The following is a 71830-nucleotide window of genomic DNA, read 5'->3' as shown; positions in this document are numbered from 1 at the left end:
ATTCTTTTTATTTTTCACAAGAAAAGACATTGGTGGTATAAATAACTACAAAGCTTAGCATAGTGAGTCAGTCTAGCAATTCTAATGAGTGGAAAGGGATGGGAAGAAAGCAAAAGGGTTAGAATAATTTTATTATGGAGAAGAAACATTGGCTTCTCTGTTGACATTCCCTAAGAATTCACATTCTAGAAAGATAGAATTCATTTTCTGGTGGTGAGCATGCTTCCTGTCTTGTTCACCTCTGTCTTCTAGAATGTTTGATCTTACTCAGGTTGTGTCTTCTCAGTTATGGCAGTGGTGATTGTGAATGTGATTGTGATTGTGATTGTGATTGTGGTGGTATTTGAGTGCTGACAACCTGGGAGGTGGAATATTTGTCCAACTGTTGGTTTTCTTTGGGGCCACAGAGCACTGAAAGTCCAATGGGTGACCAGTGAAATTGCAAATGTTGTGTTAGAACAATAGTTTGAAAAAAAAAAAAAAAAGGAGAAACATGAATTGAGATGTTAGCACAGGTCAAAGGAAATGTCAACGTCAAGAGTAACTCACCTGCAGTCAAAGGGATCAAACTCTCTTAGCCTTGGTTTTCATTATCAGTTGGGAGAAAGTGGAGCTCTGGGCAAGAAATTTCAGTTCTATCTGATTGTCCCCATTTGTGTCAACTGATTGGTTTAATAAACATGGTGATACATTGAACTTTTGTTGTGTTTTTTTGTTTTTGTTTTTTTTTGGTTTTTGGGTCACACCCGGCTGTGCTCAGGGGTTATTCCTGGCTGTCTGCTCAGAAATAGCTCCTGGCAGGCACGGGGGACCATATGGGACACCGGGATTCGAACCAACCACCTTTGGTCCTGGATCGGCTGCTTGCAAGGCAAAGGCCGCTGTGCTATCTCTCTGGGCCCTTTTGTTGTGTTTTTAATAGGATCACCAAGGTCCTTGATTGATATGTATTCACAAGACACAGGACTGATGAGAAACATCAATAGCAACACAATGATTGTGGAAGACTCCACCCTCACCATTGGTCAGCCCAAGTAGACTAGTGTTTAGCAAAGTGGGTGATCCCACTCCTAGGGGTGTTGGCAGGATTGGGGTGAAGTGGTAGAAGCTGTCACTGCCATTGGGCATATTTTCTGTTTATTCTCTTAAAGCAGGGGTTCTAAAAAATAAAAATAATAAAAAAATAAAGCAGAGGTCCTCCAACAATGGCCCTCGGGCTACATGTGGCCACCAAGGATATTTATCTGGCCTGCCAGGTGGTTTTGACTGCTACTGCCTTTCCTGCTTAGCAAACAACTGGTCCTGGCTCGCAATGTGCGTATGTGGAATGTGCATCACAATCTCTGACTCCCTTCCTTCTGTCTCTTGACTCCTCTCAGTCTCGGGAAGAGTTCCTCAAAATATGGTCTGTGGGCTACTGTTGTTCAAAATTATTTTTAAACTGTAGTTCCGCTATATAGTTTAGCTGAACTAAACTAAACTAAACTAAACTATATAGCTTAGTTACACATGATCCTCTGGGAGACAATGAACTAGCCTGGAGGACAGTGAACTAGGCCCCTGTTGAAAAAGTTTGAGGATCCCTGTCGTAAAGAATGTAGATTCCAGTATTTCTTTCTGAAAAGGGGTTGGTAGGCCTAGTAAGCGTGAACTTCTGAAGTAGACGGAAAATCAATCAGAAATAAACTGCCTTACAGGTTAAGTTGGGAAAATTGATACAGAAGTTGATACGGACTAATAAATTAATACAGATAATGTACACACTCACATACATACACACAACAGATCAATATTCCTGATAATACACAAGTTTATCAAAATCTGGCAGTCCAACATGTCAATATAGTTACAAATCAGATGGACTTTATTCCACCCTGTATGGATGGTTTAATATTTTCACATAAATTAATATAATCTATGCCATCAGCAAAAGAAAAGTAAGAGAGAGAGAGTACTGAAGGAAGGGCATGTGATTTGTATGCTGTCAACCTAAACTTTGTATCCCATATGGTTCCCTGAGCACTGCCAGGTATAATTCCTGAGTGCAGAGCCAGGAGTAACCCCTGAGAATCACTGGGCATGCAAACCAACCACCAAAAAGTAAAAGGAAAGAAAAAGGAGCTAGGCCTGACTGCCGGACCTGCACTCGCTGCTTTGAGAAAGGGGACTTGGAATATTTACTTAAAACACAAGCATTGTTTATCTTATCTTGGGCTATGTTTCTCTTTCATTACATTTTTCTCCATCTCCCCATGAGAGTATTATGATCGGATAAAGGAGAACCGAGGAAAGCAAAAATCTCATAAGATTTTCTAGAACTTTTCAAACTTGATTGAAATAAATTAAATGGTTGGTAATCTGAGTTAAATATGACCTCTGCCAGAAAAAGTTTTTCATGAAGCTATATAGGGAGAAGCAAACAATTGTCAGAAAATGAGTTAAAACTAGTATCATAATGTTTCATCAAGAGCAAACAAGAGAGGCTGAAAGGTTGGAAAGAGTCACTCATGATGTAAGTGACTAAGTTTGGTTCAATTCCTTGCACCTGTACATGGTCTCCTGAGCAACCCCCAGGAATGATACCTGAGTATAGAGCTAGAGTAAGCCCTGAAAAGAGAGAGAGAGAGAGAAAGAGAGAGAGAGAAGAGAGAGAGAGAGGAGATGAGATGAGATGAGATGAGAGATGAGATGAGATGAAAGATGAGATGAGACTTTTTTCTATGATTTGGATCAGATTGGTTATTTAGTTGTGAGTCTCAGGAAACAGGGGTCTACTCTAGTTGGGAGAGGGTCCAATGTCAGGACAAGCATTATCAATGGTGACTCACCAAATATTTAGAGACTTGAGATTAAAAAAACATATAAAGTTGCAAATAGATCTGAAATGTAGTCTGACCTCTGGTTGAGTTAACACTGCACATGCTAATGCTCTTGTACTGTAGCTTGGCTGTTAGAGCAACTATTTGGGCTTCAAAACTGACTCACATGGACCCAGAAAACACTTATCTGTGTGCTCCACCCTACTCAATCCAGGGGACAATCTTGTAACACACACATAAAAGTTCCCACCCAGGTTCCTAGGTCAAAAACAATCTCTTAAACCACTGCTGTTCTGATCGGTGAAAGGTGTCTCCTCAGTGGCTGGCCAAATTTCAGTTCTTGGCTTCTAGACCTGACTCGTGTTCTCTGTGGCAGAAGACCTGGCCCGATGCTCTCACCTGGTTCATGTGGACTTGCTGGAACTTTCACTCACATCCTCCCCACTCCACCTCTTACTCAGACTTTGGGGACTTATGTTGGTTTCCCTGATTTCTTTCTATTTCAGATATAATTCCTTATTTTCAGCCAAGGAATCAGTCTTGGCTGTTCTGGTGGTGTCCCTGGGATCTTTTTGGTTTTCTTTAATCTCACAAATGACTGAGATCAGCCTATGTCTATCCCTTACCCTCTGACTCATTTCACTCAGCGTAATAATCTCCATATACATCCCGGTTTAAGTAAATTTCATGACTTCATTTTCCCTAATGGCTGCATAGTATTCCATTGTGTAGATGTCCCACAGTCTCTTTAGCCACTCATGTGTTGTCGGACACCTGGGTTGTTTCCTGGTTCAGGCTATTGTAAATAGCAATAAATTGTAAACAGCAACGAACAGAGGAGTGTAGAGGGCATTTTTATATTGTGTTTTTGTGTTCCCGGGGTATATTCCCAGAAGTGGTATTGCTGGACTATATGGAAGCTCAATTTCAAGCTTTTTTAAGGAATATCTATAGTATTTTCTAAAAAGATGGAACCAGTCTGAATTTCCATCAGCAGTAAATGAGAGTTCCTTTCTCTTCATATTCATGCCAGTACATTGTTCTGTCTCATTCTTTACTGATATGGCTGTTACCTGCTTGAGATCTAACATTGTCAGAGCTCTCCAGCTGAGAAAACCCCAGAATAACCAGAATTTATAGAGGTGTGTCAGTGTGTACATGAGATGAATAACTTGGACTCCCTCCCCCCACTACACCCCTACCCACAAAAGAGGCCAAGCCTATTCTTCCTTGTAGGGTGTTTCCTGATTTCTCCTCCAAGACCATGGCTGAGGTCTTTCCTTCAAACTCAAACCCGTTTATTCTAGGTAAAAATACACCCCCCTTTTTCCAAATGGTGTTAGGACATCTGACCCCCAAGAGGCCTGTCTCTCAGCAATTTGTTTTCTTTCTTTTGGGGGGGGGTCACACCTAGCAGTACTCAGGGATTACTGTTGCATAACATCCCTGTATTGTGCTGGATGGTGGTAGATGGTGATGGAGGGATGAGGCCTTTCTCTGCCCGCCTAGGCCACGTGTCTGCAACCCCCTTCATCTGGCAGGTCTGCAGGTTCAGGATAGCGGCGGGGAGAAAACTCACAGGCAGTCAGGTTTCAGGAGACAACAGCTTTATTCAAGGCCCTAGCCACTACATGTGTGGCCTGTAATCTTAAACCTATTTAAGCATGCTCTCTTCAGCTTGCCCTATTTCTTCTTCCATCTCTCTTGCTGAATCTCCCTCAATGTATCCTCCAAATTCTCTCTCCACCCCTTCATACCTCCCAAAGACCCCTCCCAGAAATGGGCAGGTCTTACCCTAAGAGATTGGGGTGGGGTAACGTTACTACTGGTTCTGTGCTCAGAAATCGCCCCTTGCAGGCACGGGGAACCATATGGGATGCCAGAATTTGAACCACCATCCATCCTGGATAGGCTGCATGCAATCTAACGCCCTACCGCTGTGCTATCTCTCTGGCCCCTCTCAGCAATTATTTTTATCCCTGACAATAAGGATACAAACTAGTGAACTCTCTTCATCCTAGCCCTGGTTTCCTACCTTCTGTTAGTGAAGCAGAAAAAGATACTAGGACCTTAATTCTGTACCCTTAGCCTGTTAAGGTTTTTCACTCTTATTTTTGTTCTGGGTTTCTGAATTTTCTTTAGAGAGAACAGGCAGGTAAACTGAGCTGATAGACACCACCTGACACTTCTCAAGAAATTCTCCTCATCCTCTGGATCAGAAGATCATTGTCCTCTTGGAAGGAAGATGAATATATCTGTTTAACTGGTGGGCAGAGAGGGCTTATTTAAAGCTACATGGGGTTTCTGGTTCTCCAGATCCCACCACCATTGATTGAACGGCTGGACCCAACCTTGCCATTGTGACTTCTGATCCCCTGGACCCTCTTCTCCAGGGGGCAGAAGCTCAGATGTGGGAGAAAAGGCAGAGTTAGCTAAACCTGATCACCAAGAGGATGCAGATTAAGGACAGGGGCCTGAACAATAGTACAGTGGGGAGGCACTTGCCTTGCATGGTTAACTCAGGCTCAATTCCCATCTGGTCCCCTGAGTAACACTAGGAGTGATTCCTGAATGCAGAGCCAGGAGTAAGCCTTGAACATAACTGAGTGTGTCCCCCCAAACAACAATGAAACAAACAAACAAAGGCAATAACTTGATTTGTGTTAGTATGGGCTCTTTTGGTTTGAATATGCATATCAAAAAGCTTTTTTCTTTTTTTTTTTTTGGTGTGTCTTTGACAAACTGTACTTTGTTTTCTTTTTGTTAATGTAGAAAGCTCCAGCTTGATCCAGTTTAATGTTCTGAAATTAAATTTTATTGATAGGGACCGAAGCGGTGGCGTGAACTGTAAGGCTATGTACACATCAGCGTAGGACGGACTGCGGTTCTATCCCCTGGAGTCTCATATGGTCCCCCAAGCCGAGAGCGATTTCAGAGCGCATAGCCAGGAGTAACCCCTGAGTGGCAGCGAGTGTGGCCAAAAATAAATAAACAAACAACCCCCCCAACAAAAACAAAGAAAATTTTATTTGTAAACTCACTCCTGGCAGTGCTCAGGGGACCAAATGGAATGCAGTGTGTCCAACTCAGATTGAATATGTGCAAGGCAAGTGCCTTATCTGCTGTACTATCTCTCTGGCCCCAGTTTTTTTTTTTTTATTTCTTCTTTTTGCTATTGCTGTTGTTTTGGGGCCACTCGTGGCCCTCTATTGTGTATGTAAATATTTTAGGGGATTACTATGTTACTCACCCTAAACTGATTGGTGATTGTGCCCTACCCTAGGGTGTGACCTGGCATTCTGCCCCCACCCTAGGGTAGTACCTGATTCTGCTTCCACCATTGGTTGGTATCTGATCCCACCATTGGGTGGTACCTGACTCTGGGGGATAAAAACAAGGGTCTGTGGAAGACGAGAGGCTTTTTGCTGGAAATAAGGCTGAGACCTTGGACTCAGGTCTGGAAGGATTGGCTCATGATATGTAGCTCATTACAAAGAGTGGTGAGTGCAGTTAGAGAAATAACTACACTGACAACTATTATAACAATGTCAATGAGTTAGAGAAGTAGAAAGCCTGCCTCAGATACAGGCTGGTGGTGGAGGAGGGAGATGGGGGGCATTGGTGGTGGGAATGTTGCACTGGTGATGGGAGTTATTCTTTATATGAATGATACCCAATTACAATTACAAGGTGCTTAAATAAAGATATTATTAAAAAAAACTAAAACCTTTGAGAAAAAAAAATTATGTCACTCCTGGCTCAGAACATGAGAAGAAGCCTGCCAGGTGGCCTTTACAAAATGGCGTCCCTCCTTGTTCTGAACCCAGGTCCCAACAATAGCACAATGAGTAGGGCTTTTGCCTTGCCCATGGCCAACCCAGGTTTGATCCTGGCATCTCAAATGGTCCCCTGAGCCTGCCAGGAACAATTGCTGATATGCTGGGTGTTGCACACACACACACACACACACACACACACACACACACACACACACACACACACACACAGTGGTGCTCAGGGGTTACTCTTGGTTCTGTGTGTGACAGGCATGGGGGACTATATGGTATGCAGGGATTTGAACCACTATCGTCCTGGATCAGCTGCTTGCAAGGCAAATGTCCTACTGCTATGCTATCTCTCCAGCCCACTTTAGGATTTTTTGATATGGAAGGTAACATAGGAAAAGTAGAATAGGAAATTATGAGGACTTTATACTCTCAGGTTGTCCATGTGAAATATCCCAGCCTCTGTTTTCATTGTACCCATTGTGTTCCATTTACTATCTTTAATGTCTTTTTCAACTTAAGTAGTGACTTGTGTGTGTTGAGAAACAGAATGGAGGGGCCATATTCTATCAAGTAAATGGTCAGCCTGCACAGGCTATCCAAACAAAGTTCGGATAGTCCTTATATGTTTGTTAATCTCATTCTCTGTGAATGACCTCAGCTGGACAGATGTTGAAGGTACTAACCTGATTGTTTTTGTTGTAATAAAGTACTCTCCCATCCTCGGCCCAAGGGAGGAGAAGCTGAGCGGAGAAGAATCTGAGATGTGGGTTTAGGGGATACTCTATGCAGGAAGGAGAGACTGAGGTGGATGCCCTGGAGATTGAACAAGGTGTAGTTAACCTCACTGGCTCTAGGTTAATGAGCTTTAGTTTCTGTTTCGGTTCCAGAAAGGTGTGTGTGCTCATTACTCAGACACACAGCCAACAGCCAAGAGCCAAGCTCCACACTGGAGAAACGGGATCCTAATCCTAACAGCCAGAAAAGAACTCCTTGGTAAGTTGGGGGGAGAGGACCCCATCGCCTTCTTCTCACCCTTATTTTCTCACAACCTCTCTTGAAGAGAAGGATGGTGGTGACTGAACCAGGAAACTTAGGTTTAGGGAATTTAGATATAGGGCCCAAGGCCACACAGGCAGTAATGGCAGAACTTGAATTTGAGCCAGTTGGGCTGACTGCTGCTTCTTCCAACGATTCCCTAAACATTAGAGGGCAGGTCCTGCTCTGATGGGTACTGGTACCCCCATGTGAACCCTGTCCTGTGTCTCTAAGATACAGGTAACCCCAGAAGGCAGGTGGAAGTTGTGGGGAGGGGGGCTCCTCCTATTGGGAATTTGGAAGCAGCAGAGGAGAGGGAGACTGGGGGAGCCCCAACTTTTCTCCACTGTGCTCGGCCACTGTAGACTCCAAGGTCTGCTGCCTAGGCTGAGGAGACCAAGGATTTTTCTGTTGAGATGCAAGAATCAAGCTGTCCCTGAGACTCAAGGAATCCAGACTTGATGTCACTAGCCTGCAACCAGGGAGAGGAGTATTTCCCCTCCCTCCCAATTTTTTTTATTTAAAGTCTGGGGAACAGCTAGTGAGCAGGAGGGTCAAGGGTGTGTGGTTGAGACCAGACTTGAGCTGGCAGCCCTGCGGAGAAGAGGTGCAGATGGTCTCCTCAGGGCTCAGAATGTTTCATCTGAGACCTTGCTTCTCTGCAACTCGATGCTCTTCTCTCTTGTCAGCTGTTATGGTCTGAGGGACAGCATAATGATTTAAAAGAGATAAAGAGAAAATCTCTTAAGAGTTTCTAGAATTACCTTTTGGACATTGACACAGTAGGCAATTTGTATGAAATGGAGTCAAGTCTTAATTATTCCCATTCAACAGACTTTTAGCAAATAGAAAAGCAAAAAACAGGGAGCAAGTCATATCTCTATGGGGTTAGTGCTTCATGCCCAGGTGTTGGCTCTCAGACCTCAGGCTTGTCTTATTTCACACAACCTGGTAGAAAGATCCCAGAGAGGCACAAAGGGCAAGGACTTGCCAAACAGCAGAATCTAGTTAGTTACAAGAAACAGGAAGACAAGTCTATTGCCAAGGTTTCAACCTGCAGGACAAATATCTAAAGTTACAGCAACTGAGTTCGTTCTAAATTGTGGACAAAATAAGGAAGGTGAACATGGAAATTATTTGTTTGGGGATTTTTTTTCTCCACCTACTTAGAGGCCTTGGTGATCTGTCTTCCCTCACATAGTTTGGCAGAATGAGCAGGAAGTCAGCAGGAGAACTGGCTTGCATTTTGAGGATTTGCTGCTGTGGCCTGATTTCTGGGAAAAGCCTAAATTCCTGTAAGACTGGGGGAGGTTCCCTGCATGTTCTTGTGCTGACTAAGGGCACTTGGCCTGCCACAAAACTGACTTTATTTGAGTTTGGGTTTTGCACAATGCAGCAGAGAATAGTGCCCACAGAGGTGCTCAGAATTGAAAAGGGGGAAAGAAAGGATGAAAACCTTCACAGAACTAGAACTAGAGCTAGTAAAGAGCACCACTGGGAGTCAGGAGATTAAGGGGATAAAGCCAGCAAAGGGGCGCCTCTTTGTTGTTGTTGTTTGGGTCACACCTATTGGTGCTCAAGGCTAACTCCTGGCTCTGTACTAAGGGATCTCTCTTGTTAGGGCTCAGGGGTGGTGCTGGAGATTGTGGTGCTGGAGATTGAACCCAGGTGGGCCACCTACCCACTGCCCTATCTCTAGCTCTGTTTGTAGCTTTTTTGATCTGAGTGTGAAAGAACTGGAATCTCTCATGAGGTGAGATAGGTGGGATTGTTTGCTTGCGGAGGGATCAGCCTGAACAAAGATCTGAATATTTGGGGTGTTATCAGAGACTTGGGAGCTGGCAGTTCCCCAAGGTGGCTTCACCAAGGCCACGTGGATGCAGGGAGTGATAAGAACACAGGATTGAAATAGTGAGGGGGTCTGGCTTTGAACTCGATAGTGGTAACCTCTCCATTCATGCCTAAGAATGACACATGCAGCCATTTCATTTGTGGGAGTCACAATGCCCAGCCCTGAAGTGCTCAGGAAAGATTGTGCAATTTGGCAGGCATCTACCAGGAGACCATATTCTTTTCCAATGACAGTTGATCAATCAGAAAAGTACCCAAAGAAGATACTGTGTGGGATGATGAATCAAGATGGATCAATGTTGGAATCAGCACATGGAGGGATTTTATACATACCTGTTATTTGTAGTCACAAAATAATGACACAGAGAGAGCATATCACAGTAGCTATTATCAGTAAGCAAATACTACAGTTCCAAACCTTCCAGGAAATTTCTTCCCTTCTTTCCTTGTAGGTTTGATATTATTGTTTCTATAATCACTACTTCTCTTTTGTGAACTAAGGACCAGGGAACTATTCTTGGATTGGCAGTGAACCTGAGGGAGTTGAGAACTTACATTAAATAGCAACTAGCTGATTCCAGGACATAGCATCTTACGTTTAAGTACATTTTTATATTTATTACCTTCTTAGATCAAAACTCCAGACCACATTTCTAGATATTCCTTATTATGCCGTTCACATTAGACCACACTTTGTTCCTCTTCTCCAGGGAAAATCTACAACTCTTGACCTGGCTACTACCTGCTAAGTGAAGGAGAAACATGGAGGAGGCTGTGAATCCAGAAGACTTTCTAGGTATCCATTTTCACCTCCTTGTCTGACTCTGAATCTAGCCCCCAGATGGATAAGGTGTCTCCTGTTCATAATATTCCCCAGAGGAATGAAATGAGGGATTGGCAAGCATCTAGGAGCCCCCTAAGAGGGGAAAAAGAAATTCATCTACAAGGGATCTGTGGGCTATTTTTCTCCTGGTCTCACCTGCTGGTGCCCTATCTCCTTCCTTTCCCTGCCACCTACCAGTGACCCAAGTGAGATCAGGGCATTCTATAGGGAAGTTAGAGGAATAAAGAACTACATAATAAAAGGAATCCTGGTATAGGGTAAAGAAAGGAGGATGTCAACCAGAAACTCAAAGAGATGACTGACAGTTGACTTGGGTTAACTCCTAGACTTCCTGTTGGCTGGTATTTGATCTTTGACCCTATTATCACTTTCTTCTATGAAACAAAAACGTCTTTGAGTGCATAGAGCAAGAAACATGCTAAAGTCTGTCTCTCACTCTCTTTCTCTGTCTCTCTGTCTCTGTCTGTCTGTCTGTCTGTCTCTCTCTCTCTCTCTCTCTCTCTCACACACACACACACAAACACACACACCTCCAGTTTTCTGTCTGCAGTCAATCATCTCCAGTTCTCTGGTTCACTCATTTCAGCAGCAATCTGGCCTTGACCAGATCCTAACTTGAGCTTGGTTATTGTCATCACCACACTCATCACATTGAATGGAAACAAATGTGTTTTCCATGGAACCTCGGTGCACTTGTCGTCAGGTGCCATCCATCTGCTGCAGTAGGAGGTCTCACACCAATGTGCCTTTAGGTTCCTTCTAAAGAACGACTGACTATTTCTGAACATAGGAGGGCAGAAATGACATCAGGAATTCTGGGGACTGGAAGCCCAAGGTCATTGTTGGTTTCTGGTGAGTATATATTTGGGGTGAGGACACCATCATCTTCCTACTTGGTCCTCATGTGGCATTTCTTCTGGTAATTGGAGCAGGCTAGGAGGAAGCTGAATGTGGTGTAGACTTGTTACACTGGTGAAGTCAGATCTGAAGATGTAGAAGTCACTGGTGAGGCTGGATCCTGGGCGAGTAGAGCACTCACAAGGAAACATCCACCAGCCTCTTTGGGAGAGTAAATCTGTTTATTGTAGGGTGGGAAAGGGGTATTTATACTAGGGGTATGTAGAGTGTGGATTCTGTGTCAGCCAATCAGGTAGGATATGAGAGGGGATTAAAACAGAGTGTGTGCTTCTGTGTTTAGGGAAGATAGGGTAAGGGGATTAGGAAAAGCAGGGTGTGTGCTCTGGGAATTAAAACAGGGTGTGTGCTTAAGGTGATTAGCTACAGACTTGCTTCCTCTCTGGACACTAGATTAAATGGCCTAAGATCCAGTCTTTGGTCCCTCCTTTTATCTCTTCTCTTTCATGAAAAGTCTTGTCCTTATCCTTCCTCTAATGCAATTACATTAACCATCAGGGCATTATAAGTCATGTGGGAGATACACCTATCTATGATTGCATTATTGACAGATGATGCCATAACCGGATAACACAAGATACTCAGGGGACACTGCTCAGGAAGATGGAACAACCTTCGACTCAATATAGGGAAGTGTCATCCTAGTCCTCTCATCTTATTCTTTGTTCTTTCCATTTAGGGGACAGCAGCAGTTTTATTGAATACGCTATACGTTATATCCAGGAAAACCTGAGTGCAGAAGATATTTGCTCCCTGCTGTCAGAAGATGACATCTGGGAGGATTTTGTGGTGAAAGCCCAATTCTCAAGGTACCTCCCCCAAGGGGCAGTGGGTTGAGCATTCCTCCCATGTTGAGCAAGTTTCCTCTTGGTAAGAATGCCTTCTGCAGCAGATGCCTGGGATTTTCATTAAGAACATCCCTTTCAGTCTCCATGAAGAATGTGTCCATCAGTTCATTACTAGCTATGATAGTAATAGCTGGGGTTGAGAAAAAAATTAAATGTATTGTAGCAAGTGAGTGATTTGGGACAAGTGATTGTCTCCACTCTGTTTCAGTTTCTTAATCTGTCCAGTGTCGTGAGTGAGCTGCATGATATAGGCAAGGTGTTTGGCATATAGTAGGTGCCCAATTACTGTTAATTTTGAGAAGCTTGCCGAGGAGAGACAAGGTTCAGGGCTTCAGCTTGAAAATGAGAGCCTTCTGACGGTCAGAAAAGCACTGATATGGTTCATTGGTGTTTCTGGGGGTACTAGCTAGTGATCTTGTTCTTCCTGTGTGAAGATTCTTCCTGGTTTATTTGTCTTAGAGAGCTAGAATTATTATTTGTCTTCTAAGAGTATTAAGCATGAAAAATTATTATAAAATATTCAGAATCCACTGTGGGATCATTGCAAACATTCTGTTTAAAGATATGGGGAGACCTAGAGAAGGACTAGAAATAGGTTTTGGGATGGACTAGGGTTATTATGTCCAAGTTGAAAAACTGGCTAAATAAAAGACTTGGACATCATGGTGAGAACCAGGTTTAGTGCCCAGGACAGAACCCAAGGAAGCTTATTGTGAGAGAGGACTATCCTGTCTGATGAGTCACAACTGGTGAGTGCTTCCTCTACTTGCCCGGGGTGGGTGATTTTCAACTACCATTTTGGGGGGGGGGTTTGGGCCACACCCGGTGGTGTTCAGCAGTTACTCCTGGCTATCTGCTCAGAAATAGCTCCTGGCAGGCACGTGGGACCATATGGGACGCCGGGATTCCAACCAACCACCTTAGGCCTGGATAGGCTGCTTGCAAGGCAAACGCCGCTGTGCTATCTCTCTGGCCCCTCAAATACCATTTTTGAGACCTTCTTCTATTCTACATAGAGCAGTCTCTGACCAGAAAGGGTGGCATGGCTAAGTTAAACTGGTGGCGGTGGTGGCAATTTTGTGTCATTGATTAATGAGAAGACTCCTATAATAGGATAGTTCCTCCTTAATCCCAAAGCAAATCTATTCATGACTAGTCCAAATTCATGTTTCTTGATATCTGCAGTCTTTTAGGGATTTCATAAATTGGCACATGGATTAAGTAGACTCAAGGTGGATGCCACCAGATAATTGGGGAAAGGGTTCTGAGGGACAAACCTGGCTGTACTCAAGGGTTATTCCGGCTCTGGGCTCAGGAATTACTCCTGGTGGTGCTCAGAAAACTATATGAGATGCTGGGATTGAACCCTGGTCAGCCACACACAAGTGAATGCCCTTCCTGCTGTACTATTAGTTCAGTCCTGCATCAGTTAATTTCTAAGGAAGGCTGGTGTCAGCTTAGAGGATAGAAATTCTAAATCTAGGGTAAGAGGTCAAGAGGGAGATTAGAATATGTTTTTATCAGCTTAATATCTGATACCACATCTCATGACTTTATGTTAAATGGATTTTTGGCACTAGGAAATGGAATAAGAACTTGTTTCAGGGGCCGGGCGGTGGTGCTAAAGGTAAGGTGCCTGCCTTGCCTGCACTAGCCTTGGACGGACCGCGGTTCGATCCCCCGGTGTCCCATATGGTCCCCCAAGCCAGGAGCAACTTCTGAGCACATAGCCAGGAGTAACCCCTGAGTGTTACCGGGTGTGGCCCAAAAACCAAAAAAAAAAAAAAAAAAAAAGAACTTGTTTCATCCATTACACACACACACACACACACACACACACACACACACACACACACACACACAGAAACTAGAGAATGCTGATGAAGGTACAGTGGCAGTGGCAGAACTCCTGTGTTTCAAGCATTTGACCTGAGGCTGGACTCTGTGACCATCTGGTAAAGTCATTGATCAATGATTTGAAAACCTTCCCCTTTGTGCTTAGTGTCAAAAAATATCCTCATATGGACATTCTGATACTCTGGTTATCTATAGGATATAAAACTCTCAAAATCTAGAGGTAGAAAGAACATTAATAACATTGTCTGGAATCTTCTCTCTTTAGAGCCTGGAGGTCACTTCCCAATTGCCATGACTGTGGGTCTCCTCTGTCTTCACAGAGTTATGGAACAAAGACACTCCCATCCCCTCCTTCTTCTCTTGTTACCGGTTCTCATTCTCTACACATTTGTTATACATATGATATTGAATTGCTCTTCAGAGAGATGGTTTTATTCTTTTACCGAATATTTACTCCTTTTGGATAAGGTCAAGTAGTGCTCAGGAAATCTGAGGGCTTTATGGTTTCTCAGTTGGTTGGCCAGTGGTTCCATTCAAGAATTTGAAAAGGCAATTCTATTTAGACCTTGCAGAATTGGGTTCATGCCTAGAGGGTGTACTCACCAATGCTCAAAGACAAGGTTATGCCAGAAACAAGTTAAGTTAGGCCTGTACCATAACTACTGTACTATCTTCTGGTCCCATCAAATTTATTCTTGGATAAATAAGTATAATAAGAATCCATATGTTACAAATTTTAATTAATGTTATTTTTAAAATAACACCTTGACATGTGTAAAATCATTTTTCTTTATATTTCAGTAAAAGTTCTGTGATTAATACAGGATGGACCTTGTAGAATGCATAATTTACAGAAGAATTCTGTACAGCTTCTCAGGAGAAGCTCATGTTCTCTCTTGAATATGTATTCCTCTTTTTATCTCTTCTTCTATCTCTCTTTGTAAAATTTTTTTCAATAAAAGGTATTTTGCTTCACAAGAAAACTTTATAATTTACATGTAATCAGACTGGATGCCAATCACCTGCCTTTCTTCTTTCAGGGAGGAGGCAGAAGAAGTACTCGAAGGTCTGCTGGTGCAGGAAACATTCAGAACCATGGAAGACGAAGATATCTACCAACAAGAGCAAGTGTACAAGGAGAGGTTTTTGAAAGAGTTTCCTAAGATGAAACAAGAACTTGAAGAGCATATGGCACAGCTCCGAGCACTGGCAGATAAGGCTGATAAATTACATAGGGGCTGTGCCATCTCAAGCTTGGTGGCTGGATCCACCAGCATTGTGTCTGGTATTCTGACCATTATTGGCATAGGTCTGGCACCTGTGACAGCTGGGGTCAGTTTGGGTCTGACAGCAGCTGGAATGGGACTGGGGGCAGCATCTGCAGTGACTGAAGTGACCACCAGAATTGTGGAACATGCAAACATGGCAGTCATAGAAACTGATGCCAATAAGTTGACGTCAACGGAGGTTAACCCCGAGGAAGCATTGAAGGGAGTTGTACGTGACATTGGCCCCAAACTTGCTCCCTTGGGAAAGAATATTGTTAAAAACATGGGAAGTATTGAGAAGAATATCCGTGCCATCCAGTTGATCAAAACCAACCCTCGTTTGACAGCTCGAGCAATGCGCTTCATGAACTCTGGAAGAATCTCAGCCCGAAATGCCAGGCAGGTGCAGAAAGCCTTTGGAGGCACTGCACTGGCCATGACCAAAGGAGCCCGGATGGCAGGGATGGCCACTGCAGGTTTGTTTCTCCTGACAGATCTATATAGTGTTGTGAAACAATCAATACACTTGCAGAAGGGGGCTAAGACAGAGTCTGCTGACCGGCTGAGGGAGCAGGCTTCCGAACTGGAGAAGACATTGGAAGATCTCAAAGAGATCTATGTGATTCTCCTTGAAGACTGATTCTATGATCTCGCAGGAGCACGGGGGGGGGGGGGGAGGGCAGAAGCATGAACAAATCTAGCACGAGGAGAGTCTTAGGGAGAAGTTGGAGTGTGATAAATTTAATCAAATTGTGTTTTGTCTTTCGATCAATGAACACAGGTAGGGAGGGGCCATGTGGAAAGTTGTAGAGTCAAAAATGAAGCAAGAACATGGAACCTAATCACATTCACCCCCCCACTGGAAAAACCAGTAGCCCCTCATTACCACTATTAATGCCAACTTCCTGGCTCATCTACCAACTTCTTTTATATCAGGGTTTGATCTCTGGCAGTCTCTGACAGATTACAAACATAATTGTAGTTGAGTTTCAGACATAATCATCTACCAATTTCTCAAAGAGAATAATTGTCACCAATTCTTCCCAGGTAGTTCAGTTCTGGCTGATACATCTGTGACAATCATAGAAGGGGGCGAGGGCAGATCCCCCTATCTGCATAAACTACAGCAGATGAACACCACCCCTTAGACTCTTCAGGAAGAAACCACTCAGCTTTATGACGTAACCTTATCAAACAGCCAAGTCACCCAATGTATTTCAGAGATATAAATCTTGGATACCTCAATATTTTATAGTAGTGTCAGTCCCGTATCTCAGGAAATCTGATGGGAGAGTTTCTTAGTAATCTCCTAAACTCAGTGAGCCTAAACAGTAACACAGAAGGTTCAACGACCTAGTACCAATGACAGCCCAGTAAATCCTTAGACACTGACTTTCGTAACACCATGGAGAAACAGAAAAATCATTTCAAATTGACTTGTATTAATCTAAGTTTTGATGATGATTTTGTGCTTTAACAAACAATAGAAAGTCTCTTTGTTTGCACCTGCATGGAGGCAGGCTAGGGTGGGGGGGGAAACTGGGGGACATTGGTGAAGGGAAGCTCACACAGGTGGTGGGATCAGTGCTTGAACATTTAAAACCTGACCTAACTGAATTATGAACAACTTGGTGAATCATAGTATTATAATAAAAAAAATAGAAGACAAAAAAAGAACACGGAGCCTTGTATTGGGAGGCAAGAGAATCAGAGTGAGGAGCGTGGGGGTAAAACTTTATTTGGAACCAAAGAAGATGCAAATGAAGAGGTAGAGGAACAAGTAGCAAGAAGACCAGCAATACGGTGAATGAGTCGAGTGCAGAGAGAGCTACAGAGTGGGGAGTTGATCCTTAGAAGCTGCAGAGGGGCCGGAGTGGTGGCACAAGTGGTAAGGCATCTGCCTTGCTTGAGTTAGCCTAGGACAGACTGTGGTTTGATCCCCTGGTGTCCCATATGGTCTCCCAAGCCAGGAGCAATTTCTGAGCACATAGCCAGGAGTAACCCCTGAGTGTCACTGAGTATGGCCCCCCCCCAAAAAAAAAAAACAAAACCAAAATGAAATAAAATGAACAAACAATAAAAAGAAGCTCAGAGATCTCACTGTTGACACTCTCCGAGGTTCCCCATCCCAGCAATAAAGAGTGAATTCTCTAGTGATTGTCTCCCTCTATTTTTTCATATCACTCACTTTCATCTTACAGAAAGTTTGCCGTTATTAGTGCATCATCGTCATGAGGAGGGTGGAAATTTTGGTGGTAATGATAGTGGTAATGTGGATGGGAATGACTTGAGGGTAGAGGGTAGGTGAGTGGGTGGAACATTTGGCTAATGGCCGATGCTCTTTGGGTTCATGGAGCATTAAACTATGAGAATTCACTGAACTGTCAAATGTTGTGTTGCAAAAATAGTTGCCTTTAAAAAAAAGTGGGATAGGGCCGGAGAGATAGCATGGAGGTAAGGCATTTGCCTTGCATGCAGAAGGATGGTGGTTCGAATCCCTGCATCCCATATGGTCCCCCGAGCCTGCTAGGAGCAATTTCTGAGCGTAGAGCCAGAAGTAATCCCTGAGTGCTGCGGGTATGACCTGAAAACAAAACAAAACAAACAAACAAAAAAAAAGTGGGATAGGCAAAGCTAGTGGGGGGGCATCGTCTTAGGAGGGACACTAGGAATGTGGACCCTGATTTGAGTATGGACTTGGAACACTGTTTTTTTCTGAAACTATTCATAACAATATTATGAACAAACTTGCTTAATAATATAAATAGAGATTCAGTTTCTGGGCCACACCCAGCAATGCTCAGAGTTTGTGCCCAGCCAATACTCCTAGCTCTGTGCCCAGAAATTACTCCTGTTGGTGTTTGGGGAACAACATGGGACATATCCAGAGATCTAACCCCATACACAGCAAATACTCTACATACTGTGCTATCTTTCCAGTCCAAATAAATGGTTTGTGAAAATGCAAAGTAAAGAAATACATCTAGATTTTTGGCTCAGATCAGACAAGATTAATTCACTTGCATTCCACAGACACAAATCTCAGGCCCTCTATTTTCTCATCACCTGGGACAAATGCTGGACAGATTGTTTAAATTCTGCTTCCATGTTCTAGGGGCTGTTGTTACTCTGAGCTTCCATTCTGTCAGTTGATAAACTCTTAGATTTACATAGGCCCATGAGACTGAAAATCAGGAGCATTAGTTTCCAGAGAACATCAGAGATTTTTCTCTGAGAAATTCAGACAGCAGCCCCCTATCCCAAATTATCCTCGTATTTCATTTGTACTCTTGCAATTGCATTCCAGAAGGTTCTCTTGTTTTTACTCTGGAGCATGTCCTCTATTACCTGTCCAATGCTTACTCTAGGGCTGGATAACCTTATAGGAATGAATAATCCTAACTAGATACTCTTGATTTGATCACCAATGGAGGTGGGGTGCTGAGTGTACTAAGATCTTAGGAAGAACTTTCATGGAAGCTCCTCAGAATCATTCTCTCCAGAGAAACCCAGGGAAACATTATCTCACCTTCACTTCAGGTCACTCTCATCGTTTTCCTCCTCATTATCATGCACATTTCTATGAGTACTACATATATATATGATGCAAGGCAAGAAGCAGGAGATTTGGACATGAAAAATTATTTCAGAAAAATCTCTAAAAACTCACATAGAAAACAAACAAGCAAACAAAAAGTGGCTTGCTTAGGATTAGGGTCCCGAATGTTATTTCAGTGTGTAGGGCACTTGCCTTGCATGTAGCCAACCTGGGTTCAGTTCCTACTATTCCATATGATCCTCTGAGCCCTCCAGAAATGATCCCTGAGTGTAGAGCCAGGAGTAAGTCCTGAGCACTGCCGGTATGGCCCTAAAAACAAACAAACAAAATAAATAAACAAATCACTCATCGAGTAATCTACAGATTTGTAGGCTCTTTTGTAACCATCTTGGTAAAATCTTGTCTCAGTCTATCAGCAGATGCTTCTCTAATGATCAACAATGGAGTCTTAAAAAACAAACAAACAAACAACAATGGAGTCTTCCCTCTTTTCCTGAACATATCAATAGGATCCTGACCAAAACTTGCTACTTTACACAAGTAATATGTTTTATCTTCTGGCAAACTTCTTATGACTCAGAGATAATTGATGCCCTTCCATAAATTGAACTTGGCATTGAGTGTAAGCTTGGGAAACAACATTATTCAGTGGTGAAGTTGAAGTTCATTGTGCTTTATGTGGATTTGATGCAAGTGAGACTGGTAGGATCTCAGTATCTACGCTATAGTTATCAACTTCCCAATACGACAAAATAGCTTGGTTCAGGCGAGTGTATCCTTGGATCAATCTATCAGAACAACCAAGGAAAGTTAGAGAAAAAGGGACCAAAGTCCCAATTTCTTCTTAGAGATATGATCAACAAATCAAATGTCAAAGGTCAAGCTAGGGTTGAAACCTTATTTAACTTCACTTAGCTTTCTCATCTCTAGATCAGATCATTTATGCCTTCAGCACAGAGTTTTTTTCGTTGTTTCTTTTTTTTTGTTTTTTTTTTGGAGGCCTCACCCGGTGACATTCAGGGGTTACTCCTGGCTATGCACTCAGAAATCACTCCTGGCTTGGGGACCATATGGGATGCCAGAGGATTGAACCGCAGTTCGTCCTAGGCTAGCACGGGCAAGGCAGATGCCTTACTGCTTGCGCCACTGCTCCAGTCCAGCACAGAGATGTTTTAATATTTTAATGTTTTAAATATTTAAGATAATATTTAGTATATTATCATAAAATTATATATTTATTATATATCATTATCTTATTCCACATGCAAGATATTATTTAAATATTAAATAACATTTAAATGTTATTTAAATGTTGAACTGAACTCTGCAGAGAAAATTCTGGAAGGCTTCTCACAGGAAGTGATACGAAATGTAGACTTTGCAAGATGAGCCCAGTTTTTACAAGTGAGAAAATCAGGCCATTTGTCATGAAACACCTTCTTTTTTGTTCCCAAACATGGGAAGGTGGATCAGGTCTCCAGTGAAACAAATAAGGACCCCTCTCCCATCTTCTCACCACCACCCTCAAAACTCACTCTAAGAAAAGGATGGAGGGGAATGTTTGTGCTTGAGGAAACTTGAGCTCATGGAGATTAGTGAAAGGGCCCAAAGACACACTGGACTCAGCACTGGAGCCCTATTAGAATTTGAATCTAAGTCTGTGTGAATGCTGCCCTCTCCCTTGTTCCCTGAACAGAGGGAGTGGGGCTCAGATGGGCTCACTGGGACACCCCAACATTCATGTTGAATTTGAGTACCCAAGATATGGATAGGGAATTCCAGAACACAAGTAGATGTTGGGGGTGCTCGTTCCTTTGAAAAATAAGGTGTATTCAAACCCAAAGCCAACAACAAAAGAATCTATACCCAATCTACAACAAGCTAGACACATAGGGGACCATTTATACTGGCAGCCCAAGGGGTAATGGAGGGGGATATGGGATTCAAGCTGGGAACGGGGGTGGAGGGAGGACAACTTTGGTGATGGGAATTCCCCTGATTCAATGTTAATATGTACCTAAAATATTACTGTGAAAGATACGTAATCCACTTTGGTCAAAATAAAAATTATTATTATGAAAATAAAAAAATTAGATCTAAAAAAAGAATTGGAAAAATAAGAGGAGAGTTCATTAGCAGTTATATTCACGAAAATTGTTGTATCACCAATAAAGTCGTTAATACAATAGCAACAAGAAAAAAAAAGAAAAATAAGGTGTATTTATTTATTTATTATTATTATTTTTGTTTTTCCTAATGATAATGCCACAGGGTATATGCCCAGTTTCTTTTCAAAGTATTTTGTGACATAAAGAACTTTATTCTATTTCTAGAAATAGCATCAGAAAACTACAAATTCTGGACAATTGTTAGACAACTATGGCAACCCAAGCATAGAGGGACAATCACAAAAGACAGAAAGAGTCTCATCCCATCTTATTGTGAAAATATGGGTAGATGTAAGATTAGTTGAAATTCTAGACAATGTAATGATTCCTCCCATTAAAAAAAAAAAAAAAAAGAGCCTCATGGGCTGAAAAGATAGTACAGCAGCTACTTGCCTTGCTCTTAGCAGACCCAAGCTTAATTCCCAGCACTCCCATTCTGTCTCCTCACCCCCTCAAGAAGTGATTTCTGAGCACAGAGCCAGAAGTAAGTCTGGAGCATTGCTGAGTGTGGCAAAACAAAACCCAAACCGAAAGGATTTATAGTGCGCACACATGTTTACTGCAATGTATTGTATTACAGCCAGGATATATAAACACCCCAAATGACACCGATAGAAGAAGGGATAAAGAAGTTGTTGGACAGACTCTCAATGGTATACTCCAGAGCTGTAAGAAAAAGTAAAGGCCCTGCAATGAAGGGAAGGAACTAGAGGACATTTTCTTAGGTGAAATAAATCAGAGGCAGAAACACCTTGAAGGATGACAAACGCTTGGCTTTTGATTTCAAAGTGAGATTATTGAGCAATGGAGATGAGTGTGATGAGGTGAACTGGAAGTAGCAAGGGGACATTGGGGAATGGTCGGGGGCACTTTGATATGGTGAGTTGTGATGACTGTTTACATCAACTCCACAAATGTTCATATATGCTGTAAAGTGAACCTAGGTAAAAGCCTAACAAAGACCCTTTCCCCAACTTCTTGTTTCCCATATCTCTTCTTTTGCTATATAAAACCCTACCTGAATTACAAGGCCTTCCCCCATGGTAGGGTGCAGGATAATAAAGACAGTCTGCCTAAGGATGAGGGACAGAGCTCCTCAAAAAGGATCTGGGAGAGGCAGTACAGAGAAAAGTCGTGGCTTAGGAGCACAGGTCAGGGAGAGCTCTGCAAAGAAAGATGGCAGAGAGACTCCTGGCAGAGACAGGTCTTGAGGAATAAAGCGAGCTGATTCCAGTGAATATTCTTTCTGACTGCTGTGTATTATTTTTCCACCTCTACTACCCTGCTTCATCAGACCTGTCTTCCTGAGGAGTTAGAAACATGGTGCCTGAGGTGGCCTCAACTAACTCAGGAATTTTTTATGTTTTGTTTTAGTCTACATGTGACCTCAACTATAATGATTATTAATTTTTATAAATCAAAAAATTTCTTAATTTCAAATAGAAATGAAATCTAAGTAAAGATTGCTACACAGGGAAATGAGGGAACCCTGCCCCTTGAAGATACACCTTCCTAGCAGCTACTACCAGCTAGTAAATGCAGCAACTCAGATTCCCCCCATGGGTTCCAGAACATTCCTTCCCATCTTCTTTTCTGCATTTGGTTTATCTCTATAACCATCTGTTTTTTTATATATATGCTGTTTTTTCCCTTGTAACTTTTAATGGTTCTTAGTTTGGCAATGGTAGGAACATTCTTGGGAGAGTCTGAGGACTGGTTGTGTTTAAAAATAGCAGCTGAGACATACCAGAGGAAACAGCTTACGCTTGTGTTAGTATATAAGCTGCTTCACTCAGGGAAGCTCCAGTCTGCTCACTTCACAGCTCCTTGTTGCCCAGCTGCTCACAATAAACCCTACATGTCCTCCTTTCCTGTTTCCTCTGTGTCTATGAGACTGCCCACCACTGAGGAAATACGAAGATCCTACGTCATCAGGAACCCAGAAGACTACTCAGGTATTGAGTTTCTCTCAATATATATCTGGAGTAGTCTCTACTCCAGATCCTTAATTTAAGGGGGGTGGGGGAGGCTCAAGTTTGGGATATTCTCATAAGGAATCAAGAGGCAGTGTTAAACCCAACTACAATCATTCTTGTAATTATGATGCTTAAATAAAGATTTTATAAAAGAAAAAAAATAAGTTGCATTTTGGGTCTAGTTGCCTCCTGCATAGTAGAGACGTATATTGCGTAGTGAATGTCTCTTGCAGCGTTTCATGAGGAAGGTGCACTCCTCTATCTCTGGCAAGGACTGGCTTGGGTTGAGAAGAGATGAACTCTGCAGGTAACAGATTTGTGATTTGGGCTCTGTGACCAAACTGCCTATCAGAGGTCACTCTCTCTCTAGATCACTCATGTTTGACCCAACTCCAATTTTGAGGGTCTAACCAATCTCCCTTGGGTGGGATTTTTACTGCAGGGAAATTCTCTAAAGGGACTTAGTGAGCTGATAAAAGCGAATGCGGTCATAAGGGATTCAGGTTAAATAAAGCATCACATGCAGGCCATAGTTTGAGGACCCCTGCCTAAGATTGAGAAGAGGAGAAGGAGGAGGAGGAAGAGGAGGAAGAGGAGGAAGAGGAGGAAGAGGAGGAGGAGGAGGAAGAGGAAGAGGAGGAGGAGGAGGAATAGGAGGAGGAGGAGGAGGAATAGGAGGAGAGAGAGAGAGAGAGAGAGAGAGAGAGAGAGAGAGAGAGAGAGAGAGAGAGAGAGAGAGAGAGAGAGAGAGAGAGAGATACACATCCCACAAATGCGCACTACGGGCCTAGGATGAGTCAGCCACTAAGCTGGACAGGCAGCGGTAAAACATCCAGTGGGCCGGGTAAATGTCCTCGGCGGGCTGCCAGTGGCTCGAGGGCCATAGTTTGAGAACCCCTGGCCTAGTTGATTGGAAAACAATGTGCTCAAAGTCAGTCTTTTAGAACTTCTTTTCTCTTTTACAGCTTCTTTTCTCTGTGTAGTGTTTCCTGGGAGGGACTGCCACATACTAGCCACATGACTGATCTGGAACCTCTACTCTTTCCTCCATGTTGGCCAATACCACCTGACTATATTCTATGGTCGTGTCTCCACCAACTCAATGTAGCTCCTATCATATAGTCACTTTGTAAAGGAATCTAATGGCTTTAGTCCCAGATAAAAACAAAAAATTCTTATCAATGAAGGTATCTAGGATAAAAACAAAAAATTCTTATCAATGAAGGTATCTAGGTCTTCAGTTATCATTCCCCAGAACTTCAGAGAAAAGGACAGATCTACCTAGAGTCTAATTTTAAGAAATCTCATGTTCTCATTCTATACTATATTTTCTAAATAAGAGAGTTCTTGCTCATATATATATATATATTTTTTTTTTTTTAAATCAGATTTCCCACTCTACAAACACCTTCATTGATTATGGTATGAGGCTACCCTGATCGAGATAGTTCTTTACAAAATCTTCTCTCTTTAAGAGCATATTAAGACGATAGTCCCTAGAGCCTGAATGATATAGCACAGCACTAGGGCATTTGTCTTGCATGTGGCTGACCCAGGATGGACCCATATTCTATCCCTGACATCCCAGAGAATCCCCCAAGTTTGCTGGAAGTGATCTTTGACACAGAGACAGAAGTAACCTCTGAGTGATGCCAGGTGTGGCCCCCAAACAAACAAACAAACAAAGAAAGCAAAACAAAAGAGATGATAGTTACTTATTTTATGTCTGATTAAGTACACTGGAACATCTACATATATAAAATGTATTTAATGCCAATAGAAAATAAAGGGCTAAGGAAATTGATTAAATTAATTTTATCTGCTATTATGACATGCCACCTCATCACTTCTCTCCCTTGCTTAAGTTCAGTTCTGTGGTCATTTCCAGGGTTTTGGACATTGCCTCTTGGAAAATGTTTCAACATTGTCCAAAAACTCATTCCAAAATGATCATAGATTAGGGTAGCAAGGTAGTGTTGTTTGTGTTTTAGATTCAGTGACTCCACCTCACCTTACCACCACCAAAGTGCCCATTACTGCCCATTTCTGTTTAGTAAGCTCTGGTGTTGGCTGACAATTCGGTTATTTCTTTTGTTTCGAATATTAGATGACTTCAGCTACACATTGGCATCTAAATTGGTGTGTTCCTATGGGAATGAGAGTATTCAACAGAATGGAGTTGTGTCATGATCAGGAATTCCAAGCACACAACAATAGTGTGCCTTTTGTGTGTGTGTGTGTGTGTGTGTGTGTGTGTGTGTATGTTTTCAGCTGCCAGATCTTCTGGAAGTACCAGGAAGAGGGAAGAGAATATCTTCCTCACTCCAAAAATGTCCCAGTGATTTCAGCCCAAAAATCTGCATATATGGAGTTTTGAGAAAATTGGTGTCTCTGAAGAAAGTTGTAGAGAAGTGGTGAAGCAGGTCACAGGTGAAGTGATGATTGTGGGTAAAGGGTGCAGTAGGTGTGGCTTTGACAGGGCAGGGACTTGGACCACTGTCTCCTCATGAGATTGCCAGCTGACAGCTGCATGGCTGGAGTACAACTTGGTCTTTTTTACAACTTGGTTTATATCTCTTTTGGAACAGAGTACGTTTATTTTTTGTATTTTTTATTTTGGGGTTACACCTCAGGGGTTACTCAATGTTCTGCACCCAGGAATTACTTCTGGTGTTGTTTGAGAGCCCATAAAAGTGCCAGGGATAAAACCTGGGTCAGCCAAATGCAACGCAGGCACCTTACCTATTACTGTTAAGGCCGGAAGCAATAGGAGAGAGAGGCAAAAGGCGGCAGGAGCAGTGAGCCCGTAAACAGTTTCTCTGGCAATCTGGCAGGGACCATTCAGCAGGAGCAGTCTGGCAGTGGTGGCATTGGCAGGGTCTCCTTGCCTCCCAGCTCAGCTGTGCAGTTGGACTTTATATACCCCTGGGGTCAACTGTCATCCTGTGGCATTTACAAAGGGCGGGCTTCTGGTAACTGACATCTTCACCCTTAAAGGGACAATTATGCTCTTTTTTTTTTTTTTGGTTTTAGGGCCACACCCGGCATTGCTCAGGGGTTACTCCTGGCTGTATGCTCAGAAATAGCTCCTGGCAGGCACGGGGGACCATATGGGACACAGGGATTCGAACCAACCACCTTTGGTCCTGGATCGGCTGCTTGCAAGGCAAACTCCGCTGTGCTATCTCTCTGGGCCCCAATTATGCTCTTTTTTTTTTTAATAATTTTTTTATTTTGAATTATGAGAACAAAAGATGCAAAGAAAGAGGATAAGGTAAAGTTACAGTGGAAGGACAATCACCCATAACATAATTATCAGAAGAAGTCCCCTTGCTGATATCTTAACTTTGAACTTTCACCAAAGAAAGTTAAGATAAATAAAACAGAATCCATGTGCAATTACTTTGTCCCTCAAGTCCCCAGATTGTAGCACATTATAATATTTCTTAACAGCACACAAGGCAATCTAAAGCCATCAAACTTACGTAACTCCTTAAACATTAGAGGCATAGTATTTTTTACATTTCCATGTACATGCATATTAGCTTAAGTTAACCTCAAATTTTAAGTGGGTGCGTTTTAAGGATTAGAGTCAAAGGAGCACAGTAAAAACGGTGTTAGAGTGGCAATTGTTGTTTGCATAGGCCCACCAAAATATGAGAGGCATGGAAAGGAATAACCTTGGCCTAAATACAAAGAGATCCTACCCCTGAAGTTTCCTGGCATAAGACCAGCTCTAGGCCTCAGGAAAGTTATCGTTCGCTCCAAGACATTGTCCGTAGCGCCAACACACTTATCACACAATCTCTGTTGTTGGTCTCATGTTTCTGTATTAAAGATTCTGGAATCTGCATGTCCTACATTGAAGTCATGATGTGGAGTGCCTTCTCGTTTCACCTCACCATGAAAGGGCAATGCAGGAATCCCTGTCCTGTAAGCAGGTTGTTGTTGTTAAGTCTTCTCAGTGTTAAGGGAAGTCTCTTTTGAGCAGGACGATGTCTGAGCAGTGGTGGGGTCTTCCGTGGTAGAGGATTGCTTCCAGGGGATGTTATAGACAAACCTCACCATAAAGGGGCAATACAGCAAGCCCTGTCCAGTAAGCAGGTCATTGTTCTTGTTGTCTTCTCAGTGTTAAGGGGTGTCTCTTTTGAGTAGATCGATGTCAGAGCAGCTGTAGGGTCGTCCCTGGTACAGGAATGCCTCCGGGTGATGTTATATACAACCTTGGATGTTTTGTAAATGTCTTCTGTAGATCAAGGGGTAAATGGAGAATGCCCATTCTTCTGAGGCCTGTGCCAGGTCTTTATGTCAATGTTCAGGGTCTAAGGTCTCATTGCGCTACAAGATTTGTGTGTTCCCATTTCTATTAGATAAGAACTTATTGGTATGTATAGTATTTTCCCATGTTAGTGTGCCTACGCAAACAAGATATAAAGCCACGTGGTGCTATCAGATATATGGGGGCGTAAGAACATTTCCAACAAGACCCATGACTTGGTTCAAACATAAGTATTAAACTGAGGGATTCTTTCACACCAAATTCCATATTGAGCAGTTCACAAAGAGAAGATAAAAAACATGGGGGGGGGGATCATCACTGTATAAGAAAGTATTTAGCAAAAGTTATAGCCGTCAAAGAAAACACCCATAAAATGTTGAAAAGATATGTGTCCTTTTTATGCCTTTTAAAATAGTTGGGTGGGTGTTAACTCTAGGGCACCACTTTGGTCTGTGACTTAGGACTCAACAGTACTTAAGTTAGAAAGGGTAAAAAAGGAGTAATGATGATAGAAGTTAAAGAAGTTAAAGAGAAATATGAACTTATGAAGGGGTATGCAAAAGGGCAGAGTACAAAATGGACATTCTGCATACATAAAAACATAATTCAATGATAGTGAGTACTATTAATGTTTCTTGTGAGAGTACTATTAATGTTTCTTGTGAGAGTACTATTAATGTTTCTTGTGAGAGTATTATAAATGTTTCCTGTGCATTTCTTGTACATTTTGAAAATGTAGACTGGACAGAGATTACCAGTGCCAGCCAAACCTCCTCCTGCTAGACTCCCGGCTCCCAGGAAGGAGAGATCCTTCAAGAAGCTGGGAGACCAGAAGTTCAGAGCCCCACCCAGACCCTCCCTAAGGAGCCGCATGGATAGTGGGGGAAGGCCTAGGGAACCTTCAAGCTCCACCAAGGGACCCAACTCACCGGCTTGCCCAGGCGTGTGGCCCGGGGAAGCCCTGGAGATCTGGAGCAAGGCGGTAGAGGGGTGCTGGGGTTACCCAAGTCCCGCACCCCCACTAGGCCTGGCCAAGCAGGCCTCCGGCATGGCGGGGGCCTGCCAAACCTCCTCCTGCTAGACTCCAATTATGCTCTTATGGCAGAAAAGGTACCATTGGTGTCTGTTTTCTTCTAATACCCATATCCATACTTCACTGAGTTGACACAACACTCGTTCATTTTATTTTATTTTATTGTTTTAGTACTTTTAGTTTGTGAGAAAAAAGGGTCGGTTTTAGTTGTAAATAATGTGGGTCCAATACAGGGGAGTGCCGAAACACTAGGCTATCTCTCCAGAGATAAGTCTAGAAACAGAACTGACCAAGGGATGGAAAGTCAAAGACACAGTGATGAACCAAGTCTTTACTCTTAGGGGCCATAGAGAAGAGCAGTTGAGTGAAAACTGCAGGGAAGATGCCGGAGGACTTCTTGAAGGTAATATCAGGTATCGGATTTCCAGAATCGTCACATTTTCTTCCCAGGAGAAACAGATGTATCTGCAGCAGGTCGTGGGTCAGTACTTCTGTCTGGGTCTGTCTGTTTGTGTCCAAAACTGTCTGGGTGCAACCTGCATAGCAATAAAATCTCAGGTAGGTAGGGAGTGTCTAGAATGTTTCTGTACAGGGCTAATTGAAGTCACTGGAGGGGGAAATAGAAAGATGTTTGGGAAAGAAACTGAAGCAGGGTTAATGCTGAGGTGTGGGGAAAAATGATCAGCTGAGAGCCCCAGGATCTGTCAGTCAGTAGGTTGTTGGTTCTTCCTTCCCTACTGCATGGGAGGTGAGTTGAGCAAAAGAATCAGAAGTGTGGGGAAAAAAAAAAAGTGTGGAGCTTGGGGATGCTTTTCTAATGGAGATCAGAAAGTCACCAGAACTGGAGTTCCAGTGCCCTGGGGGGTGGAGTCAAGGTTCTCTATTGAATCTGGTGATTTAATCTTGTTCCTTTCGAAATTTAGTTTCACTTTCCTTTTGGCCCTATATAATAAAGGTCCCCAGTGAGTGCCACGCTGGCGGAGATGCCGCTGCAGAGAACAATCAGCTCCTGATCCCACAGCAAGAGGACTATCCCTGTAAGTTAGGGATGGGGGGGGGCTGAGCATGATCTTTTCACCCCATTATCAAGCCTCCTTAAGAACAGAATGGGGGAAAGATACCGGAGCTCAGGGGACGAGAAAGAGGGCTCAAGGCCACACAAGAGCAGGTGCTGGATTTGAACCAAGGCTGTCCCCTTTTCTGTACCCTAAACGGAGGGAGGCTCAGGTGGACACCCCAATTCCTCATGACTCTGTTTCCCTGAGACTAGAAGGCAGATGGGTGTTCAGGGATCCTCTCTTAGGCAATTTGGAGCAGCTCAGATGGAGGAGAGTGGAGGAGTCTGAGCTCTCCCCTCTATACTATGTTATTACTTTTGGGGGGCTAAATCGACACATCTGGTGGTGCCTTTCCAGCAGGATAATGAGAGAAATATTTACATTTTATTTTTAGAATTAGCAAGATTATTTTTTCAGGATCAAAACCTAACAAGGGGGCCCGGATGGATAGCACAGCGGCATTTGCCTTGCAAGCAGCCGATCCAGGACCAAAGGTGGTTGGTTCGAATCCCGGTGTCCCATATGGTCCCCCCGTGTCTGCCAGGAGCTATTTCTGAGCAGACAGCCAGAAGTGACCCCTGAGCACCGCCGGGTGTGGCCCAAAAGCCAAAAGCCAAAAAAAAAAAAAACCCTAACAAGGAATTTGTTCTGAGCCTTGCCTTGATGATAAGTGCAGAGATCAATTCCAAATAAGGCAAAACTGTGTGAGCATGCTTGTTGTGTAAGTAAGCCAATTCTAGGGGTCCAGACAGCTGAGCAATAGCACCAATAGGGAATGAGGGTTGCAAAAATCAAAAGCTACACCTTCTCTCCAGGTCTGAACTTGGAGTTTTGGAGCCAGTCCATGAAAAAAATCTAATTCCTGGTGGGCCTTTTGTGTTAAACATCTGGGGCTATTTAAATCTGGATTTTCTTCTAAATTACTAAAGACATGGGTGAGTTCTGAATTTGGAATCCCAAGAAAAGGAAGGATCCGATTGATATAAACTAGAGTTTCTGAAAGTCCTTAAGAGGCCTTAGATTTTTCTGATAAATAGAAATCTTTTGGCAACATGCTGAAATACGCTCCAATACAAAGCCCACGTAGTGAAAGGAAGTAAAGTCTGATTTTTTTCCCTGTGGCTATTGTTAAACCAGCACCCTGCAATCAGCAGACAACAAATTCAGAAACGTTTACATTACAATTCCTTGTGAGTCGGAGCTGAAAGTAAGAAGTCATCCACGTGATGCACCAAATAAAACTGGGAAAACTTTTTACCAGTTGAATGTAAAACCACATCAACCAAATATTGACATGTGGTGGGTGAATTTGCCATGCCCTGAGGCAAAACCATCCATTGAAATCCCTGCAGAGGGGCCCTGTTATTAAGAGAAGGAACTGGACAGAGAAAACTTTTTCTGTCTTTTGGATGTATAGAAATATTATTAAAAATAGTTCTTTATGTCAATTGCTATCAAAAGCAAGTCTCTTGGAATTGCTACTGGTGAAGGTAAGCCGTTCTGTATTTGCCCATTGATTTTTAATAATTTGTAGCCCATTTAAATTAAAAATGAAGTTTTTTCTTTACTGATAGTCTGTTGTTTACAGAATTTTTTTTTTTTTTTTTTTTTTGTTTTTGGGCCACACCCGGTGACGCTCAGGGGTTACTCCTGGCTATGAGCTCAGAAGTCACTCCTGGCTTGGGGGACCATATGGGACGCCAGGGGATCGAACCACGGTCCATCCAAGGCTAGCGCAGGCAAGGCAGGCACCTTACCTCTAGCGCCACCGCCCGGCCCCTGTTTACAGAATTTAATCTATGTCCTCTCTTCAAAATTCCTAATGGGTGGGTGGTGGTTTTTCTCTGGAGATTTTAACCATTTCAGGCCTAAACTTAGAAAGTCTTTCAATTTTCAATGTCTTAATATTATTTTTATAAAGTGTAACACCTGAACTGTTAATAACAAGTTCAGAAAAGTTGGGTTTAGGGCCTAAGGCCATACAGGAAGTAATGGCAGAGCTTGAATTTGAGCTCAGTTGGGCTGACTACTGCTTCTTCCAACTGTTCCCTAAACATTAGAAGGAAGGTCCTGCTCTGATGGGCTCCCAAGGATAACTGGTACTCCATGTGGACCCTGTGTCTCTAAGATACAGGTGATCCCAGAAGGCAGGTAGAAGTTGGGGGGGGAGGCTCCTACCTTTGGGAATTTGGTAGCAGCAGAAGAGGGGGAGACCGGGGAGTTCCAGCTTTTCTCCACTATGCTCTGGTACTGTCGCCCCCAGGGTCTGCAGCCAAGGCTGAGGAAACCACGGATTTTTCTGTTGAGATGCAAGAATCAAGTTGTCCCTGAGACTCAAGGAATCCAGACTTGATGTCACTAGCCTGTGACCAGTGAGAGGAGTATTTTCCCAGAAAAAATATATTTAGTGTCTGGAGAGCAGCTAGTGAGTAGTCAAGAGTTTGCTTGATCGAGACCAGACCTGAGCTGGAAGCCCTGCAGAAAGGGGGTGCAGATGGTCTCTGAAGGGTTCAGAATGGTTCAGGTTTCACCTGAAACTTTGTTTCTCGGCAACTCGCCACTCCTCTCTCTTGTCAGCATGTTGTGGACTGAGGGTCAGCCTAAGGATTTAGGAGGAGATAAAGAGAAACCCTCTTGTTTCTAGCACTACACTTTGGACATTGAAACAGTAGGCAATTTGTATGAAATTGAGTTAAGTCTTAAATATTCTTAGTCAACTGACTTTTAACAACATAGAAAAGGAAAAAAGTGTTCCTGAACAGGGAGCAAGTTACATCCATTGGAGTTAGTGCTCTATGCCCAACTATTGACTCCGAGACCAGTCTTATCTTGTTTTGCACAAATTGGTAGAAAAATGCCAGAGAGGCGCAAAGGGCAAGAACTTGACAAACAGCAAAGTTTAGTTTCAAGGAACAGAAAGACAAATATATTGCCAAGGTTTTTTTTTTTTTGTTTGTTTTTTTGTTTTTTGTTTTTTGGGCCACACCAGGCGGTGCTCAGGAATTACTCCTGGCTGTCTGCTCAGAAACAGCTCCTGGCAGGCACGGGGGACCATATGGGACACTGGGATTCGAACCAACCACCTTAGGTCCTGGATCTGCTGCTTGCAAGGCAAATGCCGCTGTGCTATCTCTCCGGGCCCATTGCCAAGGTTTTAACCAGCAGGAGAGAAATCTAAAGTTACATCAACTGAGTTTTAAGATGTGGAAAGACTAAGGGAGGACATGGAAGTTATATGTTTGTAGGTTTCCCTCCCCACTTATTTAGTGGTCTTGGTGATCTGTTTTCTCTTACATAGTTGGCTGAATGAGCTGGACACTGCCATCCAGCGGGAGAACTGGTTTCCCCCCCTTTTTTTTCTTTTTTTTTTCTTTTTTTGGTGTTTGGGCCACACCAGGCGGTGCTCAGTTGTTACTCTTGGCTGTCTGCTCAGAAATAGCTCCTGGTAGGCACGGGGGACCCTATGGGACACCGGGATTCGAACCAACCACCTTTGGTCCTGGATTGGCTGCTTGCAAGGCAAACACCGCTGTGCTATCTCTCCGGGCCCACTGGCTTCCCTTTTCTGGATTTGCTGCTGTGGCCTGATTTCAGGGAAGAGTCTAAATTCCCATAAGACTGGGGGATGTTTCCTACAAGTTCCTGTGTTGATTGAAGGCACTTGGCCTGCCACACAATGGGTGTGGAAGAACAGGAAATCTTTAACCAGATGAGGCAGATGGTATTGTCTGCCTGCATAGGAGCAGCCTGAGAAAGGTTTGGAGTATGGGGCTGTAACAGAAACTTGGGAGCTGGGAGTTCCCAAGGTGTCTCTCCACCAAGGCCATGTGGATACAGACAGTGATAAAAACACAGGAGTGGAACAGTGAGGAGGCCTGCTTTGAATTTGATAGTGGTAACCCCTCCCTTCAAGCTTAAGAATGACACTTGCACCCATTTCATTTGTGGAAGTTACATCCCCAGCCCTGAAATGCTCAGAAAAGACTGTGAGGGTGTGACAATACCTGTGCAATTTGCAAGGCATATACCAGGAAACAATATTCTCTTCCAAATGACATTTGATCAATCAGAAAAGTAGCTAAGGGGCCAGAGAGGTAGCATGGAGATAGCATGGATAGCCTTTGCCTTTCGAATCCTGGCATTCCATATGGTCCTCTGAGCCTGCCAGGAGTGATTTCTGAGTGTAGAGCCAGGAGTAACCCTTGAGTGCTGCAGGGTGTGACCCCCAAACCAAAATAAGATAAAATAAAATAAAAGTAGCTAAGAAGGATACTGTGTAGGATGATGAATCAAGATGAATCAATGTTGGCATCAGCAGTCAACAGAGACCCAAAGAAGGGTCAGGGCCAGACAAAGATGGTAGAGAAAGAAAAGACCAGAAGGATGAGGTTGGCTAGACTAATTTACAATTGTTTGGGACAACCTAGAGACTACTTCTTCTGCCTACGTTTTCTTCACTGTTATCTTGACTTTCGTTCTGGTTATCTTCAATGCCAGGTGACTGTCTTGGGTTACAGAGTCATCTACTGGCAGAAGAGAGCAAGATTTTTTTTTGGGGGGGGGCGGTCACACCCAGCCAAGCTCAGGAGTTCCTCCTGGCTCTATGCTCAGAAGTCCCTCCTGGCAGGCTCAGGGGTCCATATGGGATGTCGGGATTTGAACCACCTACCTTCACATGCTAGGCAAACACCTTACCGCTGTGCTATCTCTCCGGCCCCAGAAGGGAGAAAGATTTAAGACAGCTTCATTCATGCCTTCCTTGAGCCTCAATTTCATTCCAATAAGACACTACTCCTCTGTCTCATTGTAAACTTGGATGGTACTGGCTCAGGATAGTCTGAGCTATTTGTCCTTTCTGCTCCAACTGGAGGTGATCTTTGTACTCAACAAAAGCCATAGTTCTGGCAGGCAGCTGGCTCTTGAGATGAAACAGAAGATGGCCAGACTACATATCTTTCATCCTCAGCCTGTTCTGTATTATTTTATGTGTGATTCTGCTTTATACTGGTTTGAAGGGACACATTCTCTAGGAGATTGATTGAAGTTTGATTCCCACCGAGCTCTCAGACAAGAAAGGCACTTCTCATTCCATTGTCCAGTTAGGACAGGGGGACTAGTTCCAGTTGTAGAGATCCACAGGAAATTCACACAGTGAAAAGGGACAAGAATGGGTTCAGGAAATCCAGTGATTAAGCAAGGAATTCAAGCCCCCCAAGCTTTCTTCTCCTAATAAGGAGTGGAAGAAGACTGAAGAATGAACCCCTGCCTTCCACAGATCCCTGCTTTTTTTTTTTTGTCAAGAATCAGGTCCCACCCTAGGGTGGGAGAAGAATACCAAGTAAGGGATAATCTAATATACTATCACCAGATCACACTCTAGGGTGGAGTACAGTTATTGATTAGGGTAGGATCAGTAAGCCAACACTCGTTCACCTGGGGTTGGAGATACTGTGTGTGGGGTGATTTTGCACACACCTATGTTCGTTATAGCCTCAGAGTAACAACACAGAGACTGCACATCAGTAATAATGAAATATACCAGACCTGCACCTCACAGATACATCATCATAATAGTTACTATCAGCAAGCAAACACTATAGTCCCCAACACCCCTTAGGTTAGGTTCCAGAACACTTTTTCCCATCTTTCTTGTAGGTTTTTTGTTTGTTTGTTTCTATTGTTATTCTTGCGTTGACAGTGAAACTGAGGGAATTGAGGACTTATTTTAAATCGCAACTACCTGATTCGAGGGAACAGAATCTTAAGATCTTAAGTTTAAGTCCATTTTTAAATTCATAACCATCCTAGAGGGAAAATTCAGACCCCTTTTCTAGCTGTTCCCTGTTTTCCTGTTCACATTGGATCACACTTTGTTCCTGTTCTCCAGGGAAAATCTACTACTCTTGACCTGGATACAGACTGCTGATCGTGAAGGAGAAACATGGAGGCTGTGAATACAAAAGACTCTCTAGGTATTCTCTTTATTCATCTTGTCTGGCTAGGAATCTACCAAGATCGAACAGGTGTCTCCTGTTCATGATATTCTCTGAAGAAATGAAAAGGGGGGTTGATTGGCAAGCAACTAGGAGTCCTACAAGAGAGTACAAAGGAATTTATCTGCAAGGGATCTGTGGGCTATTTTTGTCCTGGTCTCACCTAATGGTACCATGACTGAATGTTATCTCCTCCCTTTCCCTGCAACCTATCAGTGGCCCAAGTGAGATCAGGGCATTCTATAGGAAGGTTGGAGGAATAAAGAACTATATAATAATAGAAATCCAGGTATAGGGTAAAGAAAAGGAGGATGTTAACCAGAAACCCTTCTAGCTCTCCTGCCTTTGGCTATCTTCACTCTCCTGCTTTGGATGTAAACAATGAAGCCTCCTAGTTCTCTCTGTGCAGGACAGAGTGTTGTTGAGCTACAGCACAGACTGATCTTTGCTAGCCTCGCCTATACTTGACAATAGCATAGCATCTTCCTGTGTTGTCCTGAGCATTGAACAACATGCACGGGTCACTTCAGTCCCTCTTCACTGTAAGTCATCAAGGAATGCTTCTTGGTCCAGTGTCCTCTGCCCGGACCCATTTGCCTGGTGGGAAACTTCTACTTGAAACACCATAACAGGCTTGGAATAGTCAGCTACTGCTTACCAGATGTGACAATTTCATACAGAGGTTCTTTCTATTGCACGCAAGGTTAAAATATGCAACATATCTTTTTCCCCACCCATTTCACCCCTAATATATAACACAAAACATGGTATTGGGATACATGTGTCAAAGCCCTGGTTTTCTCTCCCTTCATTAGATATACAACTCTCTGCCCACACTAGATTACTCAATTCTCTGAAATCCTGCTTTTCAAGACCCCCCCATTCCTCTCCCTCTTTTACTTATGTTAATTAAACTCCCCAAGGTTCCCCAATAAACAGATGGTGCTGACTTAGTTACATTGAATAGAACGGAGAGGAGAAATGTCAAAAGTTAAAACACTAGTTGTCCTAGGTCCTTGCAAGAAATCAGGGTTGGAAGTTTTCTGGGACATATATTCCCCCAGAAAGAATGGGGATCTCTTGTCTAGTCAATGGGTCAGCTGTTGGGAATCTGGATATTCTGTGACCATGGAGGGTGGGGGGAGAAGTGAAGGTCTAGCCCAACCTATCTGCAAGATTCCTTTACATGGAGAGGATGTGATGAATGGAAGAGATTCTGTTAAAATGTATTTTCATGGAATAGTTGTAGCTTATAGTACTCTCTTGAAAGATGTGAGCAAAATAAATCTGCATATAAATTCTCAAAATACGTTAGGGCAAAAAAGGCAGGAGTTATGAAATATGAAGGGACTTTATTGTGATATCAAAGAGATGACTGACAGTTGACTTGGGTTAACTCCTAGACTTCCGGTTGGCTGGGGTTTGATCTTTGATTTTATATAATTTTATTCTATGAAGTGAGAGCTCTTCTTTGAATGCACAAAGATTCAAAGAATGCTTAAGTATGATTACTTAAGTCTCTGTCTGTCTCTAGTCTCTCTCTCTCTCTCTCTCTCTCTCTCTCTCTCTCTCTCTCACACACACACACACACACACACACACACACACATCTACAGTCTCCTATCTGCAGTCAATCATCTCCAATATTCTGGTTCACTCATTTCAGCAGCAATCTGGCCTTGACCAGATCCTGACCTGATCTTGGTTTTGTCACTGCCATACTTATCCTATTGAATGGAAACAAATGTGCTCTGGGTATTAAAACAGGGTGTGTGCTTAATGTGAGTAGCTACAGACTTGCTTCCTCTCTGGACAGAGATGAAATAGTTTAAGATCAGGTCTTTAGTCACTCCTTTTACCTCTTCTCTATAACAAAAGGTCTTATGCTTATCCTTCCTCTAATGCAATTACATTAAGGAGTAGGACAATATAAGTCATGTGGGAGACACAACCTTCCTAAGATGTCATTTTTTGTTCACAGGTGATGCTATAACTGGGCAACACAAGAGCACTCAGGGGACACTACTCAGGAAGATAGAACCACCTTTGACTCAATATAGGGAAGTGTCATTCTAGTCCTTTCATTTTATTCTTTTATTTTTTCCATTTAGGGTACAGCAGCAACTTTAATGAATACGCTCATCCTTCTATCCAGGACAAATTGAGTTCAGAAGATGTTTGCTCCCAGCCAAAAGGAGGGGAATTTCTGGAGGAAACCGTATTCTTAAGGTACCTTCCCAAAGGGAAAGTGGGTGAGCATCATTCATTTTCCCATGTTGATTTAGTTTCCTCCTCATAAAAATGCCACTTGCAGCTCTCCTATCCAGGACAAATTGAGTTCAGAAGATGTTTGCTCTCAGCCGAAAGGAGATGTTCCGGAGGAATTTCTGGATGCACTCGTATTCTTAAGGTACCTCCCCAAAGGGGAAGTGGGTTGAGCATCATTCATTTTCCCATGTTGATTTAGTTTCCTCCGCATACAAATGCCACTTGCAGCTTATGCCTGGGATTTTCATTGGGAACGTCCCATTTCAACTTCTATGAAGAATTCATGCTAACTGTGATGGGACTTGGGGTTGAGAAAAAAAAATGAGTGATTTGGGACAAATAATTTCCTACGCTCTGTTTCAGTTTCTTTTTTTTTTTTTTTTTTTTTTTTTTGTGGTTTTTGGGTCACACCCGGCAGTGCTCAGGGGTTATTCCTGGCTCCAGGCTCAGAAATTGCTCCTGGCAGGCACGGGAGGACCATATATGGGACGCCGGGATTCGAACCGATGACCTCCTGCATGAGAGGCAAACGCCTTACCTCCATGCTATCTCTCCGGCCCCTGTTTCAGTTTCTTAATCTGTCCTGTGTTGTAAATGAACTGCATGATGCAGGTAAAGTATTTGGCATATAGTAAGTACACAATTCATATTAATTTTTAAGTTTGCCGAGGAGAGACAAGCGTCAGGGCCTTCAGCTCGAAAATGAGAGCCTTCTGATAGTCAGAAAAGCACTGATGTAGTCCTCTGGTGTTTCGGGGTGGGGGATACTAGTTAATAATATTGTTTTCCCTGTGTGAAGAATTTTCCTGGATGATTTGTCTTGGACAGTTAGAATGATGATTTTTCTTATAATAAGAGCAATTCACTGATTAATCATTATAAAGTACTTAGAATCAACTGTGGGATCATCACAAACATTCTGTTTAAAGATCTGGGGAGACCTAGAGAAAAATCAGAGACAGATTTTGAACTCGTGAAGTGTCATGTTCTCTAGGAGGTTGGTAAGGTTTGATTCCCACCGAGCTCCCAGACAGGAAAGGCAGTTCCCATTCCCCTGTCTGATTAGGTCAGGGGGAGCAGTTCCAGTTGTAGAGATCTGCAGAAAATAATTCACACAGTGAAAAGGTACAAGAATGGGTTCAGGAGATCCAGTGCTCAAGCAAAGAATTCAAACCACAAAGCTTTCTGCTCCTAAGATGGAATGAAGCTCAGTGGAGGAAGACCGAAGAATGAGCCCCAGCCTTCCTCAGACCCTTGCTTTTATTGACGAGTATCAGGTCCCACCCTAGGATGGGAGCAGAATACCAAGTAAATAATCCAATATACTATCACCAGGTCACACCCTAGGTGGGTACAATAATTGATTCGGGTAGGATCGGTAACACAACAGACTAGAATTATTATTAATTTTTTTTGGTTTTTGGGCCACACCCGGCGGTGCTCAGGAGTTACTCCTGGCTGCCTGCTCAGAAATAGCTCCTCACAGGCATGGGGGACCATATGGGACACTAGGATTCAAACCAACCACCTTTGGTCCTGGATCGCCTGCTTGCAAGGCAAACACCGCTGTGCTATCTCTCCGGGCCCAGACTAGGATTATTGTGTTCAAGTTGAAGGACTGTTTAGAAGAGTTGGGCATCATGATGAGGACCAAGATTAATGCCCAAGACAGAACCCAACAAAGCTGATTGAGAGAGAGGACTGTCCTCTCTGATGAGTTCCAACCAGTGAGTTCTTTCTCTATTTGCCCGGGGTTGGTGATTCTCAACTACCATTTTTGAGACCCTCTTCTATTCTACACAGAGCAGTCCCTGACCAGAAAGTGTGGCATGGCTAAGTTAAATTGGTGGTGGTGGCGGCAATTTTGTGTCATTGATTAATGAGAAGAGTCATATATATTCTAAAAACAGGCAATCCTTCCTCAATCCCAAAGCGAATCTATCCATGCCTAGTTCAAATTCATGCTTTTTTTTTTTTTGGTTTTTGGGCCACACCCGGTGGTGCTCAGGGGTGTCTCCTGGCTGTCTGCTCAGAAATAGCTCCTGGCAGGCATGGGGGACCCAATGGGACACCGGGATTCGAACCAACCACCTTTGGTCCTGGATCGGCTGCTTGCAAGGCAAATGCCGCTGTGCTATCTCTCCGGGCCCAGATTCATGCTTCTTAATAGCTGCAGTCCTTCAGAGATTCCATAAATTAGCAAATGGATTAAGTAGACACACAGATGGGTGTAGACACACCGACTAATTGGGGGAGGGTTCTGAGGGACACAGCTGGCTTACTCAGGAATGTACTCCTGACTCTGTACTCAGGAATTACTCCTGCAGTGCTCAAAGAACTGTATGAGATGCCGGGAATTGAACCCGAGCGAACTTCTAATGCAAAGCAAATGCCCTACTTGCTGTACTATCACTTCAGCTCTACATCAGCTAATTTATAAGGAAGGTTGGCATCAGCTTAGCAAGAAAAAAGTCTGCATCTCGGGTCAGAGGTCAAGAGGGAGATTAGAATCTGTTCTTATTTTTATTTATTTATTTTTTTGTGTTTGGGCCACAGCCAGTGACGCTCAAGGGTTATTCCTGGCTATGTGCTCAGAAATTGCCCTAGAAAAGTCATTGGTCAATGACCTTTGTGCTTAGTGCAAGGTAAAGGAAGTCTAAGAAAATATTCTCATAAGGACATTATGACACTCTGGTTATGTATAGGATATAAAATTCTCAAAATACAGAGGGACAAAGAACATTAATCATGCTTTTTAGAATCTTCCATTTTCAGAGTCTGGAGGTTACTTTCCAGTTGCCCAGGGCAAAGGAAGATCTGTCTGTGGGTCTCCTCTGTCTTCCTGTAGACTAGAGTCATGGAATGAAGACGCTCCCATCCACTCTTCCTTCTCTTGTCAGAGCTCTCACTCTCCACACATTTGTTGTACAGATGTTGTTGAGTAGCTCTTTAGAGAGATGGTTTGATTTTTTTTGTCTACAGTTTACTTCTTTGGAGAAGGTTAAGTGGTGCACAGGAAACCTGAGGGCTTTATTGTATTTCTCAGCTGGTTGGTCAGTGGTTCCATTCAAGGACTTGAAGATGCAATTCTTAGGCCTTGCAGAATAGGGTTCCTGCCCTGAGGGCTGCACTCACCAATCCTCAGGGACAAGGTGATGCCAGGAATCAAACAGATTAGGCATGTACCATAACTACTGTACTATTTTTTTTTTTTTTTGGTTTTTGGGCCATACCCGGCAGTGCTCAGTTGTTACTCCTGGCTGTCTGCTCAGAAATAGCTCCTGGCAGGCACGGGGGACCCAATGGGACACCGGGATTCGAACCAACCACCTTTGGTCCTGGATCGGCTGCTTGCAACACAAACGCCGCTGTGCTATCTCTCCGGGCCCACTACTGTACTATCTTCTGGTCTCATCAAATACTTCTTTCTTCTGAGCATCTCAGATTATTTTCTAAATTTATTCTGGAATAAGTAAGTACAATAGAATCTGTATGTTACAAATTTTATTTAATGTTTTAAAACACCTTGACATCTGTAAAACCATTTTTCCTTATTTTTACAGTAAAAGCCCTATTATTAATACAGGATGAATCTTGTAGAATGCATAATTTACAGAGAGTTTCCCCTGAGGAGAAGCCATGTTATCTCCTGAATATATATATATATATCCCTTTATTTCTCTTCTCTTCTCTCTTTGTAAATCTATTTAAATAAAGGGTATTTTGCTTCACTAAAAATAATGCATAATTTACATGGAGTCAGACATGGATGCCATCCATCTGCCTTCTTTCTTTCAGTGAAAATACAAAAGAAGCACTCAAAAGTTTCCTGCTACAAACATTCAGAGATAAAGAAGGCAAATATGTAGATCAACAAGAGCGAGTGGACAAGAAGAGGTCTATGAAAGAGTTCTCTACGGTGATGCAGAAAGTTAAAGGAGATATAGCTCAGCTCCGAGCACGGGCAGACAAGGCTGACAAAGTACATAGGAACTGCACTATCTCGAACTTGGTGACTGGATCCACCAATATTGTGTCTGGTGTTCTGTCCATTGCTGGACTGGCTCTGGCACCTGTGACAGGTGGGCTCAGTTTGGGTCTGTCAGCTGCTGGGATAGGACTGGGGACAGTATCTGCAGTGGCTGAAGTGACCACTGGCATCGTGGAATTTGCAAGCATGAAACGCATAAAAGCTGATGCCAATAAGTTTGTATCGATGAAGTCTAACACAGAGGAATCTTTGAAGGAAGTTGTACGTGACATTGGCCCCAAACTTGTTCCCTTGGGAGAAAATTTTGTTAAAGGCATGGGAGGTTTTAAGGACAACATCCGTGGTATCCAGTTAATCAAGGCCAATCCTCGCTTAGAAGCCCGAGCACTGCGCTTCATGAACTCTGGAAAAATCTCAGCCCGAAAAGCCATGCAGGTGAAGAAAGCCTTTGGAGGCACTGCACTGGCCATGAGCAAAGGAGCCCGGATGGCAGGGATGGCCACTGCAGGTTTATTCCTCCTGAAAGATATATACGATGTTGTGGATCTATCAATACACTTGCACAAAGGGGCTAGGACAGAGTCTGCTGACAAGCTGAGGGAGCAGGTTTCTAAAATAGAGAAGATAATAGAAAATCTTAAAGAGATGCATGTGATTTCCTTACAGGAGCACAGGGGCCAGAAACATGAACAAAACTAGCACGAAGAGAGTCTTAGGGAGAAGTTGGAGTGTGATAAATTTAATCAAATTTTGTTTTGTTTTTCTATCAATGAGCACAGATAGGGAGGGACCATGTGGAAGGTTGCAGAATCTGATAAGGCAAGAACATGGAATATAACCACAATTGCCCCACACTGGAAAACCCAGTAGCCCCCCACTATTACCACTGCTGGCATCTTCCCAACAGAAAAACTACCCTACTAATCCATCAACCTCTCAAAGAGAATAATGGTCATTGATTCTTCCCAGGTAGTTCAGTCTTGGTTGATATCTCTGTGGCAGCCTTAGAAGGAGGTGAGGGTGCTTTTTCTCTGCTGAGCCTGCCTACACTCCAAGGACTATAACCTCTTCAGGACCCACACCCAGTAAGATGTCCCCACCCAACGCACGTGGGGCCAATTCCTACCGTGATTGGGTACCCAGAGACTTATAAACCATGGTGGCCATGCTTTCTGCCTTTTCTCTGCTGAGCCTGCCTACACTCCAAGGACTATAACCTCGTGGCCGCACTTATCTTGTAACCCTTGAATTCCATTTCTGCACATTTTAAGAAGCAATCTACAGCCTTCCGAATAGAGTAATTTTGCAGTACACCCCCATATTTACAGAAATCAAGATGGCTCCTCTAATAATCTAAAAAGTAGGAAACAAATATGTATCCTCTCAAATAAGAAGTTTAGAGTAGAATTATGGAAAATGTTCAGGGAGCTCAAAAAAAAAAAAGCATCGATAAACTTGACTGGAACAAAATTAAGCATCAAGAAGATTTGTCAACTGAAATTAGAAATTTTCATACTGAACTAATAGATCAGAAAAACTGAGCTTACCGGGGCCCTTATTCCTAGCCTGAGGAGTGCTGGGAGGCTTGACAGGCCCCCTAGCCGTCCTTGTCTTTTTCCCCTGACTCCAGGCCTTCCCTGGGTGCCAGCTCAGATGGCCAGAAGTGGGTTCAGGTGGACTCTTAGTGGTCCTCAGGTTCCCCCCTCCCTCTACTCCAGGGGGGAGGTGCATGGGGAGGAGGGCGGACAGACATCTGGCTTCCGGTTTCCTCTTTGATTCTGGAGACCAGCTCTTGCCAGGTATGGGGTTTGGGGAGGCCCCATACCAGAGCCTTTCTCCCTAACCTGGGGAGTGCTGGGAGGCTTGGCAGGCCCCCAGTCATCCTTGTCTTTTTCCCTGACTCCTGGCCTTCCCTAGGTGCCAGTTCAGATGGCCAGAAGTGGGTTCAGGTGGACTCTTAGTGGTCCTCAGGTTCCCCTCTCCCTCCGTACTCCAGGGGGGAGGTGCATGGGGAGGAGGGCGGACAGACATCTGGCTTCCGGTTTCCTCTTTGATTCTGGAGACTAGCTCTTGCCAGGTAGGGGTTTGGGGAGGCCCCATACCAGAGCGTTTCTCCCTGGCCTGGGGAGTGCTGGGAGGCTTGGCAGGCCCCCAGCCGTCCTTGTCTTTTTCCCTGACTCCAGGCCTTTCCTGGGTGCCAGCTCAGATGGTCAGAAGTGGGTTCAGGTGGACTCTTAGTGGTCCCCAGGTTCCTCCCTTCCTCTGTACTCCAGGGGGGAGGTGCATGGGGAGGAGGGTGGGCAGACATCTGGCTTCCAGTTTCCTCTTTGATTTTGGAGACCAGCTCTTGCCAGCTATAGGGTTTTTCTCCCCTGGATTTTAGTCTTTCCCTGGGCACCGGTCTAGGTGGACTCTATAGGGGTCAACAGGCTTTCCCCCTATCTCTCCCTACACTAATGGGAATGCGCTCTGGGAGGAGGGCAGGCTGTTCTAGCACTAGTTTATGTTGGGACAGTCAGTGGAAATTTTTTCTCTTTGTTTTCATATTGATAGTATTGTGTGCATATATTCTATATATTCATAATATCCATCTTGTATTGGGACCTTGATACTGCCTTACAAAGCTCATTTTTAATATTTTACTGCCTCAGTCCCAACCCTTACTTCCCCTCCATCCTCCCATGTAGGTGCAGCTAATGACATGAAGCTCACCACATAGAGTGATAAGTGCAGTTAGAGAAATAACTACACTGAAAACTAGCATAACAATGTGAATGAATGAGGGAAAAAGAAAGCCTGTCTCAAGTACAGTGTTAAACCCAACTATAATCATGCTCGTACACATGGTGCTTAAATAAAGATTTTATAAAAGAACAAATAAAATAAATAAATAAATAAATAAATAAACATTTGGGTCTAGTTGCCTCCTGCATGGTAGAGACTTATATTTGGGTAGTGAATGTTGGGTAGATCACTCATGTTTGACCCAACTCCAATTTTGAGGGTCTAACCAATCTCCCATGGGTGGGATTTTCACTGCAGGGAAATTCTCTAAAGGGACTTAGTGAGCTGATAAAAGCAGATGCAGTTTACCATACATAAGGGATTCAGGTTAAATAAACATCACATGCAGGCCATAGTTTGAGGACCCCTGCCTCAGATTGAGAAAAGGAGGAGGAGGAAGAGAGGAGAGAGAGAGAGAGAGAGAGAGAAGAGAGAGAGAGAGAGAAGAGAGAGAGAGAGAGAGAAGAGAGAGAGGCACACATCCCCACAAATGCGCACTACGGGCCTAGGATGAGTCGGCCACTAAGCTGGACAGGCAGCGGTAAAACATCCAGTGGGCCAGATAAATGTCCTCGGCGGGCTGCCAGTGGCTCGAGGGCCATAGTTTGAGGACCCCTGGACTAGTTGATGTGCTCAAAGTCAGTCTTTCAGAATTTCTTTTCTCTTTTAGAGCCTTTTTTTCTCTGTGTAGAGTTTCCTGGAAGGGACTGCTACATACTAGCCACATGACTGATCTGGAACCTCTACTCTTTCCTCCATGTTGGCCAATACCACCTGACTATATTCTATGGTCGTGTCTCCACCAACTCAATGTAGCTCCTATCGTATAGTCACTTTGTAAAGGAAACTAATGTCTTTATTCCCAGACAAAAACAAAAAAACTCTGATTAATGAAGGAATCTATGGCTTCAGTTATCATTGGTGGTAATGATAGAGGCTATGTTGATAGGAATGACGTGAGGGGAGAGACAGGTAAGTGGGTGGAACATTTGGCTAATGGCCTATGTTCTTTGCATTTATGGAGCACTAAAGTATGAGAATTCATTTTATCTATGAAATGTCAAATGCTGTATTGCAAAAATAGTTGCCTTTAAAAAAGTGGGTTTGGGCCTGGAGAGATAGCCCAGCGGCATTTGCCTTGCAAGCAGCCGATCCAGGACCAAAGGTAGTTGGTTCGAATCCCGGTGTCCCATATGGTCCCCCGTGCCTGCCAGGAGCTATTTCTGAGCAGACAGCCAGGAGTAACCCCTGAGCATTGCCGGGTGTGGCCCAAAAACCAAAAAACAAATAAACAAACAAAAAAAAGTGGGTTAGGCAAAGCTAGTGGGGGCATAGTGTTCGGAGAGACACTGGGAATGTGGACAGTGATTTGAATATGGAGTTGGAACACTATTTTTCTAAAACTGTATTTACAACAATATTATGAACAAAGTTGCTTAAATAATAGATTTTTTGTTTGTTTTAGTTTTTGTGCCACATCCAGCAATGCTCAGGGGTCATTTCTGACTCTGTGCCCAGGAATTACTTCTGTTGGTGCTTGGGGGACAAGATGGGATCTTACCAGAGATATAACCCCCATACAGAGCAAATGCTTTACACACTGTGCTATTTTCCAGTCCAAATAAGTGATTTGTGAAAATGCAAAGTAAACAAATAAATCTAGATTTTTGACTCAGATTAGAACTCTGTTATGTCAAGATCAATCCACTTGCATTCCACAGACACAAATCTCGGGCCCTCTATTTTCTCATCACCTAGGATGAATGCTGGACAGGATGTTTGAATTCTGCTTCCATCTTCTAGAGCAGTGGTGGGCAACCTTTTTTTTTTTCAACTGAGCCAAATCTCGCCAAAACCAGGATTGAAATTTATTTTGAGAGCCACATTTTAAAAACCGAGGGCAGCAGACAGAAAGAGGATGCTGCCTCAATGCCGAGGTGCCACACAGAAAGTCACGCCCCCCCCATACCACATGACTCGACTGGAGCTGTGTGGAGCTGGCAGGGCCGCGGGGGCTGCACACAGGGCCCGCACTGACAGAGGGAGGCTAAGAGCAGAGTCCTGCCTGACTCCTGGAGTGGCCGCCTGGCACACAGAAGAGCCGCATTAAAAAGTGTAAAGAGCCGCATGTGGCTCGCGAGCTGCAGCTTGCCGACCACTGTTCTAGGGGATGTATCTAGATATATTCTGAGCTTCCATCATGTTCATTGATAAACTCACCTTACTCTTAGATTTACATAGGCTTGTGAAACTGAAAATCAGGAGCATTAGTTTACAGAGAACATCAGAGATTTCTCTCTGAAATCCCAAGAGAAATCCAGACAGCAGCCCCATCCCAAATTACTCTCATATTTTATTTGTACTCCAATTGCATTGTGTTTTTTCTCTTGAGCATGTCTCCTATCCCCTATATTTACTCCAAGGAAGATAACCCTATAGGGATGAATAATCCTAAAGAGATGCTCTTGATGTGATCAGCAGAGAGTGTGTGTGTGTGTGTGTGTGTGTGTGTGTGTGTGTGTGTGTGTGTGTGTGGCTGGGCCTACTAAGATCTTAGGAAGAACTTTTATGGAAACACCTTAGAATCATTCTCTCTAGAGAGGCCCAGGAAAACATCATATTACCTTCACGTCAGTCCACTCCCATTGTTTTCCTCCTCATTGTATACACATTTCTATGAGTACTACATATATATGCCATAGTTCCCATGCAAGGAAAGAAGCAGGAGATTTGGACATGAAAGGTCATTTCCAAAAAAATCTCTTAAAAAACTCACTGTTGAATAACAGCCCTGGATGGTGATGGACGGTGATGGACGGTGATGGAGAGAGGGTGAGGCCTTTCTCCTCCAGCTTGGCCCACGCATCTCCAATCCCATTCAGCTGGTGGGTCTGCAGGTTCAGGATAGCGGAGGGGAGAAAACTCACAAGCAGTCAGGTTTCAAGAGATATCATTTTTATTCAAGGCCCTAGCCAATATGTGTGGTCTATCATCTTAAACGTATTTAAGCATGCTCTCTCCAGCTTTCCCTGCTTCTTCTCTATCCCTTTTGCTGAATCATCTCCCTCCATTTCTCCTCCAAAATCCCTCCCCTTCCTGCCCTCAGGTAATCCAATTCATACCTCCCAAAGACCCCTCCCAGAAATGGGCAGGTCTTACTAGCAGGTAAGGTTACATAGGATGAAAGGGGGTGGGGTAACAACTCACAAAGTAAACAAACAAACAAAAAGTTGAGGGGTATTAGTGCTTGTTTAGGACTGGGGGCCAGAATGTTATTTCAGGGGGCCAGAGAGATAGCACAGTGGTAAGGCTTTTGCCTTGCAAGCAGCTGATTCAGGACAGATGGTGCTTCAAATCCTGGCATCTCTATGGTCCCCATGACTCCCAGGAGCAATTTCTAAGCATAGAGCCAGGAGTGACTCCTGAGCACTGCAAGGTGTGACCCCAAAACAAAAGCTAACAACAAAAAGATCAGAATGTTATTACAGTGTTAGGGCACTTGCCTTTTATACGGCCAACCTGGATTCAATTCCTGCTACTTCATATGATTCTCTTACCTCTCCAGGAATGATCCCTGAATGTAGAGCCAGGAGTAAACCCTGAGCACTACTGGTATGGCTATTAATCAATCAATCAATCAAACAAACAAACAAACAAATCCCACATAGAGCAATCTAGTATAACCATCCTGGAGAAAACTTTTCTCAGTCCCTCTCTATCAGTCAATGGTTCTTTAAGGTAAACAATGGAGTCTTAAAAAAAAAACAAAAACAATGGAGTCTTTCATCTTTTCCTGAGCATATCAATAGGATCCTGACCCAAACTTGCTATTTTACAAAAGTAATATGTTTTATTACTATTATTATTATTGAAAAAAATCCTCATCACCCGTAGATAATTGATGCCCTTTCAATGCCCTTGGCATTGAGTGTAAGCCTGAAGAACAACATTATTCAATGATCCATCTACTTTTTGTCTTTGATCCATTAATGTCATTGCGCTTTATGTGCATTCGATGCAAATTCTAATTCTTGTGTCATTTGAGAGTACTTTGATAATGAAGAACAGAAATAAGATGAGCCAAAAAGAAAAGCCCCATCCCTCCAGTCTCCACTTAAGTGTGATTGGTAGTATCTCAATATCTCCTCTATAGACTTCCTCCTCCAAACAGTCCACAATCTTGTCCCAGTACCTCCACCCTGCTAGCATGGGGCCCTCCTAGACCAAATCAGTACACACCTAAAGACCACCTGGAAGTCCTACCCATATCACAAAACACCATAGGAATGAGGGCTGGAATTCATGATGTCGTGAAGGGGCTGGAACAGTTAGGAAATCGCGCTTTTTCCTGTGATTATTATTGGTAACTTTGAATTGTAACACTCATGTGGAACCTATGAAATGCTTTGATTTGTGTGCTCATTGTTATATGAATTTCTCTAAATATTTGTGAATCTGGATGCCCAGGGTCTCACTGCAGACCGAAGTCCTACTGCGAAAGGAGTCTGGGATGTCCCCAGAGCTCTGTGAACAAAGAATCTGCATTGTTGACTTGCATCTCTGTAAGTGTGTGGTCTCCAACTTGGTGGTGGGCTTTACCCAAACCCTAGGCCTACCCAGACCTGAGCCATTCCCAAACTTCGGACCCCAATAGGGCCTTAAGCCTTAGGGGTCACTTATAACAAAGCCACATGGGCTGAAAAGATAGTACAGCAGCTTCTTGCCTTGCTCTTAGCAGACTCAAGCCTAATTCCCAGCACTCCCATACTGTCTCCTCACTCCCACAAGGGGTGATTCCTGAGCACAGAGCCAGAAGTAAGTCTGGAGCATTGCTGGGTGTGGCAAAACAAAACCCAAACCAAAAGGATTTATAGTGCGCACACATGTTTACTGCAATGTATTGTATTACAGCCAGGATCTGTAAACACCCCAAATGACCACCGACAGATGAGGAGATAAAGAAGTTGTGGTACTGACCCTCAATGGAATACTGTGCAACTGTAAGAGAAAGTAAAGACATACAGTTCCCTGCAAAAAAGGGAAGGGACTGGAGGAAATCTTCTTAAGTGAAATAAGTCAGAGGCAGAAACACCTTGAATGATGACAAACGCTTGGCTTTAGATTTCAAAACTAGATTAATGAGTAATGGAGGCGATGAGGTGAACTGGAAGTAGCAAGGGGACTTTGGGGAAGGGTCTGGGGCACTTTGATATGGTGAGTTGTGGTGACTGTTTCCATCAACCCCACAAAAGTTCATACAGGCTGCAAAGTGAACCTAGGTAAAAGCCTAACAAAGACCCTTTCCCCAACATCCCGATTCCCTAATCTCTTTTTCTGTTATGAATTACAAGGCTTTCCCCCTGTGGTGGGGTGCAGGATAATAAAGGATAGAAAGTCTACCTAAGGGTGAGACACAGAGCTCCTCAAAAAGGACCTGGAAGAGAGCAGCACAGAAAAAAGACATGGTTTAAGAGCACAGGTCAGAGAGAGCTCTGCAAAGAAAGCAGATGTCAGAGAGACTCCTGGCAGAGAAAGGTCTTGAGGAATAAAGTGAGCTGACTCCAGTGAATATCTTTTCTGACTGCTGTGTATTATTTCTCCACCTTTATGACCCTGCTTCATCAGACTTGTCCTCCTGAGGAGTCAGAAACACCGTGCTTGGGGTGGTCTCACTTAACTCAGGAATTTTGTATGTTTTGTTTTAGTCTACATGTGACCTCAACTATAATGATTATTAATGTTTATAAATCAAAAAATTTCTTAATTTCAAATAAAAAGGGAATCCAAGTAAAGACGCCTACACAGGGAAATGAGGGAACCCTGCACCTTGAAGATACACCTTCCTAGCAGCTACTACCAGCTAGTAAATGCAGCAACTCAGATCCCCCCATGGGTTCCAGAACATTCCTTCCCATCTTCTTTGGTTTACCTCTATAACCATCTGTTTTTTATATATGCTGTCATTTGGTTTTCCCCTTGTAGCTTTTAATGGCTCTTAGTTTGGTAATAGTAGGAATATTCTTGGGAGAGTCTGAGGGCTGGTATGTACCTAAAATACTGCTGTGAAAGACTTGTAATCCACTTTGGTCAAAATAAAAATTATTAATAAAATGGGCCTGGAGAGCTAGCACAGCGGCGTTTGCCTTGCAAGCAGCCAATCCAGGACCAAAGGTGGTTGGTTTGAATCCCGGTGTCCCATATGGTCCCCCGTGCCTGCCGGGAGCTATTTCTGAGCAAACAGCCAGGAGTAACCCCTGAGCACCGCCGGGTGTGACCCAAAAACCAAAAAAAAAATTATTAATAAAAAATAGCAGCTTAGCAGCTGAGACATACCAGAGGAAAGAGAAACATAGCTTCAGCTTATGCTTGTGTTAGTATATATAAGCTGCTCTACTCAGGAAGTTCCAATCTGCTCACTCACAGATCCTTGTTGCCCAGCTGCTCACAATTAACTCTACATGTCCTTCTCCCAGTTTTGTCTGTGTCTATCGAGTTGCCAAGCACAGAGGAAATACTAAGATCCTATGACATCAGGAACCCAGGAGACTACTTATGTATTGAGTTTCTCTCTTAGACTCATTCCTACTCCAGATCCTTTATTTAGGGGGGAGGAGCCCTCAAGTTTGGGATATTCTCATAAGGAATCAAGCGGCAGTTGTTAAACCCATACTACCATCATTCTTGTACATATGGTGCTTAAATAAAGATTTTATAAAAGAAAAAATAAATAAATTGCCATTTTCTAGTTGACTCCTACATGGTAGAGACGTGTATTTGGGTAGTGAATGTCTCTTGCAGCATTTCATGAGGAAGATATTCTCCATCTCTCTTTCTGGCAAGGACTGGCTTGGGTTGAGAAGAGATGAACTCTGCATGTAACAGGTTTGTGATTTGGGCTCTGTTACCAAACTGCCTATCAGAGGTCACTCTCCCCCAGATTACTCATATTTGACCCAACTCCAATTTTGTGGGTCTAACCAATCTCCCTTGGGTGGGATTTTCACTGTAGGGAAATTCTCTAAAGGGACTTAGTGAGCTGATAAAAGCAGATGTGGTCATAGTTATAGTTTAGATTCAGGTTAAATAAATCACCACATGCAGGCCATAGTTTGAGAGCCCTTGCCTAAGACTGAGAGGAGGAGTCGAGAGACAGAGAATAAGGAGAGTCAGAGAGTGTGGAACAAACCCCACACATGCGCACTGCTGGCCTAGGATAAGCAGGACAGGCAGCGGTAAAAATAACCAGTGGGGCGGGGCTGGGCGGTGGCGCTAAAGGTAAGGTGCCTGCCTTGCCTGCGCTAGCCTTGGACGGACCGAGGTTCGATCCCCCGGTGTCCCATATGGTCCCCCAAGCCAGGAGCGACTTCTGAGTGCATAGCCAAGAGTAACCCCTGAGCGTTACCGGGTGTGGCCCAAAAATCAAAAAAAAAAAAATAACCAGTGGGCTGGATAAATGTCCTCGGCGGGCCACCTGTGGCTCGAGGGCCATAGTTTGAGGACCCCTAGCCAGGCAGATTGGAAAACAGTGTGCTCAAAGTCAATCTTTTAGAACTTCTTGCCTCTGTGTAGAGTTTCCTGGGACGGACTGCCACATACTAATCGCATGACTGATTTGGAGCCTCTAATCCCTCTTCCATGTTGGCCAATACCACCTGACTATATTCCATGGTGGTGTTTCTACCAACCCAATGTAGCTCCTATCATATAGTCACTTTTTAAAGGAATCTAATGTCTTCAGTCCCAGACAAAAACAAAAAACTCTTATTAATGAAGATATCTAGGTCTTCAGTTATCATTTCCCAGAACTTCAGAGCAAAGGACAGATCCACCTATAGTCTAATTTTAAGCACACTCATTCTATACTGTTTTCTGAATAAGAGAGTTCTTGTTCCTATCTCTTTATTTTAAAATCAGATTCCCCACTCTACAAAAACCTGATTGATTATGGTATGAGGCTACCCTGATCGAGATAGTTCTTTACAAAATCCTCTCTCTTTAAGAGCATATTAAGATGATAGTCCCTAGAGCCTGAATGATATAGCACAGCACTAGGGCATTTGTCTTGCATGTGGCTCACCCAGGATGGACCCAGGTTCCATCCCTGACATCCTATATGATCCCCCAAACTTGCTGGGAGTGATCTTTGACACAGAGACAGAAGTAACCCCTGAGCACTGCCAGGTGTGGTCCCAAATCAAACAAGAGATGATACTTACTTTTTTTCTTTTTCTTTTTTTATAATAATTTTTATTTTGATCAAAGTGGATTACAAATCTTTCACAGTAATATTTTAGGTACATAGTGACATTGAATCAGGGGCATTCCCACCATCAATATTGTCCTCCCTCTATCCTTGTTCCCAGCATGCATACCATATTCCCCTCTTTTACCGCCCCGGGCTGCTAGTATAAGTGGTCCCCTCTGTGTTTAGCTTGTTGTAGACTGGGTATCTATTCTGTTGTCATTGACTTTGGATTTGGTGTTTAAGCCTGATCATTTTTTATTTCTACTCAATGTTCATACGACTGTTTGCTCTTGGTACCCTCGATTATTTCCCCCTCAATTTGTGAGGTGGAACAAGATGGTTCAAGTTATGTGGTTCTGTTTGAAGGAAAGAAAAAAAATAAAATGGGGCAAAAATCAAATAAGCAAAAAACGGGAGGAGTCCTTCTAGAAGCTATAAATATCAATTTAAGAGAAGAAAGGGAAAATGGAAGAAAAACATAACAATACAAAAAAAAAACTGAAAAGCACCACAGCAACAAAGACAACAACCACACAATAACCACGGTCCTGAAATAAAAACAAAGCAAAGCACAAAAAACAACAACAACAAAAAACAAACAACAACAATAACAAAATCAAAAAAATTTAATTTCTTCTTCTTCTCCTCCTCCTCTTCCTCCTCTTCTTCTTTTTCTTCTTCTTCTTCTTCTTCTTCTTCTTCTTCTTCTTCTTCTTCTTCTTCTTCTTCTTCTTCTTCTTCTTCTTCTTCTTCTTCTTCTTCTTCTTCTTTGCATAGGCACAGTAAATATTGGGGAGATTAAAAAGGGAATTCCTTTGGCCTAAGAGATACAGGGTTTCTCCGCCCTTGAAGTATACTGTCATGAGAATAACAATAGGCTGCGTACATGTTCTTTTACTCCTCCCCAGGTCCTTTTGTGGTGTCTTGAAACTTTCTGCTCAGTCATGGATGATAAAATCAGGCCTCTGTAGCTAGAGATCTTGGTATTTGCACAGGTCATAGGATGGAGCCCAAAATGGAGTCTTTCTTTACGGTTCTAGAAGTTCTGTTCCATCACTGTTGTTTTTATCAGTCTTCTGTAGTTGGAGTTCTTGAAAACCCCATGACTTTTGACCCTCTGACAATGGAAGAAAGGCTATTTCTTCCCAGAGATTATATCCCCCAAGCACTGGATTTAGAGGGTTATGAGTGATTGTTTCCTATATACCTGCTGGGAGGTGGTTTTCAACTGTGATTGAGGCTATCTTCTGTTATACAGAGACCAACCCTATCCCATAGAAATGCAGTTTAACAAAATCCCAACTTCTAAGGGCAGTTTAGTGATGGCTACCAGTTTTCTGTGATTTGAGAACCTTTGAAGAGATTCTCATATCTTCTATAAACAGTGAACTTCTTCTTTTAGCTTGCCCCCTAATTGAGTCATTTTAGGGTAACACATTCATATGCAAGGTTCTTCAGATCTCCTGAATCTTTCAGACATTTCATTTATTAGCATGAGGACGAGGTAGGTGTGTTGAGTTGAATGTCACCAGCTAATTTTTTTCTGCAATCTGATGGTTCCTAAGAGATCGGAAGTTTTGGGTCTGAGTCAGAGGTCAAGGGAGAGTGCCAGGGGAACCAGGGTTAGTATTAGTATTAACTGAGGCCAGCTACTGGGGTTCAGGCTAGACCCAGTGACTATTTGGTAATATCAATGGTATCAGGCTCTGATACTAGGAAATGTAATTCATGTCCTTTCTACTTCTTGGAATACTATTATTTAATCCCAAGTGCCCAGAGTTTCCAATGGTCAATCTGAGAGTGTCTCCCAAAGACTTCCCTGACCTTTAACACCAACTACCAATGCGGAGATCTTCTATTCTTTCTCAGGGTTTGAGTTTCTGTCGGGACTCTCTTTTGTATCCTGATATTGCAAATGTCTGAAGATCTCGTTTGTCTGCCTGGGCTTGTGGACATTCTCTGCAACCTTTCATTGATAGCTTTTTATTTATTCATAAATTTAACTGTCCCATTATGGCTATCCTGTCGTTTTAATCAAAAGGGTCCTTGAACCCAAAATTACTTCCAACAAGTCTTAGTTCCTTATGGATTTTTTCAGGTATTCCTGGAGATTCTTTTTGACTGTTAAAAAGACATGTTGCTAAAAAAAAAAAAAAAAAAAAAAAGACATGTTGCTTGCCTAATTGTTTCAGTAGAAGTATTGATTTCCTCTGTTAATTTTTGTTTGTTTGTTTTGTTTTTGGGCCTCACCTGGAGATGCTCAGGAGTCATTCCTGGCTCTGCACTCAGAAATACATATAGGATGCCAGGTATAATACCTGGGTTCGTTCTGGGTCATCAGCATGCAAGGCAAACTCCCTGTTCACTGTGCTATCACTCCATCTCTGTTCTTTTTCTTTTTCTTCCTTTCGCTTCCTTCTTCCTCCATCTCTCGCTTTCCTATCCTTGACTTCTTCGATGTTACATGCCATCATGACTGGGAACCTACCTAAAAAAAAGCCTAGTTTTGTGTTCTTTAAAAAAATCCCTGGTGCACTGAGAAAGTGATGTCCCATGGCCAGATTCTAGGGACAGTTAGTGAATGAGAGGGGCAGGACGTGGCAGATTCAGCTCTTGACTGCTTTTTAGTGGACACCTCTGTGTTTGCTCTCAGTGTCCTCAGTCTAGGTCAGCAGGGAACCCTGCCAAGAACAGGCTCAGTTATTCCTGGAGTCAGGAGAACCAGGGACCTCTCCATCAGAGAGCACGAGAGAGGCCCCTTCTCTTGTCAGGGTTTGAGTTGACATCCATGTTGGCACTGAGAGTCAAAGACCACCACCGATAATGCAAGGTACAAAAGGGAGTTTATTTGGTTAATTGTGTGCCAAGCTTCATCCAACAAGGAAGTCTTGGCAAGGACCCTGAGCCAAACTTCAAGCAGTTTATATAGAAATCACAAGCAGTAACAATAGAATCATTTCATTGTTGGGGGCTGGAGAGAGGCCACTGTGGTAGGGCGCATGCCTTGCATGAAGTTGATTCGAACAGATGGTGTTTTGAATCCCGGCATCCCATAGGGTCCCCTGTGCCTGCCAGGAGCGATTTCTGAGTGCAGAACTAGGAGTAACCCTTGAGTGCCACCGGGTGTGATCCAACCCCCCCTAAATAATTATTTCATTGTATAGGTGTCTTATCACTGATAATTTTTCTGGCTCAACTTTGGTTATCTAGGTATACTCTGATTCAAACTCTGGCTGTCAAGGGATACTTGTTGAGGGATGCTCTGATGCGAATCCTGGTTGTCAAGGGAGCCTTTGGTTGAGAGGGGAGCCTTATCAGATAGAACATTCCAAGATCATGCAACTTCTAGTTTTTTATTCCTGGAGGGCACCCACTTTGGTTTTATTTCTGAATTAACTCTCTCTGCCTTCAGCTAGGGTGCAAAAATATACTTTACTAAGGTTTGGGCTTGTCTTACTTAGTCTAGAGTTCCTTATCATGGATGTAGGGGGAGAATCTTGGTGCTTACACTCTAGGTTGGGAGTTGATTGGGAGACTTGAGGAAGCAGCATTTTAGCACTTGTGATCCTCCCAGAGGGAAGCCCAGAGCCCTCCCTTAAGTGCTTCTTGTGGCCCAGCTTATTGCTCACACTGGACCCCACTCTTTGTTCCTCCACACACAGGATGAAGCCACACCTCTCCCTACCTGGACACAGTGAGCTGAGTGTGGGGAAACACGGAGACCTAAAGAATCATGAACCCAGGTATTTAAATCCCTCTCCTCTGAATGGGTCCTACTCAAGACCCTACAGTGAGGGGTGCCCTGAGAATGAGATGTCACAGCTAGCTATGATCCGGTTGTGTTAGAGGACTTCTTAGAGTTCCCTCTCTAAGTGGATGCATGGATGGCAAAATAGGAAGAAATGAGAACTCACACAGGCTATGTGGGAGAACAGTGTTCTGATCATTAATGTAAAAGTCAAGGGTAAAATGGGGTATATTGCAGTCACAGGTATGAAAAGAATGCTCACATTTTGTTTCTTTGCAAAGTACAACATCTCTCTTGTTAACAGAAGCCTATCAGTATACACTGTTTGATCTTCAAAACAATTCACATGGCTCTTGGTGGTTGGCAGGCCTAATGAATAGACACATTACAATGAAGAGCCCAGAGGATAAAAGGAAGGCAAGTTGAACATCTCAAGCAGTTCCTCTCTGTCCAGGCCCTAAGTGTCAATACTGATGCAGATTAAGGGATTAGCAAGAAGCTAAATTTTCCCATCAAATTTCCTTTTCTTGAGGGAACATTTTTTTTTTTTTTTTTTTTTTACCTAGGGGCTATTACAAATAACTAACTTTCTAAGGTCTAGTTTTTGGGAGGAGCAATAAGAGACAAACTTATATGAAAGGGATATAGAATCTACACTGCATAAAGTTCAATAGCCCGATGCTATCCTGGCCAAATCATTTTGTAATGTAAATTAGTTAGCAAGTACTCAGAGTACTTTAGAGATGTCCCTAAAACAGAACATTCCTTTCTGTTAAAAACTGCTAGGGCATTTTAGAGACAAAGAGGAAAGAAGTTGTTTTGAAGTGTCTTTTGATGCTGAGTTTTCCAGGTAAAGAGAAAAAATTTTTTAATATATATATATTTTATTTAATCACCTTGATTACATACATGATTGTGTTTGGGTTTCAGTCATGTAAAGAACACCCCCCATCACCAGTGCAACATTCCCATCACCAATGTCCCATGTCTCCCTCCTCCCCACCCGACCCCCACCTGTACTTTAAACAGGCTCTCCATTTCCCTCATACATTCTCATTATTAGGACAGTTCAAAATGTAGTTATTTCTCTAACTAAACTCATCACTATTTGTGGTGAGCTTCCTGAGGTGAGCTGGAACTTCCAGCTCTTTTCTCTTTTGTGTCTGAAAATTATTATTGCAAGAATGTCTTTCATTTTTCTTAAAACCCATAGATGAGTGAGACCATTCTGCGTTTTTCTCTCTCTCTCTCTGACTTATTTCACTCAGCATAATAGATTCCATGTACATCCATGTATAGGAAAATTTCATGACTTCATCTCTCCTGACAGCTGCATAATATTCCATTGTGTATATGTACCACAGTTTCTTTAGCCATTCGTCTGTTGAGGGGCATCTTGGTTGTTTCCAGAGTCTTGCTATGGTAAATAGTGCTGCAATGAATATAGGTGTAAGGAAGGGGTTTTTGTATTGTATTTTTGTGTTCCTAGGGTATATTCCTAGGAGTGGTATAGCTGGATTGTATGGGAGCTCGATTTCCAGTTTTTGGAGGAATGTCCATATTGCTTTCCATAAAGGTTGAACTAGACGGCATTCCCACCAGCAGTGGATAAGAGTTCCTTTCTCTCCACATCCCCGCCAACACTGTTGATTCTCATTCTTTGTGATGTGTGCCATTCTCTGTGGTGTGAGGTGGTATCTCATCGTTGTTTTGATTTGCATCTCCCTGATGATTAGTGATGTGGAGCATTTTTTCATGTGTCTTTTGGCCATTTGTATTTCTTCTTTGTCAAAGTGTCTGTTCATTTCTTCTCCCCATTTTTTGATGGGATTAGATGTTTTTTTTCTTGTAAAGTTCTGTCAGTGCCTTGTATATTTTGGAGATTAGCCCCTTATCTGATGAGTATTGGGTAAATAGTTTCTCCCACTCAGTGGGTGGCTATTGTATCCTGGGCACTATTTCCTTTGAGGTGCAGAAGCTTCTCAGCTTAATATATTCCCATCTGTTAATCTCTGCTTTCACTTGCTTGGAGAGTGCAGTTTCCTCCTTGAAGATGCCTGTAGTCTCAATGTCTTGGAGTGTTTTGCCTATGTGTTGTTCAATATATCTTATGGTTTTGGGTCTGATATCAAGGTCTTTAATCATTTGGATTTTACCTTTGTACATGTTGTTAGCTGGGGGGGTCTAAGTTCATTTTTTTGCAAGTGGCTATCCAGTTGTGCCAACACCATTTGTTGAAGAGGCTTTCCCGGCTCCATTTAGGATTTCCTGCTCCTTTATCAAAAATTAGGTGATTGTAAGTCTGGGGAACATTTTCTGAGTATTCAAGCCTATTCCACTGATCTGAGGGCCTGTCCTTATTCCAATACCATGCTGTTTTGATAACTATTGCTTTGTAGTACAGTTTAAAGTTGAGGAAAGTAATTCCTTCCATATTTTTTTCCCAATGATTGCTTTAGCTATTCTAGGGTGTTTATTGTTCCAAATGAATTTCAAAAGTGCCTGATCCACTTCTTTGAAGAATGTCATGGGTATCTTTAGAGGGATGGCATTAAATCTGTACAGTGCTTTGGGGAGTATTGCCATTTTAATGATGTTAATCCTGCCAATCCATGAGCAGGGTATGTGCTTCCATTTCCGCGTGTCCTCTCTTATTTCTTGGAGCAGAGTTTTATAGTTTTCTTTGTATAGGTCCTTCACATTTTTAGTCAAGTTGATTCCAAGATATTTGAGTTTGTGTGGCACTATTGTGAATGGGGCTGTGTTCTTAATGTCCATTTCTTCCTTATTGCTATTGGTGTATAGAAAGGCCATTGATTTTTGTGTGTTAATTTTGTAGCCTGCCACCTTGCTATATGAGTCTATTGTTTCTAGAAGCTTTTTGGTAGAGTCTTTAGGGTTTTCTAAGTAGAGTATCATGTCATCTGCAAACAGTGAGAGCTTGACTTCTTCCTTTCCTATCTGGATTCCCTTGATATCTTTTTCTTGCCTAATCGCTATAGCAAGTACTTCCAGTGCTATGTTGAATAGGAGTGGTGAGAGAGGACAGCCTTGTCTTGTGCCAGAATTTAGAGGGAAGGCTTTTAGTTTTTCTCCATTGAGGATAATGTTTGCCACTGGCTTATGGTAGATGGCCTTAACTATATTGAAAAAGGTTCCTTCCATTCCCATCTTGCTGAGAGTTTTGATCAAGAATGGGTGTTGGACCTTATCAAATGCTTTCTCTGCATCTATTGATATGATCATGTGGTTTTTATTTTTCTTGTTGTTTATGTTGTGTATTATATTGATAGATTTACGGATGTTAAACCATCCTTGCATTCCTGGGATGAAACCTACTTGATCATAGTGGATGATCTTCTTAATGAGGCATTGAATCCTATTTGCCAGGATTTTGTTGAGGATCTTTGCATCTGCATTCATCAGCGATACTGGTCTGTAATTTTCTTTTTTCGTAGCATCTCTGTCTGGTTTAGGTATCAAGGTGATGTTGGCTTCATAAAAGCTATTTGGAAGTGTTTCCGTTTGTTCAATTTCATGAAAGAGTCTTGCCAGGATTGGTAGTAGTTCCTCTTGGAAAGTTTGAAAGAATTCATTAGTGAATCCATCTGGGCCTGGGCTTTTGTTTTTGGGCAGACATTTGATTACTGTTTTAATTTCATCAACGGAGATGGGGGTGTTTAGATATGCTACATCCTCTTCCTTCAACCGTGGAAGATTATAAGAGTCCAATAATTTATCCATTTCTTCCAGGTTCTCATTTTTAGTGGCATAGAGTTTCTCAAAGTAGTTTCTGATTACCCTTTGAATCTCTGTCATATCAGTAGTGATCTCTCCTTTTTCATTCCTAATACGAGTTATCAAGTTTCTCTCTCTTTCTTTGTTAGGTTTGCCAGTGGTCTATCAATCTTGTTTATTTTTTCGAAGAACCAACTTCTGCTTTCGTTGATCTTTCGTATTGTTTTTTGGGTTTCCACTTCGTTGATTTCTGCTCTCAGCTTTGTTATTTCCTTCTGTCTTTCTATTTTTGGGTCCTTTTGTTGAGCATTTTCTAGTTCTATTAGCTGTGTCATTAAGCTACTCAGGTAATCTCCTTCTTCCTTCCTGATGTGTGCTTGCAAAGCTATAAATTTTCCTCTCAGTACTGCTTTTGCTGTGTCCCATAAGTTCTGATAGTTTGTGTCTTTACTGTCATTTGTTTCCAGGAACCTTTTGATTTCCTCCGTGATTTCATCTCAGACCCACTGGTTATTGAGTATGAGGCTGTTTAACTTCCAGGTGTTAAAGTTTTTCTTCTGAGTCCCTTTGGAATTCACAAATAATTTCAGAGCCTTGTGGTCTGCGAAGGTAGTCTGCAAAATTTCTATCCTCTTGATATTATGAAGGTATGTTTTATGTGCCAGCATGTAGTCTATCCTGGAGAATGTCCCATGTACATTGGAGAAGAATGTGTACCCAGGTTTCTGGGGATGGAGTGTCCTATATATATCCACTAGGCCTCTTTCTTCCATTTCTCTCCTCAAGTCTAGTATATTCTTGTTGGGTTTCAGTCTGGTTGACCTATCCAGTGTTGACAAAGCCATGTTGAGGTCCCCCACAATTATTGTGTTGTTATTGATATTGTTTTTCAGATTTGTCAACAGTTGTATTAAATATTTTGCTGGCCCCTCATTCGGTGCATATATGTTTAGGAGAGTTATTTCTTCCTGCTCTACATACCCCTTGATTAATATAAAATGTCTATCCTTGTCCCTTACAACTTTCTTGAGTATAAAGTTTGCATTATCTGATATTAGTATGGCCACTCCAGCTTTTTTATGGGTGTTGTTTGCTTGGATAATTTTTCTCCAGCCTTTTATTTTGAGTCTATGTTTGTTCTGACTATTCAGGTGCGTTTCTTGTAGGCAGCAGAAGGTTGGATTGAGTTTTTTGATTCATTTAGCCACTCTGTGTCTCTTGACTGGTGCATTTAGTCCATTGACGTTGAGAGAAAGAATTGTCCTGGGATTTAACGCCATCTTTATATCGAAATTTGGTGTGTCTTTTGGGTAGTCTTTTCTTAAATTAGGTCTTTCAGTTTTTCTTTTAAGACTGGTTTTGAGTCTGTAAAGTTTCTGAGCTGTTTTTTGTCTGTGAAACCATGTATTCTTCCGTCAAACCAGAAAGTGAGTTTTGCAGGGTACAGTATTCTAGGTGAAGCATTCATTTCATTCAGTCTTGTCACAATATCCCACCACTGCTTTCTGGCATTGAGTGTTTCTGGTGACAGGTCTGCTGTAAATCTCAAGGATGCTTGCTTGAATGTAATTTCCCCTTTTGATCTTGCTGTTTTCAGAATTCTGTCTCTATCTGTGGGATTTGTCATTGTGACTAGGATGTGTCTTGGCGTGGTTTTTCTGGGGTCTCTTTTGGTTGGTACTCTTCGAGCATGCAGGATTTGATCACATATGTTCTTTAGCTCTGGAAGTTTCTCTTTAATGACGTTCTTGACCGTTGATTATTCCTGGAAATTTTCTTCCTGGGTCTCTGGGACTCCAATGATTCTTAAGTTGTTTCTGTTGATCTTATCATAGACTTCTATCTTTATCTGTTCCCATTCTTTGACTAATTTTTCCATTGTCTGCTCATTTGCTTTAAGTTTTTTTTTCCAACCTCTCCTGCTGTATGGAATTGTTATGTATCTCATCTTCCACAGCACCAAGTCTATTCTCAGCTTCTGATACCCTGTCCCAAAGCTTATCCATTTTGTCATTTACTTCGTTTACTGACTTTTTCAGACCTGTTAGTTGACATGTTATTTCAGTTTGGAGTTTTGTGATTTCTGTCTTCATATTTTCTTGGTTCTTATTAGTGTTCTGTTCAACTCGATCCATGGTTTCTTTGAGTTCTTTGAGCATCTTCCATATTGCTAGTCTAAAGTCCTTATCTGAGAGGTTGATTAGTTGGTTGGTCATTATCTGGTCCTCAGAATTGTCTTCTTCATTCTCTATGTCTGATGCTGGCCTGCGTTGTTTCCCCATTGTCACACTTGTATTGTGGGTTTTTCTACGTGTTGTGGTGGTATTCATTGGCTATATGATGCAGGCAGCACACTCCTCTGGCTCCGCCCTTTCTGGATGGGCTGACTTGCCTCTAAGGGAGGGGAGTCTTCCGTGGATGAAGCCTCACACAGGATCAAATCTTAGGCCTGAGCATGCAGCAGAGATGACAGTCCGGAGAGAAATGCTTGCTTCTGTGATCCAGCACGGTTCTTAGTGTGATTTTTTCTTCTTGTTGCAATGGTGTTCTTTTCTTAGAAAGAGTGCAGGGTCGCTGGATCGCTCGCTGGGTAGCTTCAGAATGCAGTTTTTTGGGGGTTCACTTCCCAGGGCTCTGAGGAGGGCTGCTTGCTGAGTAGTTTCAGAATGCAGTTTTTGGGGGTTCGCTTCCCAGGGCTCCAGTTGCTGGGTAGCTTCAGAATGCAGTTTTTGGGGGTTCGCTTCCCAGGGCTCTGAGGAGAGCTTCCAGAGTTCAGGAAAGACAGAGAAGAACAGGGCAGGGCTCCCTTCAGATCCTCAGTTTCCTCAGAAGAAGCACCGCCAGGTGGGGACTCCGCAAGTGAGTCAGTCAGCACTTTACCTGGCAGTTCCCCCAGTCAGCCATTTCTTACTCACTCACCCGCTTGCTGGGCAGCTCCAGAAAGCAGTTTTTGGGGGTTCGCTTCCCAGGGCTCTCGGTAAAGAGAAATTTAATCAAGGCTATATTTGCTTGTAAAAATTCTTATGTTAGGAAGTAAAAAGTTCAACTATGTGCTCAGTACAGCAGAAGGGAGATTTATATTTAGGCCAAATAAATGATTGTTACTAAGTATGAAGAGTGCCAGCTTCACTAGCAGAAATCTTCTTAGCTATCAACTTCTCAATGGGCCTTCTGATGAGATTTCTTTTTCACCTTCAATGTGAGAAATCTTGGTCAGTCATTAACCCTGAGAGAAGGCTTCTCAGTGAACTTACTGACTAGATTAGATAGTGAGGGATTTATATATAGTTATCACTATCAGAAATCTTGGTCAGCCATCCACACTGAGGGAAGACTGATGAGTGGGTCTTCTGATGAGATTAGATAGTGGGAGGCAATAGAGATATCTTCCAGAGGAGGGAACAATTGATAGAGTTCCATGAGCAACCATAAGCACTAGCAGGATGGGAAAAGGACTCATCACTGGTGAGAGCTCAGAAGTCATGACTGAGGTGCTCTCTCACTCTCTCCCCTACTCCTACTGCCCAAAGTAAAGAGAGGACATACCTGAGTGGTTGAGTAGAGGGGGTGAGAGGGGAGAGAGAAGAGGGGAAGGGAAAGAAAAGGAAAGGAGAGGAGAGGAATGGAGAAGAGGTGAGGAGAGAAGTGAAGAGAATAGGAGAAGAGGAGGGGAAAAGAGAGGAGAGGAGAAATAAAGAGAGGTGAGGCAAGGTGAGGAAGGGAGAGGAGGGGAGGAGAGGAGAGGTGATGGGAAAGGAAAGGAGGAGAGGAGGAAAAGAGTCGTGTTTCTAGGCTGAACGAAGGGAGGCAGGGCAAAGAGGGAGCACTAGATCAGCAACCCTGAGGGGTACCATAACCCCTCCATGTCTCCTGCCTCAGGAGACTATTATAACCAAGCTACCTTGACAGTACATTTAAGCCACCACATGCATTCGAACTTCCTGAAATGTTCTGTCTTTTTTTTTTTTTGGTTTTGGGGCCACACCCTGTGACGCTCAGGGGTTACTCCTGGCTATGCGCTCAGAAGTTGCTCCTGGCTTCTTGGGGGACCATATGGGACACCGGGGGATCGAACCGCGGTCTGTCCTAGGCTAGCGCAGGCAAGGCAGGCACCTTACCTCCAGCGCCACCGCCCGGCCCCTGAAATGTTCTGTCTTAAACCCTCTAGAAAAATGGACATGTGGAAAATGGAGTTGGTCATGGCCACACCACAACTTGTCCTTACACCATTGGAACTGAGTGTCTTAAACCAAATTAACTGCATTCAATCATGCAATGAAAAAAAAATTCCATGTGAAACAGAGAATCAATGTTTATGCCTACCCATGTTACCCACTCCCCCAAGAGTCTCCCCTAAATGCTGATCCTCTCTCTTCATGTTTCAGGTAGAACCTCTCCCCTCGAGCCATTTCCCTCTCCTTAGACCTGTGTTAGAGCATCTACCCAGAAAAACCTCTAGCATTAGTATCTTCCTATCAAATATAAAGGCCTCAGGGAGGGACCTACTCATGACCTTAGAAGAGGCCCCCATGAATCAATAAATATCCACAAGGCTTTGGGTTTCCTGCATCTAAGCCCTGGTTTCCCTTTTCCCTTCAGTGAAGCAGAAAACACACATACTTGCAGGAAACTATTCTCTAGCTACACCATATCATGACACTCTTCCCCTTGGCCACAAAATTCCCCAGGAGCTCCCAGGCCAGGAAGCAAATATCACATTGCTGTCTCTGTGACGTTGCGGAGGAAGGAGGGAGGACAGGTCAAAAATAAGAAGCATCTCAATCTTGGGTCCCTGTAGGGGTCCAGAGTTGAAAGTTTCCTAAAACATAAGCTTCTCTTTCCAGAAACAGGGAGTTCTGGCTCAGCCAAAGGACCAAGTGGGGTGAGAGGTACCACTTTGGGGACCTGTGTTCTGAGACAATCAGGGAGAGGAGACGAGGACTGATCCCAAGGATCAGACTTGAGGACCCAGGAACACCCACTGGAAGAATTCATTCCACTGCCTGTCTTAGAGGGTCTGGGAAGAACAGAAGGACCATCCTATGTCTGGGAACTGAGGTTTTATTCATGGTACATGTGTTTGTTGCTGCTGTTTTTGTTTTTGCTTTGAGGGCACCACCTGGTGGTGCTCAGGGGTTACTCCTAGCTCCGGCCTATGCATCTTTATTCTTATTCTATTGCTTTATCTTTTTTTTTTTCTTTTTTTTTTTTAAATGAATATCTACAAATTTTATTAAACCTCAGCTAGAAAAACTAAACCTGTTTTAATGCATGCCAGGGGTACACTTGGATAATTTAAGCCCTTGAATATTTCAGAGTTCCCAAATTTATTGTGCTTTCTTTTTTTAAATTTTTTTATTTAAACAAATTTATTACATACATGGTTGTGTTTGGATTTCAGTCATGTAAAGAACACCACCCATCACCAGTGCAACATTCCCATCACCAGTGTCCCAAATCTCCCTCCTCCTCACCCAACCCCTGCCTGTACTCTAGACAGGCTTTCTATTTCCCTCGTACATTCTCATTATTAGGATAGTTCGAAACTTAGTTATTTCTCTAACTAAACTCATCCCTGTTTGTGGTGAGCTTCATGAGGTGAGCTGTAACTTCCAGCTCTTTTCTCTTTTGTGTCTGAAAGTTATTATTGCAAGAATGTCTTTCATTTTTCTTAAAACCCATAGATGAGTGAGACCATTCTGTATCTTTCTCTCTCTCTGACTTATTTCACTCAGCAAATAGATTCCATGTACATCCATGTATAGGAAAATTTCATGACTTCATCTCTCCTGACGGCTGCATAATATTCCATTGTGTATATGTACCACAGTTTCTTTAGCCATTCATCTGTTGAAGGGTATCTTGGCTGTTTCCAGAGTTTTGCTATGGTAAATAGTGCTGCAATGAAAATAGGTGTAAGGAAGGGATTTTTGTATTGTATCTTTGTGTTCCTAAAGTATATTCCCAGGAGTGGTATAGCTCTATTGCTTTATCTTATTGTTAGTCTTATTCTTAACTTTAATCTTATCTTATTTGGTTTTGGGACACTCCCAGAGATGCTCAGGAGTTACTTCTTGATCTTCACTCAGACATCACTCCTGGCAGACTCAGAGAACCAAATGGGATGCCAGAGATTGGACCCAGTTTGACCATGTGTAAGGCAAGCACCATTTCGGCTGTAATAACTCTGTAGCCCCATGAAACCTTATTTTTAATATAGCCACATTATAAATCTCCACACATGTGTTATAAAGTTTAAGGTATTGGAGGAATTTTTGAAGAGTTCATTGTGATAAAGTTTGAAAAATAATTATTTTTGCCCTCGGGAGTTACTCCTGACACTGTGTTTAGAAATCACTCCTGGCAAGGTAGGGGGATCAAATGAGATACCGGGGATCAAACCTGGGACTGATGCAAGGCAAATACCCTACCCACTGTGCTATCTCTCTGGCCTCTAAAAATTTAATGCAGATTTAAATCTTGAGCTCTCTTCTTACTCACTGTGTGAAATGACAATATTTCTCTTCCTGCTCCTGTATAGTAGGAAACATATTGACATGGCCTCACATGTTTTTTCTCTTTCTATTTCTCTCCTTCCCTCTTCTTTTTGACACTGTGGCTTGCACTACAGCAAATAAAGAAGTCCTTGAGTGTTCCAGTCAGGGGTCTCAAACTCGCGGCCCGTAGGCCGCAAACGACCCTCTGTACAACATTTTGTGGCCCTGCCCTAGAGGAGTCTCTTTTTGTTTTGTTTTAGTCGTTTGGGTCACACCCCCCAATGTTCAAGGCTTACTACTGACTTTGCACTCAAGAATCACCCCGACTTTGCCTCCTGCGGCCCATAGGTAAATTGAGTTTGAGACCCCTGACTCTACTCTAACTGAACTCTCTGCTTTTTGTGGCAAGCTTCCTCTAATAGATTGTCCTCCTACCCCTCATCTATTGTTGATATCTTTCAATATATTCTTGATATCTTTCAGAGAAGACTTCTTTTTCTGAGTGAGCCAATTTCTGAGGCAGACATTTTTCCACTCTGTCCTCTTGTGGAAAGAGATTGAGGGGGGATATTTGGAGATCCTTCATTTTTTACAGTCTTAAAGGATTTAGAACCAGGGCTGGAGAGAAAACAGCAGATAGGGCATTTGTCTTGCAAGTGGCCTACATAGGTTCCATCCCTAGCGTCACAGTTAGTTCCTTGAGCATCAGCAGGAGTGATTCCTCAGTGCAGAGCCAGGTGGAATCCCTTAGAATCACCAGATGTGACTCAAAAACAACCAACCAAATTAAGATCTGAGTCAGATGAGTCACTTATACTTTCCTACCCCTTTAAATACCACATCTCCAAATATAGCTAAAATGGGGGAAAAGAACTATCAGATACCAGAGGAGACACACTTCATGCCATGTCTCCATGTAATTCTGTTAGTGGTGTCCCAAGCACAGTGCTCAGAAAGAAGCACATGGTAACACTAAAAATCAATGCCACGGAGGCTGAATCCCAGTCTTGCTATTTGTTCCTTTCTTTTCTTGTCTAGAAATGAACCACTCCTTTGTGGAGGATTCCATCCACTATGTCCTGAATGCAATAGACCAAGAGGACCTGCATCTCCTGTTGAGAAAAGATGAAGCATGGAAGGAGTTTGTGGCCATCGCTGAGTTAAAAGAGGAATTAAAAAGAGGGAAGGGGGGGGGGGCACAGCGATGACGCAGCAATAGGGCAGTTACCTCGCACGCCGCTGACCCAGGATGGACTGCAGTTCAATTCCCCAGTGTCCCCTATGATCCTCCAAGATAGGAGCAATTTCTGAGCACATAGCCAAACTTATCCCTGAGCATCACCGGATATGGCCCAAAAACCAAAAAAAAAAAAAAAAAAAAAAAGGAAGGGGGTCAGCTAGGAATGTCCCTCATTCTACCACTCTTGTCAACTTACCTCTTTGCCTACCCACCTCCTCCAGTTAATCATCTGGGGTTGAAATTAGAGATGTGCCCTTATCACTAGCAATGGCACTTTTTTAAAAAGGCAGGTCAAGTATGGATACAGCAGAATAGATCAAAGTGATAAGCAACAGATATAGGGGTGCCAAATTCTCTCACTAAACTGACTTAGCAGCATTCTTTTAGGGTCAGGGATTGACAGACTGCCAAGAACAGGGAAGGCCAAGGTCAAGTTCTAGTTCAGAGGAGCATTTCACATAACCTGAGTGTGCTTTACTCAAGAAAAGAGTCGTTTTCTACCTAGTCACTGTGAAAAAAATTATATTCCGGTTAAGCAAATACGTGCTCACATGACTAGCCTTTAGCTTTTAGCCTTTCCCTAGGTCAGAACTGAGACCACATGACCTGAAGACTCATCAAATATCACATGGTGAGACCATCTACTGGTCCAATACCCTTGGAACTAATGTCCTTTCAACCAGGACGTTCTAGGTGATCAGAAAACGCTTCCTAAGGGCTCTGGGGAAAGTTCAGATAAGCAACTTATCTTGCTACAGTCCAAATTTTCTAAATCAATGTACTCTACTCCCAGGTGCCTTATACTTATTGAAGTAGGGTTACCACTCTACAAATATCTGCTATCTTGCTATCAGGACCAACCCACCACCAGTGTCAATCTCCCACCACTAGTATCCTCAGATTCCATCCATGCCTATACCACCCTCCTCCTTTCTATCATCTCATGATTACATTGTTGTTGACTCTGGCTTGGATATTTCTGTCTTTTCTTAACACTACCAATATTCCTGAAACACCATCACCCTGTCCCCTACAAGTCCTTCTCTTCTTCCACTAAAATTCTTTCTTTTTCCTCCCTTGATTCATGGCCAAGAGTATTCCCAACAATCCACATATAAGCCATTGAATTTCTTCATGAAGTTATTCTAAATATCACATATAAGTGATATAATTTTATGTTTATCCTTCTTGCTTATATCATTTAATATAATATCTTCCAGTTTCATCCATGTTGCTGCATATTTCATGACTGCATCATTTCTTACAGCTATGTAGTATTCCATTTTGCATATATATCACATCTACGTGATCCACGCTCTGTTGTTGGACATCTAGATTGATTCTGACTGAAAATGGCAATGGAGAGTGGTGCGTACTCTTTTTGGATCAGTGTTTTTCTGTCCTGAGGATAGATACTCAAAAGTGGGATTTCTGGATTTTATGGAAGTTCAACTCTGAGTTTTCTGAGAAAGTTTCATACTGTTTTCCTTAGGGGTTTGACCAGGCAGCATTCCCACCAGCAGTGGATGAGTTCCTTTTTTACCAAGAAGGATGTTTTTTTTTAAATGTATCAAATATCTACTAGTTAAGAACATGAATGATGTTTACATATTGATAGTTAAATACTGGGTTTCCTCTACAATGTATAACATATACTTATGTTAAGGAGGAAATTCATGACTCCTGTCAGATCCTTTCCATTTATGAGTGCCAGTGAAAACTTGAAGGTTTATTTGGGAGGCAAATTGTCCAGCCCACTTGAAGGTCCTCTAACTTCCTGTCAATTATGTGCCTTCTATGTTATAGTGATGAGGCAGATGCACTTTATGAAGGTCTGAAGAAACATAAAACACTCACAGCCAAAGATGTCGAAGAGAAGCGCCAGCAAGAACTGGCAAACCGGAAGAGGTTTCTGGAATTATATCCGTCGGTGAAAAGGGATATTGATCAGCATATAAAGCAGCTCTATAGACTTGCCGACAGGGCTGACCATGTCCACGAGGACTGTACCATTGCCAATGTGGTGGCTGACTCCACTGGCATTCTGTCTAGCATCCTGACTATTGTGGGCTTTGGTCTGGCCCCATTTACAGCAGGGATCAGTTTAGGTCTATCTGCTACTGGTTTGGGATTGGGGGTATTGGCTGCTTCCACCAATGTAGTCAGCAGCTATGTGGAAAGATCTAATATGTCATCCATAGAAGCTGAAGCCATGAACGTGGAATCATCGGAAATCAATTTAAATCTACTTGGGGAGGTGATAAGTGATAACAAAAATAGATTTTCTTCTGTAAAAAATATTTATACAGCTGTAAGAAGGATTGCAAGGCACATCCGTGCCATGAAGTTGGCCAGTCTCAATCCTCAGACAGCAGCTCAAATCTCAGCCCAGAGCTCAAGTCTGATAGGCAAAGTGTTTGGAGGCACTGCTAAGACAATGACCAAGGGAGCCCGTGTCATTGGTGGGGCCACCATAGGCTTATCCATTCTGGTGGATATTTATAGCTTGGTGCAAAATTCAAAGGATTTGCACGAGGGAGCAGTGTCAGAGTCTGGTGAGAAGCTGAGGCAGCATGCTCAGGAGCTAGAGAAGATGTTGGTAGAACTCTAACAGATCTATGAGAATCTACAGTAATGTCTGCACCCTTCCTCAGATTAGTATAGGAAGCAGGGCTATCTATGAAAGTAAGGTGGAGGGATACAGAATGAATTAGTAGGTAAAATAAAAACTTACACAACTGGGATTAAGGTGCTGGGTATTTCTGATATTGACTTCTGCAAGGAAGGGACTAATGAAGAAATTATGGGATAACAGATAGATGAATAGGCAGAGAAGGGGCGACTGTCAGGGCAGTGGGGAGAAAGCTATGTTTACAGATTATAGAATATTAGAGAAATCAAAAAAATCTATATTTAAGAAAATATATTCAAGATCTGAAAATGGGAGAAAGCTGAGAAGTTAGAATTATTAAAATATTGAAAAATCGGACAAAAAAGGAGAAATAATGGTAATACCACTGTTGCTCCTTGCCCTGGATTATATTCCAACAGAGAGTAGTTTGTTCTCTCATGAAATTCATTCCCTCCTTGACTGGCTGATTTCCCTTTATCATTAACTATTAATGATAATGCTGTTGTTGGTGGTGGTGAGGGTAATCTTAGTGTGCTGACAGCTAAATTGGTGGAACTTGTGACAAGTCACTGAGTTTGGGGATATACAAAAAGAGTTTATAATTCCAGTGAAATCCCACTGTGGGAACAGTGGTTGATTTGAGTGAGAACCAGAAACCAGATGATGACATGAGTCAAGAAACTGGCTGTGTCAAAACCTCTTAACTTGCACTGAAAAGAATAGTCTGAGGCCAGGGAGTAGTTTCACAGAACATTTGACTTGTGTGTGAAGTCACCGTGAGTTCAATTCCTGGCACTGTAAAAAAACAGACACAATGTCTCAGATTCTCAGATCTTCATCACGTAGGGACTTGCTAACTATCACAATATTTCAGTTTTGTCTTGTTCCCCCCACCCGGTATGTTGTCGCTCATTCAATAAACATGGTGATTATTGGAGAATTTATGGTGTTCACTGATGGACTTGCCTGCACTCCACGTTGACATTACGTATACCCAGTTGACTAAGATCCAGAGCCATGTTTGTAATAGTGAGAGGGGATCAGTCTAATAGGAAGAGACAGAAAAGGTCAGTCAGCAACATTCACATCCAAGCTACCACAATGTTAATCTGAGATTCACAAGAGCCTCCAGGGGTGCCTTTCTGTAAACTATGCTTGAGATACTGCCCTTGTCCCCAACACACCCTCAAGATACATGCCCAGTGGGAATGTCTCCCCCCAGTCTTTTATGGCTTCCTCCAGTTCTTAGCACCAAATCCCAAAGTCTTGGCACCATCTGAGGTAGTCATCAGGACCTGGGATCCCCTGAAGGCAAAGATGGAGGCAAGGTCTACTTAAAGGGTTTATTTGGGAGAGTGATCCCAGAAACAGGACTGGAGGCAGAAATGAGAGAGAA

At 42.9% G+C, this 71830-nt stretch overlaps 3 protein-coding genes across 4 annotated transcripts in view; all 3 read left to right on the top strand.

Moving 5' to 3' along the window:
* Window positions 1–330, top strand: part of LOC126006285 (apolipoprotein L3-like) — a 14094-nt gene extending 13764 nt beyond the window's left edge. For both annotated transcript variants that reach the window (XR_007494847.1, XM_049771674.1), the window contains exon 3: window positions 1–330. This exon is cut by the window's left edge and continues 1054 nt beyond it. The gene's annotated coding sequence lies outside the window, so the exon portion shown is untranslated.
* A 9925-nt stretch (window positions 331–10255) lies between these two features.
* On the top strand, window positions 10256–15887 carry LOC126006919 (apolipoprotein L3-like). Its single transcript, XM_049772459.1, has 3 exons — window positions 10256–10289; window positions 11932–12061; window positions 14998–15887. Exons 1-3 carry the CDS (start codon window positions 10256–10258, stop codon window positions 15863–15865), a joined length of 1032 nt encoding a protein of 343 aa, XP_049628416.1. The 3' UTR covers window positions 15866–15887.
* A 29349-nt stretch (window positions 15888–45236) lies between these two features.
* On the top strand, window positions 45237–70437 carry LOC126006918 (apolipoprotein L3-like). The gene is given in 3 exon segments (XM_049772458.1): window positions 45237–45306; window positions 67601–67721; window positions 69609–70437. Coding segments are annotated over 3 exon segments (1020 nt in total).
* Window positions 70438–71830: the final 1393 nt, after the last annotated feature.

This window comes from Suncus etruscus, chromosome 4 (assembly GCF_024139225.1).
Source record: "Suncus etruscus isolate mSunEtr1 chromosome 4, mSunEtr1.pri.cur, whole genome shotgun sequence".
Lineage (NCBI taxonomy): Eukaryota > Metazoa > Chordata > Mammalia > Eulipotyphla > Soricidae > Suncus > Suncus etruscus.
Note: the sequence above shows the minus strand (reverse complement) of the source record. Positions and strands in the feature narration are given on the sequence as shown.

What these genes read in the sequence shown, in the direction of transcription:
- LOC126006919 (XM_049772459.1), top strand. Translation starts at nt 10,256, where the DNA reads ATGGAGGAGGCTGTGAATCCAGAAGACTTTCTAG. An exon ending in GAATCCAGAAGACTTTCTAG is followed by an intron (nt 10,290 to 11,931) that starts GTATCCATTTTC and finishes CTTTCCATTTAG; the next exon opens with GGGACAGCAGCAGTTTTATT. An exon ending in GTGAAAGCCCAATTCTCAAG is followed by an intron (nt 12,062 to 14,997) that starts GTACCTCCCCCA and finishes TTCTTCTTTCAG; the next exon opens with GGAGGAGGCAGAAGAAGTAC.